At 33.2% G+C, this 65,855-nt stretch overlaps 2 protein-coding genes across 2 annotated transcripts; both read left to right on the top strand.

Moving 5' to 3' along the window:
- The first annotated feature begins 25,555 nt into the window (after nucleotides 1–25,555).
- Nucleotides 25,556–30,933, top strand: LOC143079556 (aquaporin-like). The gene is made up of 3 exons (XM_076254964.1): nucleotides 25,556–26,229; nucleotides 28,320–28,400; nucleotides 30,093–30,933. Exons 1-3 carry the CDS (start codon nucleotides 25,642–25,644, stop codon nucleotides 30,342–30,344), a joined length of 921 nt encoding a protein of 306 aa, XP_076111079.1. The 5' UTR covers nucleotides 25,556–25,641; the 3' UTR covers nucleotides 30,345–30,933.
- A 22,601-nt stretch (nucleotides 30,934–53,534) lies between these two features.
- LOC143079555 (toll-like receptor 4) lies at nucleotides 53,535–55,963 on the top strand. Its single transcript, XM_076254963.1, has one exon. It carries the CDS (start codon nucleotides 53,551–53,553, stop codon nucleotides 55,651–55,653), a length of 2,103 nt encoding a protein of 700 aa, XP_076111078.1. The 5' UTR covers nucleotides 53,535–53,550; the 3' UTR covers nucleotides 55,654–55,963.
- The last annotated feature ends 9,892 nt before the right edge of the window (nucleotides 55,964–65,855 follow it).

Genomic DNA, 65,855 nt, shown 5'->3' with positions numbered 1-65,855 from the left:
TGCTTTGTTATTCGCTTATCGTATTCATATTACTTTTTTTACTTCTAAATGTTTTATATTTAAAAGTCAAAATGTTTGGTCTTTAATTTATCTGTAAATCGAACACAACGTCATTTTCTTTTGTTAAGTATAACTATTTGACACCTATGAAAGGAAGAAAATAATGATATATAAAAATATAAGACGAAAACAAAAAGGGGAAGAAGTACACATATGAGAAATTGAATTATATTTCAAGAATTGTAAAGATTTTGTCCTCTTAACAAATCACATAAATTATTTATTGCACAATATTTAAAAAAAAAATGGTAAAGAACTGCTTAACTGTCTTCAATAGAATGTAGAGATGGCGAGCACAAAATTAACATAACATTTTATTACGTTGTATGTATTTTTATGTTTCTTATGAAAATAAAATGTTTGCGTGTGAGGACTTTTTTTTTTGCATCTTATTTTTCTATTCACGCAATCGAGAGGCGTGTATTTTGGAAGGCTTGAAGTTCATGTGAATATTTTAATATACTAATGAAATAGTTAATAGTGATTTAAAGTTTGAACGAAATTGATTAAAACACTTTCGTGCAATCTTTAGACTACAGAAGAGTCTACATGCCGTATGAAGAACTGTTTCCGTAATTGCGACATACATTAAACATGAAAGTTACATCAGTTTTTTGTTTTACAGCTATGGGACATGACTGGGTACCCCTTTCCATTCACTTGCATTCAAATAACGTCCTTTTTCTTTCTTTTTTTACGTACTTACTCTTAAAACTGCATGGGTTGTCTTTCTTCAAATAGATGTTTTGAAACATTACTCTCAACCGAAAAATTCCAAATATGTTTTGTTTTGTCTAGTGTTGTAGACTATATAAAGCAATCTATGGAATTGCGAAAATGAGGTCCACATTGGTCAATTATTATATATATATATATATCGACACCGTTAAAGCTTTAAAATTGTGCTAGTTCACATCGCACATTATTATTTTTATTTAAAGCATATATTTGAACTCTCTGATGTAATTAGTCATATAACCTATGTCATATTCAACAAATTTTTAGAATGGTGCAAGCGTCTTAACTGATGTTCGGTTTGCCTTTTTTATTGTATAAATTTCAAGATTTAGTAAAAATTTAATCTAAGAAGACCTAAAGATGATTCATTTAACATCAGAATCTGACTGACGAAGGATATCTGTTATCCGAAATATTTATAAATAATTACATTTATAGTTCCTTTTTATATCATTGGTGTTGTTATGTACACTTTTTAGGCGTTTATATAATTTATTTTATTGTGTACATGTATCGTTACTTGTAACGATCCAGCTCCCACGTGGGAAAAATCGTTGACTATTATTCAGACGTTTGATATATATTTTTATTCTTAGTCTGTATCGAGTGATTTATCTCGCGATCCGATTTTTCTTACAGCCTTACCATCAGACAAACTATGTCTTTTTTTAAAAAGCTTAGAGCTTTGAGTCTTAAAATAGTTAAAACCGAACATCATGTATCAAATTTAAAAACTTATCTATCTCAGGGTATCGTTCCGATTGGGCTTATTTTGAAAGCCTCACCCCTTACCACCGGTAGAAAAATATATCAGATTTATGGATAGATGGAATAATATTCTCCACAGTAGTTCCGTGAAATTGATGGATCTATTACACGCTGAGGCGTCTCATAAACATTTAAATTTACAAACTAGTTATAACCATCTTTACAATAAATCATGCCAAGAACTTTCCGGTCCTGAATTGCTCACCATCAACGAGCGCCTCCATGACATCTTGCGCATTGAATCCCGGAAATTACACAAAAAACAAGTTAATAAATTTAAACGAGACGGCGTACTTTTAGACACTGTTGTTAGAGAGCAGACCACCTTAACTCTCAATCGTACCATCATAACCGGGAAAAAATCCCGGAATCGCCGATTCCGGAGAAAAACACAAGGCTGCATGAACTCTACAAACACTGTAGTCAATTTGTCTTCAGTAGCTTTGTCGGAGACCGAAACTAAGGTACTGTCAAAAGGTCTTCAAGGAATATTTTTCTAAGGACACCACAAAAAGTTCCACTGATAGTGACACAAGTGATCTCGACTCAGATGACGACCAACAAGATGTCGATATTCCCAGATTCAGGAAAAAAAGTTCATGGATTCCTAAACCCAGTAAATGTGCTACTTTAGAACATATTATTGACAAAATTAAATCCGACGTAACACATCTGTCCACTGCTACTTCCCAAACATTCAACAATTTATCTTCTGAAGAAAACGAAGCTGTGCGGTTACTTAAAAACAGAGACGACATTATAATTAAACCAGCAGATAAAGGTAGCTCTGTTGTCGTCATGGACAGATGTGACTACATTCAAGAGGCGGAACGTCAACTCTCTGATGAGAGATTCTGTAAGAAATTAGACTCTAACCCCACCCCTGAATTTAACAAAGAGATCACCACAAACCTGAAAAACATGTGTGTACAGGGGCATATTGATGAAACCACATTTAAATATCTAAAACCGGAAAAATCAAAGCCGGGGCGTTTCTATCTTCTTCCCAAAATACATAAAGTCAATAATCCAGGTAGACCAATTGTTTCCGCCAATGACCACCCTACAGAGAAAATATCAGAATTTATTGACTTTCATCTCCGACCACACGTAGAAAATTTACCATCATATATACAAGACACAACACATTATCTTTAAAAAATGGGATCTTTGAACCCTCTCCCACCTGAAACGATCCTTGTCTCGCTTGATGTTACCTCCCTCTATACTAATATCCCCCATGAAGATGGTATTGAAGCCTGTAGGGAAGTCTGGAACTCTCGTAACACCTTAAATCCACCAACTGAATGTCTCATCCAGCTTCTAACTTTGGTATTAAAATGCAATAACTTCACATTCAATGGTGAACACTTTCTCCAAGTTAATGGAACAGCAATGGGAACAAAGATGGCCCCGTCTTATGCTAATATTTTTATGGGGAAATTAGAACAGAGAATTCTCAATTCTTTTCTTTATCAACCCCTCTCTTGGTTCCGATTTATTGACGATATTGACATGAAGTGGGATAATACTGAACAAGAACTAGATTTGTTTATTCAACATGCCAACGATGCCCATCCCTCAATAAAATTCACATATGAAATCTCTGACTCTAAGATCACATTTCTTGACACTACAACGCAAGTGAGGGATGGAAACATATTTACAGATCTGTATTGCAAGCCCACAGACAAACATCAATATCTGTCTCCTTCAAGTTGTCACCCTAAACATTGCACCAAGTGCATTCCCTACAGCCAGGCCATACGAATAAAAAGGATTTGCTCCACAAACGATGTTGCCAAAAAACGACTACAAGAACTTCGCGGTCACCTAAAACATCGAGGCTACAAAAGGAAAGACATTGATAAAGGTTTTTCTCGTGCTAGCAACATCAGCCGAGAGGAACTTTTACAATATAAAGTCAAAAAGGTCAACAGGGGGGTGCCTTTTGTGTTGACTTACCATCCAAAATTTGACAACTTGTATCACCTTATCCGCGAAAGTTGGAAAGATATCGAAAAACATCCTAAACTATCCAAGATCTTTCCCGAGCCACCTGTACTGGCTTTCCGCAGGCCCAAAAGCCTCAAAGACTTGCTGGTGAGAGCTGAGTTATCCTCTCAAGCAGGCTCTTCGTCAGAGGGCTCTTGTAAGGGTTGTGGAAACAAACGATGTCTGACTTGCAAACAAATACTGGATACCCAGACTTTTAACAGTCACTCCACTGGTACAGACTACACCATATTTTGCAATGTTAATTGCAAGACTACAAATGTTGTGTATCTCCTACAGTGTAAATGTGGTAAACAGTATGTAGGCGAGTCAGAACAGCCGTTTCACAAACGAATGAACGGTCATCGTAGCGACTACCAATGAAAGCCAGACCTCCCTTTTAGTCGACATTTGAGATCCCCTGGCCACACTAAGGCAGATCTCAATCGACTGACCATTATTATAATTGACCACAACTCTGATTGGTCTAGGGAGGATAGACTTACTCGGGAAAGATTTTGGATAAGAAAATTAACAACTTTGGCACCAAATGGGATAAATGAAAAGATGTAGTTCGACACCATGCAGTGCTTCACATCTGGGTTATATTACTTATTATTACAGTCTCCGTTTCTATTTCTTTACCTTACTCATCTCTAAAATAAATCTGTTGAATATAACAATTTAATAAATTGCTTAATTTTTTGAGGGATGTATAAGTACCAAGCCACGTCCAACTATTTTACTTTAGTCAAAATTTGTTATTATATTTTAACGGCCGTTTGTTTTAAACATCGCAGACTCTAATGTAACTACACTACAGTTGTCAAATCTGAAATATTTAGAAATTTAGACCGTTCAGTGCTGTTTATTTGGAATTCTTATTGACGTAATCGTTCTTATAACATCATAATATCGACACCGTTAAAGCTTTAAAATTGTGCTAGTTCACATCGCACATTATTATTTTTATTTAAAGCATATATTTGAACTCTCTGATGTAATTAGTCATATAACCTATGTCATATTCAACAAATTTTTAGAATGGTGCAAGCGTCTTAACTGATGTTCGGTTTGCCTTTTTTTATTGTATAAATTTCAAGATTTAGTATGTTACCTTTCCACGTCAGTTTTAATCTAGCGTCGAACTACAGTACATGCTATATAAGGCATGGAGATGTTATTTTTATAGATCAGCTTAATTATCTATAGTAAAGGATCCTATAAATTAATGTAAGATACAGCCACAGACAATAATTAAATTTATAAGTACGGGCGATTTGGTTTCACGATATCTCAGTAGCTTGGGTTCGAATCCCGGCGAGGGAAGAACAAAAATTTTGCATAAGCAAATTTACAGATCTAACATTGTTGGGTTGATGTTTAGAAGAGTCATATATATATTTTAATTTATATTAAGATCCATTTTGTTACATCTCGTGATCAATTTTATTTGGCAATCACCAATGGCAGTCAGCAGGGTTTAAGAACATCAGTTGTTCGACCTGTTAGTCAAATGCGTTTTGTTTAAATATACTTTTCCACTTTTTTGGTCTTTTGGAAAATGTTGTTTGTGCTGTATTTAGACCCTTCTACAACGAAAATTGTTTTACATGCACACGTATAAAAAATGCGGTTTTTAACCAACGCAATCATAGGTTTGAACGTAGTTTTCAATTTAGACTTGTTTATATATATATATTTTCTGTGACTGTATCTTGAATTAATTTGTGATCTGTAACAATAACATTTCCATGCCTTATATATCATGTACTGTAGTACGTCGCTAGATTAAAACTGACGAGGAAAGGTAACACACGGCCACCGAAAGCTTTATTATTGTGAAGCCCAGGTGGTCTTGTGGTCTAGCGGGACGCTTACAGTGCAGGCGATTTGGTGTCACGATATCTTAGTAGCATGGGTTCGAAAAAAAACAAGCAAATTTACAGATCTAACATTGTTGGGTCTGTAAATTAAGCAAATTTACAGATCTAACATTGTTGGGTGGATGTTTAGAAGAGTTGTATATATATATATATATATATATATATATATACAACTCGTCTAAACATCAACCCAACAATGTTAGATCTGTAAATTTGCTTTCGCAAATTTTTGGCAAATTTACAGATCTAACATTGTTGGGTGGATGTTTAGAAGAGTTGTATATATATATATATATATATATATACAACTCTTCTAAACATCCACCCAACAATGTTAGATCTGTATTGTTGGGTGGATGTTTAGAAGAGTTGTATATATATATATATATATATATATATACAACTCTTCTAAACATCCACCCAACAATGTTAGATCTGTAAATTTGCTTTCGCAAATTTTTGGTTCTTCCCTCGCCGGGATTCGAACCCATGCTACTGTGATATCGTGACACCAAATCGCATGCACTGCAGCCGTCCCGCTAGACCACACGACCACCTTGGCTCTCAAAAAAAGAGCTTTCGGTGGGCATGTGTTACCTTTCCACGTCAGTTTTAATCTAGCGGCGTACTACAGTACATGATATATAAGGCATGAAGATGTATTAAAACTGACGTGGAAAGGTAACACATGCCCACCGAAAGCTCTTTTTTTGAGAGCCCAGGTGGTCGTGTGGTCTAGCGGGACGGCTGCAGTGCAGGCGATTTGGTGTCACGATATCACAGTAGCATGGGTTCGAATCCCGGCGAGGGAAGAACCAAAAATTTGCGAAAGCAAATTTACAGATCTAACATTGTTGGGTTGATGTTTAGACGAGTTGTATATACATTATGTACACAGCCATGTATCACCATCATTGATGGCGATCCGATGGATACATCTGTTGTAGGGTTGTCACTGACTCAGACGTACTTATGTATATATATATATATATATATATATAACTCGTCTAAACATCAACCCAACAATGTTAGATCTGTAAATTTGCTTTCGCAAATTTTTGGTTCTTCCCTCGCCGGGATTCGAACCCAAGCTACTGTGATATCGTGACACCAAATCGCCTGCACTGCAGCCGTCCCGCTAGACCACACGACCACCTGGGCTCTCAAAAAAAGAGCTTTCGGTGGGCATGTGTTACCTTTCCACGTCAGTTTTAATCTAGCGGCGTACTACAGTACATGATATATAAGGCATGAAGATGTTATTGTTACAGATCAGCTAAATTATCTATAGTAAAGGATCCTACAAATTAATGTAAGATACAGTCACAGAAAATAATTATATTCATAAGTACGTCTGAGTCAGTGACAACCCTACAACAGATGTATCCATCGGATCGCCATCAATGATGGTGATACATGGCTGTGTACATAATGTATATACAACTCGTCTAAACATCAACCCAACAATGTTAGATCTGTAAATTTGCTTTCGCAAATTTTTGGTTCTTCCCTCGCCGGGATTCGAACCCATGCTACTGTGATATCGTGACACCAAATCGCCTGCACTGCAGCCGTCCCGCTAGACCACACGACCACCTGGGCTCTCAAAAAAAGAGCTTTCGGTGGGCATGTGTTACCTTTCCACGTCAGTTTTAATCTAGCGGCGTACTACAGTACATGATATATAAGGCATGAAGATGTTATTGTTACAGATCAGCTAAATTATCTATAGTAAAGGATCCTACAAATTAATGTAAGATACAGTCACAGAAAATAATTATATTCATAAGTACGTCTGAGTCAGTGACAACCCTACAACAGATGTATCCATCGGATCGCCATCAATGATGGTGATACATGGCTGTGTACATAATGTATATACAACTCGTCTAAACATCAACCCAACAATGTTAGATCTGTAAATTTGCTTTCGCAAATTTTTGGTTCTTCCCTCGCCGGGATTCGAACCCATGCTACTGTGATATCGTGACACCAAATCGCCTGCACTGCAGCCGTCCCGCTAGACCACACGACCACCTGGGCTCTCAAAAAAAGAGCTTTCGGTGGGCATGTGTTACCTTTCCACGTCAGTTTTAATCTAGCGGCGTACTACAGTACATGATATATAAGGCATGAAGATGTTATTGTTACAGATCAGCTAAATTATCTATAGTAAAGGATCCTACAAATTAATGTAAGATACAGTCACAGAAAATAATTATATTCATAAGTACGTCTGAGTCAGTGACAACCCTACAACAGATGTATCCATCGGATCGCCATCAATGATGGTGATACATGGCTGTGTACATAATGTATATACAACTCGTCTAAACATCAACCCAACAATGTTAGATCTGTAAATTTGCTTTCGCAAATTTTTGGTTCTTCCCTCGCCGGGATTCGAACCCATGCTACTGTGATATCGTGACACCAAATCGCCTGCACTGCAGCCGTCCCGCTAGACCACACGACCACCTGGGCTCTCAAAAAAAGAGCTTTCGGTGGGCATGTGTTACCTTTCCACGTCAGTTTTAATCTAGCGGCGTACTACAGTACATGATATATAAGGCATGAAGATGTTATTGTTACAGATCAGCTAAATTATCTATAGTAAAGGATCCTACAAATTAATGTAAGATACAGTCACAGAAAATAATTATATTCATAAGTACGTCTGAGTCAGTGACAACCCTACAACAGATGTATCCATCGGATCGCCATCAATGATGGTGATACATGGCTGTGTACATAATGTATATACAACTCGTCTAAACATCAACCCAACAATGTTAGATCTGTAAATTTGCTTTCGCAAATTTTTGGTTCTTCCCTCGCCGGGATTCGAACCCATGCTACTGTGATATCGTGACACCAAATCGCCTGCACTGCAGCCGTCCCGCTAGACCACACGACCACCTGGGCTCTCAAAAAAAGAGCTTTCGGTGGGCATGTGTTACCTTTCCACGTCAGTTTTAATCTAGCGGCGTACTACAGTACATGATATATAAGGCATGAAGATGTTATTGTTACAGATCAGCTAAATTATCTATAGTAAAGGATCCTACAAATTAATGTAAGATACAGTCACAGAAAATAATTATATTCATAAGTACGTCTGAGTCAGTGACAACCCTACAACAGATGTATCCATCGGATCGCCATCAATGATGGTGATACATGGCTGTGTACATAATGTATATACAACTCGTCTAAACATCAACCCAACAATGTTAGATCTGTAAATTTGCTATATATATATATATACAACTCGTCTAAACATATAGTTGTATATATATATATATAAATATATCCGGATCTGGTGTACTAAAAAAAGATTGACACCGTATGTTTGTGGCATAACATCGTGGCCACAAGTTAATTTTTATCTGTTTAGTATTAAATTTATATTAAGATCCATTTTGTTACATCTTGTGATCAATTTTATTTGGCAATCGCCAATGGCAGTCAGCAGGGTTAAAGAACATCAGTTGTTCGACCTGTTAGTCAAATGCGTTTTGTTTAAATATACTTTTTCACTTTTTTGGTCTTTTGGAAAATGTTGTTTGTGCTGTTTTTAGAACCTTCTACAACGAAATTTGTTTTACATGCACACGTATAAAAATTGCGGTTTTTATCCAACGCAATCATAGGTTTGAACGTAGTTTTCAATTTAAACTCGTTTATATATATATAATATATACATACAAGATAAAATATAAGTTGTAGGTTTATTGTTTTATAGTACAGTGGGGATTTAGGGTTATATAGATTTTTTTCTTGGTACACCATAGAGGTCTACGATTTTAAGTTTAAAAATACAGAACGGTTCTTCGTAACTGTTTCAAGATTCCATAAATATTGCCAAAAAACATGCAATTGACGGTCTTCCACAAAACACGTCATAATGTCGGAAGAATAGCATTATATATGCCATTAGAAATTAATAAATAAACGAAAGAAATTGTTTTATCCAGGAAAAAATTATTCCGTGTTTTATTTTTATGATACTAGATATTTGTTCAATTATCAAGCAAAAAGCACTTGTTCGAATCTGTTCAATATCGGATGGAAAAACGTATCGTGTAAACAGAACGCTATACGATTTACCTGCGCATCGGTATAAAATCGGATGGAAAATCGTACCGTGTAAACGCACCTTTAGTGAAGGAAAGATAGCGGCAATAGCGGATAACGTCATAATCTCGACGTCTTTTTGTTGGACGTTGGAATAAAGGTGGAACGTCACAGGTAAAGTTATTTTTAGTTGGTTGCTGGATAAAAATGTAAAACACGAAAAAATCTTTACGGCAGAGTGACTGTGTAGTATTTTGCCCACGGATTATACATCTAGATAAATTTTTGTTGAACTGCATCGTAAAAATACTTCAATCCATTATGTGTAATTAAATTATAAATGTGTAGAATCCAAGTAATATTGTCGTTCAATGTTTTTCTCTTTATTATTTGCGATTTCATGAAAACCTGCTTAAAAATTGAGTAAAAAGTGACATGTTATAATAGCTACGAACATTACATTTTCCATTCTAAAGACATGATGTATTTATATTTCTTCTGTAGAAATCTGATAATCACAACTTGAAGAATAAAAGAAAGTGTAAAAATAGAACAAAATAAGCGTAGTGTAAATTGAAAAGATTTGTCTTCGTTAAGTTATAGTTATTGACCAAGATAATTACCAGTAAATGGGATAAAGAATTATAAATGGTGGAGGTCGGGATCAATTTTATACTATTATTCATATACCTCAGACTGTACTGGTTACCGGAACTTTAGATACACCAAACCAGGTACTTTATATCTGAGAAAGGCAAGTTATGCTCTCAGTTTTAGAATTCATTCATACATTTTTTTATAATTCAAAGTTATCAGTCATTATCTGTTCTACAAGGATCTCAAGTCCGCCGCCTTTAATTTGATACTTTAGTTGCTAAAATAGGTTCTACATAGCTATAGTTTGATATTTACACCTCTGCGTAGAAACTATATTTTTTTTCATAACTACTTTCAAGTTTGTTCTTTTTTAACCGGGCCCAATATGGTAGTGTCATATCTTACAGGGTCTATCCGAATCAATTTGCAAGCTTATCGCCCAAACCGGTGCATGCCAGGGGCCGTCTTAAACTTGCAGTGAGATGAGAATTTGACTGTTATCATATTTTGCTCCTTGTTGATGGCCTCGCTGTGAATTTAAAATGAAGAACAGCAATAAAAACGCTGTTCCTTTGCTTTCGTGTGTTTTGCTGTACATGTACTGCATTGTGTCATGGATCATGTATACACCATATTTAGTGTATATTGTCTTTTTCTAAAGAATAAACAATGGTAAATGGAAATAACACTTATAAATTATGTGCGTCCATAGCGCTTTTCTGGATTTAATTTCATTGGGAACGCTCAAATCTAAAATTAAAAAAAGCCAGGAATGTATAAATACGCAGAGACGTATAAAGAGTGTTTGTGTTTGTAAGGGATGTATAAATACGCAGCCGCGTCCGGACGTAATGGGGTCACTTAAATATTTCATTAGAGGAGAGTAACACGGGTTTTTTTTTTGCGAAAAAAACTATCTTACAATAGCTCGATCTTTGAAGGATTTATTTATCATTCTATTCGGTCCTGTCTTTTTTTTTTTATCAGTTTACCCTGACATTTTTACATAAATTGTCATCCTAGCTGTCATTGTTTTTTGCCAAGTTGCTAATCCAGCCTCTTTTTTTTACTCAAAACTCCTGTCATGTCTTTTATTTCAAATTTCATCCTAGCAATATCGTGGCAGTCACTTGTTATTTGTGGAGGAATCAGGCGTGCCTGCTACCTTGGAGAGAGGTGCACGTATGAAGAAATGTTTCTATAACTATGACATACATTCAAACATGAAGAAAGTATTACTTCAGATTTATTTTTACAGCTATTGCTATAATTATGATTAACTCGACTTTTCACTTGTATTAACATATTTTTTCTGTTATCTTAATCTTAATACTGCTTGAGTTGTCTTTCTTCAAATAGATGTTTTGAAACATTTATGTTAGCAGAATTTTTCCAATGTATTATATTTGTTTTAACAAATGTATACAAAAAAGCATATGCATCTTTAATCCAGATTATAGGAAAAGTGGAGAAATATCTTGGGAATGTCCAAAGTTTCAAATGTATTTTTCTCAAAATATTTTCGAATAAAATGTTTACTTTAGAAACTGACAGGAAACGATCGTTTTATCGGAAAGTTTATTGTTTAAAACAATAATTTTAATAAATGGTTTTCCTGGAGAAACTTTTACCGTGTTTTCCCTATGAAATTTGGTCCGGGTCGAACTCGAGATAGTTAATCCGGATTTTATTACTACCACAGTTAACACTTGATAAAAATGTAACCATTTTGGGGTTTTCTCACTCAACAAAAATCACTGGGGTACATGTGATTTCCGTAACTGCAGTTACGTATACCCAAAGATGGTGGACTATGATTATTTTCAAAATTTCTTTTGTCAATTCTGTTATAATTGTGTATTATTCTTGCTTTTTCAACGTGTCACTAAGTTGGAAACTGGAATACAAAGTTTTTTTCATAGTTCAACCGCTAAATGGAAAATTCAGTCATAAAAATACTATAATAACCTGTAGAAAAGGATCTCTGTAACTTGATCGAGTTTCGTTGTTTCTGCTTCATTCATTATCCTCAATTTAATCGAATGGAGGAGTATTTTTTACAGAAATAAAACTGTAATAATTTTTTATCAGTTACCTTTGGCTTTGAACTATAATAGCTGTCAGTAACTGCGGGTACTCTCAGATTTGTACTTGGTGTCTTTTTGTTGTTGGGAAGTACAAGTACCCTCCAACGTTCACTCCATGTTTTCGATAGATTATTTTTTAATTGTACCCAACTGATTAGTTAAGTCTTTTTAACTGATTTTAAAGTCTGTTCATATGTAGTACTGTTAACTGTCTCAGGATGGGTGAAGGCGCTCGTTAACATGTTAAACCCCGCGCCCTTCTAAATATAAGTGCCTGTTTTAAGTAAGGATCCTGTAATTGAGTGTTTGTTGTTTGTTGCTGTTGATCATATGCGTTGTTTGTTTATTGTTTTATATAGTTCTTGTATTGTTCTGTCGAACCACTGTTCCAGGATTAGGGAAGGGTTGGGCGTCCACTAACATGTTTAAAATTGTTTTGAACATAAATCATGACGTTAGTTTTCTAGTCTGAATTTTGTACGATTTGTAATTTCGGAGCCTTTTATAGTTGACTATGCGGTATGGGCTTTGCTGACTGTTCAAGGCCGTACGGTGACATATAATTGTTATCTTCTGTGTCATTTGGTCTTTTATGGAGAGTTGTCTCATTGGCACTCATACCACACCTTCTTTATATAATATATATGTTCAGGACGAGAACGAGTTAAAAATAAATACAAACTGTAAGTTTTATACAAAAGAGGCCGTCCGGGATAAAGGTCGGGAAAATACGGATGGTTACGAGGAAATAATTGTAGATTTGAGAAAGACGGACATTTTGCCTAGCCACAGGCCAACTACGTCTTTGTTAATTGTTAACTTTTACACAATGTTATTCTTTGATTAATTTTTGGCTATATATGTTTTTGACGTGGCTCAGTTATAAATCCCGCCGATGGGTTATCGTGCAATGGTCAATTTGTACTCTTCACTCTCTTGCCTTTAATTTATGCTTATGAACTTTATTATACAAAGTGGATTTACATTTGTATGCCATTTTGTTTTTCTTTGTTGAAAGAGTTTTAAATGTTGTCTTATAGTGATTACAATGTTAAATTATAAAACAATGTTGACTGTTGTACCCAATTTTTTGACAATTTTACCTCTCATGTCCGTTGGTTTTGCTAATAAATGATTGTTAACATATAATGGACTTCTATTCTATGTAACTGTCATACAAGCGAGAGGCATAGCCATACATATAAAACCAGATTGAATCTAATTTTCACATAAGTTAAGAATATAACAGGGTTTGCCATTAAATTTTGATAAAGGACTGTCCGTTTCCAATTTTACTTAATCGTCCTGAACATACATGAAATATTTGCTACTTGACGTTAAGCAACCAAAATTCAATAATTGTACTTGGGGTTTTTTTTTCTGGTTTTTTTTTCGTTATAAGCACCATATTAATCTCCAGAAACAGCATTTTGGCCAAGTTTATTCTCTGTCATCTTTAGATGAAAGTTATGTATGGTTAATTCTGTACTAACAAGAGTTTAATGCCATTGCTCTAGTGTCATGCCCCGTAATCATAGAAAAGATAAATATTTTTTTTAACATTAAAAAAAAACAAGTCAGGTTTTCTCTTCAATATATGTATTATTACTGCTTTCGCAGTTTGCTACTGGTATCACCAGCTCACAGATGTTTCTGCTGTTAACCCGTAGATATATCTATCGCAAACCGTCAATCATTTTTATAGTAATGAGATAACCATGCGCAATCCGTAACATTTAACGTAGTTATCAATCAGCCATAGGTCAATAGATGCAAAAAAAGTAAAAGAAAATATTATTTAAAAAACTACTTCCTGTCATGTGTATATTTTTTTACACATAACACGAATCAAGTGAAATGCATTATTACGTAAAATTACGATATCTACATGCTGTTTAATAATAAATTGCGCGGTGTGACAACTTTGTTACCCTATAACTGCCAAAAAAACTAAAAGTACATTATACCTACATCATTGTAAATGCATTAAGATTTGATGAATATATTCGCTGATGTTTACAATATATGCACGAGTCTTGAATTAAAAAATCGTTGAATTTTCAAACAGTTTTTGGTGGCGTTTGTGTTGCATAGTTATTTTTTTTTATGTTGTGTTTTGTGTTCTTTTCTTCTTTTGTTTGTCTTTTTTTTTCTTATTTAGCCATGGCGTTGTCAGTTTATTTTCGATTTATGACTTTGAATGTCCCTCTGGTATCTTTCAACCCTCTTTTACGAAACGTCCACCTAAGCCTCTTCATGTTCATTAGAGGGTATACAGAACAGTTTTTTTTTAATTGGGAAGGGGGGTGTCTTCATTTTTTCCTATTTTAATGAATGGATTTTTTTTTTTCGCGCTGTCGACAACTAAGTCTAGTGCGGTGGTTATCAGACATCAATAGCTGCGAAACATTCATGGATTTTACGAAAATTGGTAGATGATGCGGCTAGATGACGATCACCTATAGATGCAAACTAATGAATTTCTGTTTTCTCATATTTCACAGACAAATGAATTTATTTGTTTTTAGGTCAACGTTTATTTACGAGTCTTGTTGGTTTTTATTACAACTTTATCAAATTCTCATTAGTTGTATGAAACTTGGACAGAATTTTTTTCCAATTAAGATATATCATCGATCCCGATCCTAAACTGTCACACAATATATTAAGCTCCGTCATATAATATAAATTCCAAATGGAAGAAATATGCTGTAATATAAAGACCACTGGAATAAATGTTATAGTATTTGTTCCTAACGTAATAAAATGTTTAGCCGTCCTTTATCCAACAGGAACAGATACTATGGCATTGTATATAACAAAGTTTATAGGGTAACTCCTGCAAGGTAAAACAGATATACGTTGACAAAACAAGGGTTTGGTTCCCCTTTAGTGGTAAAGTGGCAGTCACGTGCAACGTTGTTTAACTTTTTTATAATAACAGCAGCGATCGCAGGCAAAATCTGGAGTTCCGTAGACCCTTTAAGCTATTTCATATAGCATATATTTAAAAGGACTGTGTAAAATGAGTTTTTAAATAGCTGATTAAAAAGGAAAGTGTGACTCAAAGGAGGCACATTGTTTAAGGTCTAGTTTAAGATATTCCATATCACAGAGGACCAGAGAACTGTTATATTGCTTTAACCACAATCTCATCTTCTTTTCCTCGTTCGTACCATCACTATATATGTGCGTCTTATAACCGAATTTGAATGGCACTGTAATAAAGAATCAACTTACACTTAAACCAAGTGGTGTGTGATGTTTTTCAGTTTTCAGTGTAGATTTTGTCTTTCTCTTATTCTTTTTTACCAAGGTGATGATTTTTACAAAAAGGTGACTGCTGTATCCCTATTTTTGATATTTTTATCTATTATGTCTGTTTCACTTTGTTTTGCAATTTGTTCACACATTATTGTCAGTATAATGGAATTTTAGGCGACTGTCATACAAGTTAGTGTTACCTAGCTATTTATCTTACCTCCTATACATTTCTAGGAATATGATTGGTTAAAAGTGACCTCGTGGAGACCGTGTATATTCAATATTAGGTTAGTAGGGAGGCGGGGCTTATTTCAATACACGGTTAGTAGTGGATTTACGACTTAGGCACTGTTTGATTATTTAAAAGTATTGAAAGTTCTGGTTAATATTACTATATCAAGGTTATTGATAATAGATATTTATCGTTTACATAGGTTTTTTTAGTGCAGACCAATTGAAGAAGGTTTTTAAAATTGAACACTTGAACACTTTAATACAGAAATAAGAAGATGTGTTATGATAGCAAATAAGACAACTTGAGTCTAAATTCAATAAATTAAGATAGTCGGTAAGATAAATTCGTTACATAGTGTGCTAGTGACCTAATATGATATATACAGGGTAAGTAAATTCCGTATGGGGTTTACTGACCCTGTATATATCATATTAGGTCACTAACACACTATGTAACTAATAATACATCAACCAGGTACAAACGTATATAACCACTATTTTCTACATATGGAAATTCCTGCACAAAGACAGGAATAAGACAGTTGTTTTCCATTGGTTTAAAGTGTTTGACCTTTTGGATTTTGCGTTTTGATAAGGGACTTCCCGATTTGAATTTTCCTTTAAACTCGTTTTTTGTTATTTTACTTTTTTATAAATACGTATCATTTCGTCGTTAAATAATATGATAAGAAGTGATACTAACTTTAAATTTGATTCTACACTTGCCAGCTGCAGACTTATTTTAAATAGCGTAAAAATGTAAATATAATGGAAGAAGAGTATACTAATCTAAAGAGTATCTAAAGAGTTTTTTTTAATAGTGTTTACAGGTGGCACACAATTAATTTCATACATATTGCTAATGGTTGCCCAGAATCCATCTAAAATTAAAAATATATATTGTTATGCGTTTACTTTTCTACATTGGCTAGAGGTTTAGGGGGAGGGTTGAGATCTCACAAACATGTTTAACCCCGCCGCATTTTTGCGCCTGTCCCAAGTCAGGAGCCTCTGGCCTTTGTTAGTCTTGTATTATTTTAATTTTAGTTTCTTGTGTACAATTTGGAAATTAGTATGGCGTTCATTATCACTGAACTAGTATATATGTGTTTAGGGGCCAGTTGAAGGACGCCTCCGGGTGCGGGAATTTCTCGCTACATTGAAGACCTGTTGGTGACCTTCTGCTGTTGTTTTTTTTTCTATGGTCGGGTTGTTGTCTCTTTGGCACATTCCCCATTTCCATTCTCAATTTTACTTATTTCAAACGGAATAACTAAACACAACCTAAATTTTACAGTGGTGGAAGGGAGATGATCATTGAACCAGTATGAACACTGTTTGAAAAAAGAGCAAAATTAGGACAGAGTACTTTAAGATCAAAAATATTCTTTACTTCTATACACTTAGATGACTCGTTGTATGTTGTGAAGTTGTAGTAAGTAGTTGCGACAAAAACTGATGTCATAATAAATTCAATACTCGTAACCCTGTCAAACAAAACCGGAAAAATCCTACAAGTTTAAAGCAATTTCAGTAGCAGGTAGATTTTAAGTGATTAGATGACATACTGGTGTATACCATGTAACAAAACCGGGTGTAGATTGTCATCAACTGCTCTGTGTTTTGCCTTGTGTTATAACGGTGACTTTTATGACTTACCATACAGGATAGGTTTTGCTCATTGACGAAGGCCATTGATTATATACGAAGTATTTTGGTATCTTGCTGACAATTTTCTTATTAGTCGCAAGGGGGCCTCGGTGGCCGAGTGGTCTTAGTAGTAGAACTACTGTCCTGACAACACTGCGATTGTGAGTTCGAATCTTGCACATGGCAGTTGTACTCATCTCCAATCTAAATTGAAAAGGATTGTCAGTTTTCGTAAAAATTGTCGTTGGCCAAGTTCTCTCCGGGCACTCCGGCTTCCTCAACCAATAAAAACTGACCGCCCAAAAAGCACAATAGTGTTGAAAGTGGTATTAAACATCAAACCCATCAAACAACCGACCTACAACGGGAAAAAACAAGAACGTGATTCCAAACAACAACCTCAGGCTAATGATCACTGTACCGTCACTAAGGGAACTACATATGTTCCTTTGTTTTCTTCCGCATTTTCTTTTCAGACAATAAAGATTTTTACATTACATGTGCATTGTAGGAAAATGTATGATTTATTTGTACGAGCTTTGAACACAGAATGAAAAGAGTGGTTCGACGAGATTTTCTTTTATATCGTTGCCATTACAAATACATTTTGTATTTTAGACAATACCGTACATATTTTGTTTTATCTTGTAACTTACACCCGGTACTTTTTAATGTTAAATTGTTTAAATCCAATGCAAAGAGTTGTCACAAAGAAATTGACATAGATAATTTAAAAGCGGACCATGAAGAAGACACTAAAAGAAATATTAGCCCCTCCTTCTATTGTGGCATTTTAAAGAACAAAACAAAACATCAAGTGAAAAGATAATCAGGAATTTTACTGCTTATTTGAACACCTTTTTTGCACATTCATATAGCATCCTCCTACTTTGTTGAATTTAAAAAACAAGAACATATATAACGTATATGTGTGGTCTTAAAAATTACTCATTCCTCATTTGGTCTCTGGATTGACATTTTTCATCTTGACACTTCAAACATGTGAGCACTGTCAAATTCAAAACCTTATTGACTCTCAGTTTTGTATTAGAAACGAGTATGAACTCATTCCATTATCCCAGGACGACAGAAAACAAATCTTATTCACGATAGAGCAATGACTATTAGACTTTTTCGTTGTATATTTCTTATATAACTTGTAAAATGTAGTTTTTATTTAATTTTTTTGCGCAAATAAAATATAATCTTGTGTCGCAAATGAAAGAATGGATTTTTTTTTAATTGGCGCAAATGCAAATGGGCGATTGCAAGAGGAGGAGCTATGAATTACTAGCATCCACTACATACTAACCTTTCTCGTACTATTAAAATACAAACTAAGCTTCTTATGCAGAAACATAAAACGTACAAAATATGCTGACCTTTTGGATAATTTTCAACAATGCCTAATGGCCATAAAATTATAGTTTATTATTATCATAACCAGCTAATCAAAATTCCACAACATTTTATATATCTGTTATAAATATAGAAGTCAAAGAACTTTTGAACATGAAACCAATTTAGATAGACAGGAAAATTTTTACTTTGTTCACTCAACCAGGCTTTCATGGTGGTTGAGATCTTAAAACAACAAATACATTACCAGGCTAACACACCACGTAAAATTAGAAAACAAACGACTAAAAAGACACAAGGTCGTGGAATATCATGTGTTATTTTTTTGGTATTTTAAAATAATTTCCAGAACTATATTAATCTCTCTGCTTTGCTTCTCTGTAATCCGATTAAATTTGTGAAGTGAAATTTGTGTTTAATCAGTTTTATTGTATAATTCTTCCCAGAGAAAACATCAAAGGGCACTAATAAAGTTGCTAATGTAAGTTACCGTTCTGCTGAAATACTATCAGAGAACGGTATGTCTGGAATTGGTTAAGCATCTGTCAATGGTCTGAATGTGAACATTAATACCACTACAAAGGAAATATCTTGTTTGGATTAAGAAGCTCTACCTACAAATAATATACAAAGTAATATGTCAAGTGAAAAAAAAATGCATATTCTTGTTTGAATTGTTTTACATTGTCATTTCGGGGCCTTTCATACCACATCTTCTTTTTTATATTTGCAAAAGAGAGGCGAAAGATACCAAAGCGATATGCAAACGCATGCATTAGTCGAATACAAACGGACAATTCAAATTCAAACTTTATTGTCATAAATCAGAGACATATAATACAAGAGATTCTCAACTCGGCGAACTCACGTGAATTCGCACGGCCACTAAGTTAATCTTCGCGCGATTTTATATGTCTCTGCATAAATCAACTACATATGGTTTACGACTAGACTAACAATGCCTATACCATAAATGAAACAATGTCATGGCAAAAAAATGAAAAAAAAACGATCAAAAGACAAACAGCATACACACCACAACTTGGAAAACTCAAGACGAACCTCGATCGTTACAAACCGGAGTTGGTCTCAGTATTGCAAAACTGCAATTATTCCAAATTGTTTAAACCATTGCATTGCTTGTTTTGCACGGACATCTATTGTGGCCTTTCAAAAACAAAAACAAAACAACTCGAGAAAATATATGTAATCATCAGAAATTCTTCTGGCTGTTTAGAACATACACGTGCATATACATATCATGTAGCACCTTCCCCCATTATGCCTTTCAAAAACAAAAACCAAACAACTCTTGAAAAGATACGTTATCATCAGGAATTCCAGCAATTGATTGCATATTTACTATTTTAAACGTGCATGATGTACATGCAGCCCCTCCTTCTATTGTGGCATGTTAAACAACAAAACAAAACATCAAGTGAAAAGATAATCAGGAATTTTACTGCTTATTTGAACATCTTTTTTGCACATTCATATAGCATTCTCCTACTTTGTTGCATTTAAAAAACAAAAACAAAATATCTCTCGATAAGCTTCGTAACCATAAGGAATACTAATTATACTTTTTGAACATTTACTATTTTGCACGTACATGTAGCACGTGTCTACATTGTGGCCTTTCAAAAGCAAATCAAAACATTGCGTGAAAAGCTACATGTACGTATATGTGACCATAAAGAATTCTACTGATTGTTTGAACATTTCCTATTTTTGCACGTACATGTAGCCCATTCCTACATTGTGACCATTCAAAAACAAAAACAAAACATCCAGGAATTCTAATGACAACAAATATCTTCTGTCACCTGATAGCATTTATCAAAAGAAGAGTACAACTGTAAAATATTTGTGAAATTTCGGAGGAATTAAGATATAGGTTATCTGTATTACTATCCTCGTATCATCCCGTCTCATTAAGGTTGTAAAACTTAATCACGTTTAAACTACACCAGAAGCGCACAGGAATTTGTTATGTAGTTGACCTTTCCTTTGTAATAAAAAGAGAACAGATACCCTCTCACAAACAAAGATTATACACATGCACAGTAAAAAATAGATCGGTTAAATGTTTAGTTCGATTTGCTTATTTTTTAGGAATGGATTTCTATCGACCGCCATGGGACGTCAGTAACGCTGATATTATTACTGTAATCATCTTCTTTTAAAAAATATCAATATGTTTGTAATCTGGTCTAAAGGAATAAAAAAAATATTGCAGTGCTTCTTTTTTTTTTTTATCAATGGTCAAATTTTGGGTTAATTTGGTATGTCCATACCCATGGTCTGTAGCCATTTTGACTAAATATTGATGTAGAAACAGGACTTTTTAAAATTTTCATACTCTCCATTTGACAGTGGTAGGCGGAATGATCGCCGAATTTGTGACCTTGTTGTACTTATAAACAAATATAAATCATCATATAAACAGTAAAGTATGTTTGTATATTTAACACTGAAGTCCAGTTACTACTCAAGCCTATCATATTAAGTACCATACTCTAAAGTCTTATAAATAACAGAGCAACTTGTGTGGTCAACGATTAATAAAAAAAACAATGAAGATTAAGTTTTTTCCTATTTCAATGATGTTTTTAAGCTTTTTGCACAGCAGGGTCCAATCGCTAGTTGGAACTTTAAAAAGTTGGATACACATTATCAATACCAGGTTCGTTGACGTTTTTTTTTTTCATAAACAAAACGATATTCCAACTTAAATTTATGGCATATATATTGTAATGATTTTGAATTTTGACAAACATTTAATAAGAAGAACCCATGAGGACTTTAACCCAATAGCACTATATGATAGTCAAAGCACAATTACAGTTTTCAAGAATTTATTTAGAATATGGTTTGTCGGTAATTTGACCTTATTTTGTGGTAAAGCATGAACATAGAGTACAGGATAATGCGTTTGCACAAAGAATTAAATTAACATGCCCATTGACCAACAGAACATTTGAAAAGGGACATACACATACTGACTACTACATTATAGTCATTTCAGAGCCTTTTGTAGCTTACTATGCTTTATAGGTTTTGCTCATTGTTGAAGGTTTTACAGTGAATATTTTTACTCTTCATATACCCTTTGACGATGGTAGGCGGAATGCTTTTTTAGTCTTAATAGATGAATGATGTTTTAAGTTACATGTAGTTGTTATTTGCTTTGAAGTACATGTAGCTGTCAGTAACTATCGGCATGCCCATTTGAAGCTATTATGAGTTTAGCAAATGTGTATACAAGTTTTTAAAAGACTTTAACCCGATATCACTATTATTTGAAGCATCGACAGTGGTCGATAGAAGTCTAAGAGTCCACCAATGAAATATTAACCAGATAGCCTGATCGACGTGAAATCACTCGCTCGATCGTAGTCATATAGCGGATGTGCACATGTGCCGGTCATCATTCTGTTAGAAGTAGATAACCGAATCTGAACGAAACTCATTTAACATAAAAAATGATGTCAATCTTTTTTTTTTTAATGTGAACAAGTGCAATTTCAAAAAGTTTTGATTTTTTGGGGAATAAGAATAAGTAATAAAGCAATCAATCACAGATTACAGAAATTTCTTTATCTTTATGTCACAAGATGGCTGCACCCATTTAAAATTATTTTAAAAGTACATTGCAACCTACATTTAATCTTGACTCTAACATGTAGTAAATGAGTCAACTGCATCCAGTAGCAAGACCTTTTTATATGCAAGCTATGGCTACAAAAGACAAATTCGGTATCGACCGAATTTGTCTTTTGTACTTCACGAGAGCCCCCTATTACCAGTTCTTAGGCAATAGTAAGAATGTATTTGGAACACTTTTCAACTCAAAGTAAGGATTGCACTTCTTCCGACAAAGTTTCTTATTCTTTTTTAATGTTAGTTGATTTTTTTCTTTTTGCTTATTGGCAAATCATGGTGAAGTACGACCTCGGTACATTAAATATACTTGATTCTTTTTTGAAAGTAATATAAATCAAAGAGCTACGTGCAGTAACACTGTCTTCTACATAGATCATTTATTCGTATTTTTGTGAAAGAGATTGTCAGTTTTGTACACTTCGTAAGTTTCCGTAAAAGCAAGACTAGCTCAGTCTCAAATTTCAGAAAGTGACCCATTATTTCCATAGATTCGATAACATCTTATTTTTGTTTCTTATCATTTGAAATGTTTATTTCTGTAAAAACAAATTTAAAACATATTAAGCATGGCAAAGGAATTAAATTGGCTTAATCTTCTTTTGCAAAGAACAGGTGAGCGATAAATATCGATTTCAGATCGATACTGCCAAAAGCAGCTGTTTATCTTTTTAGAAATCACCTTCATGAAATTAGCAGGCCGGAGATCGAAATAGTGTTAAAATATACTGACCATATGGTGTTATCTGATGGACATTCATCATTAAACAAAAATTAGATTTGCCGCCACATTTTACATATCAATCTGCCAAACTACCCGAGTTGGAATGTTTATATGTCACGCCACACAATAATAAACAAGCAATTATCATTTGTTATTGTCCAAATTAACCTATTATGTTAAAAATACAAATATTTTGTGACCTAGTGATCTCAAAAATGCATGTTAGTTTATATGTTCAGTAAACAATCATGAATTATGGCGTGTTCCTATATTGGTGACCTTTTTTTTTTTGTAAATTTCACTCAAATAATGAAGAAACAAAACTTTTACAGTTTAAACAAAAAATCTGTTAATTTGATGAGTCATTTTTTAGGAGCAAGGATTTGTATTGTTAGACCTACTTTACCAATCATTGTAAGGAGAAAAGTATAACTGGTTCAAATTAACATTGAAAAAAACAAAACACTCCATTATTGGCTAAATATAAAAAAAAGAAATTTAAAAAATATTTTATCTTGTATTTAACAAGAACAGTTTGTCTAGCCATTGAGGTATACTATCATTGACTGGTTAATAAAATACGTCCATGGTTTTGCAAAAACCTTTCCATTTTGTACAAAAACGAACGCTTTTAAATATGTTTTTAAAAGAGAACGCGATAGAGTTAAACGTTACATATTATTTCAAACAGTATAATCATGACGGAATTTTACAAACTATTTTTGGGATAATGGTATTATAAACTGTGAGAATGTAGTACAATTGAAATTGATAACATTAACTGATGGGTGTATCCAGATGTTATCTTCAATAGAAAAGGGTGATGCGGTGAAAAATATTGTTATTCACGTATTTACAATGTACACTTGACATCTAAATTAGCGCCCAGAAGAAACCTATTTTTTATATGTAAACATTTACTTGTAAACACAAGTTTTTGTTACAAACTAATAACGGTTATATGGCAATAAAAAATATTTTAATTCTTTTAATCGCGTAAATGGTGAAATAAAAAAGAATTTTATAAAAGATACAAACGTACATCATTAAATGACATCTAATCATGTGGCGACCATTTGATAGTGGTCAATGATGTCCTGTTACCAAGTCATTGGTTGCTTTAAAAAAAAAATCCATTTTTTTTAGCTGCTAAAAGATAAGCAAAAATGTATTTAGATTATCATTGGTTAATCGTAATATTAAAACCCAATGTTTTATTATAATGGCGCCTGTATGACCCTTCATCCCTTATTTATTTAAGACTGACCAGATGGAAGTTCTTGTTTTAAAAATCAGAGACAAAAATGTAAACAAACATCCTCACAAAGGTTAAAAATTATAGCAGACGCGTACGTACGCTAAGCATGTTTACATTATAAAAGTACCGTCGCTAGGCTTGTAACAATATTTTAATTGAAGATAATTATTAGTGTTACGACCGTGCAGAAAACCCCGCTGTGTTTTAACCTCTTAAAACCATCATTATGAGCTATTGACCTCATCAAGCCGACAGGTGGCGTCATGAGTCAACGATTATTTCTTTGTGTCAGTTCGGAAAGAATATTAGCTTTTCAAACTTTGTATGCACGTGGCTAAACAAATAGTAAATGCTTGTTACTAGTTGTTTTGGGTGAGAAAAAGGTTTAATGATAAATTTCATATCTGTTGGCAACAGAAGTCGTGTTATATCTGTATTGTATCTTTTGGGATTTGTAAGGTGATGATTAAATTGTATTTTTATCACGAACTTTAACACGAGTAATTCGGGAAAAAGCGATATAAAGACGTTTATTGTTAAGAGAGAAGTAGGCGTTGTATTTTTTTTAAATGAAACATAAACCATATTATTTTAACGTTTTTCTTAAAATAAAATCAGATTCCTGACTTCTGCATTAAATTTTATCTGATTAGTCACAGAAATAGATTAATGTTCCTGAATGAGTCGATAGTACTAACGTTATTAATATAAATATAACAAGCAAACGTTTGTTTAAGTACAATTTCATTCACATCATGAAGTATTTAGTACGAAATTATTATCGTTATCCTCTAAATTATTCATCATCTCTAAAACGACTTGATATTCAAGTAGTACTTTTATTGCTATACCAAATTAACAATGAATGTCAAAATAAATTGGTCACAATCAAAGGCTGTCATTTATAATAATTGGTTCCGAATTTGTTTGATTTTGACCATCAATAAGGACATTCGGATGTTAATTATTTTTTTCTTCATACGCCTTTTGAGAAAATATGTTTTACAAGAACAGAAATAATTTAATAAAGTCGGTGAAAACAAGTAGTTGTAGTAACCTTGACCCACGCGTTACTGATGTTCCATATTTGTAAACTGTCCCTCCCCCAGCGTCATTTTATGCCATTAACATAATCATCTTGGAAGGGCGTTTGCAATTTTTGAATTAGGACATGCGCAAAAACACATTTTCATCTTTATTAGTTTAAGCCACAAGTTCAGAATTTTTAAAAGCATTTCCCCAGATAGCGTCCTTTACAATAGAGCGCGTGTTGATCGGAACATGTTGAAAATCATGAAGCAAAATTTGGAGGATCTTACCAGCCCAAATCTATGGCGCGCTGTAGCCGCCGAAATGGTCGGGACTATATTCCTGGTCTTTTTAGGATGTGGTGCCCATACATTGCAGAATGGGCAACCAACTGCCGTTGGAAACGGGTCTGTTGTAACAACCGCAGAACCGAGTGTTGTTCAAATTTCTCTGACATTTGGACTTGTCGTAGGGACAATGATATGGTGCATTGCTCACATAAGTGGTGGACATATTAACCCTGCAGTAACAGTGGCAGCTCTTATTACCCGTAGAGTTAGTGTAGTTCGTGCCTTCTTTTACATTGTTGCCCAAATTGTAGGTGCAATAATTGGAGCAGCAATTTTAATCGGTTTAACACCGGAAAGTCAGCAGAAAACTATTGGACTTAACAGCTTGAGGGGAGATGTCACGGATGCTCAAGGATTTGGAGTCGAATTAATGATAACATTTGTTGTAGTTTTAACAGTTTTGGCATCGCTTGACGAAAAACGCACAGATTTGCACGGTTCCGCTCCACTAACCATTGGACTTGCAGTTGCCCTTGGACATCTGTTTGCAGTAAGTCTAGTTTACTTTATTTCTGTGTAGTATAAATCTTTTTTTCAAATCATTTAAAGCATATTAGGGAGCTACCATTTGATTTTTATGGGGGGGCTAGGATGAAAAATTTTGTCCTGCATTTTTTTTTAGCTGTAATCTCTGTCCTGCCTTTTTATTTTTCACTCTGTTCGGTCCTGCCTTTTTTTTTTTTTTTAGTTTATCCTGACTTTTTTTACCTAAATTGTCGTCCTGACTTTTTTTTTTTTGCAAGTGTCTCATCCTGCCTTTTTTTTTACTCAAAACTCCTGTCCTGCCTATTTTTTTCAAATTTCATCCTAGCCCCCCCATAAAAATCAAATGGTAGCTCCCTTATGACAATTTACTGACTAAAAAAAATCCATACACTTTAACATGTAAAAGATACAACCATACTAGCAAATCAATTACCAAAGAAGACTCGGTCTGAATATTATATTTTAAATTCATATAAATGCGAATTCTATAAATTTCAAAACTGGAATTAATCTGAAATTAAAACAAAAGCAACATAAAAGATGATAAATAAATATTGTTCAAAAATGTATATCAATGAGATCATCTTTCTTTATTACATCTTGACATGTCATGCCTACTCACAAAGTTTAAGACCCCCATGGTGTTGGCAGGCTACTTCGCCAATCATGACATAACGCCGTTCCACTTGATAATCTCATCTACGTTCAATCTTTTTGATAACAAGTTATTCAAGAAAAAGATCTTGTAAGAACTCATAGAGTGAACTCAGAAGTGGTGCTTATTGGTTTGCTTTAAAGTTTAATTTGGCGGGAAAGATACTATTTATTAATAGTCAACGATTACGAACACTTCTCGCCTGATCTCTCTATTTAATTTATTTTTAATAACTTTTGATGTTTGCATAATTTTTTAATATACCAATTCAGTGCATTGATAACTTTGGCGTCTAGTGTTAGGAAGGAGTTAATCGTACAATTAAACAAGTCTTTAAACTATGTCTTCACATATTACTTGAAAAAAATGTTATGATCAATTCGTTGATCATGAGCGGATCAAGTTTTTTTTTTTTTAAAAAGGGGGGGGGGTCCCAACCCGGGATAAAGGGGGTCCAGCCATATATCCCAATTCAAATTAATTGACCGTCCAAAAAAGGGGGTTCCAACCCCTAGATCCGCCACTATTGATTGCTTGATTTTTGCCTTTCATTACACTGATAACTAAGTTTTTTGGTATATTTGATTAGAAGGAGAACATGGGTTTTCATCAATGAGACAGCGATCTAACGAACCAATGAAATGAAAGGGGGTTTGATGTTATATCAAATACATTACGGTACAATATGAAAGTTAAAGGGACAGAAAATGTACGGTTCGAAACCTAGCTTATATTCTGGAGCGTTTTCTTGAAAGGATATTGATCCTTTGGACATCACCTGTCGTTAACCCCGCCCCATACAACACCCCACCCCTTCTAAGTAGTACTTTTTTGTAGATACGTCAACATTTTTTCTGTAAAACAAGAATTCGAAGACTTGAAAGTTCTGAGACGTGCTAATTATCTTCCAAAATGGAGTATTTCATTAATTTGTCAATGTATGTTGTATGTTTAAATCAAGATGAAACACAGATCTGGCGGTGTCGAATATGTTATGTTTGAAAGGATAACTTGACAATCGGCTTTTACGTCACTAAAAGAATGTGGTGGATCTTAGATTATCATGACGAAATGGAATGTCATGTTCATTTCCCAACTCCGATTTATCTAATTGATTAATTTTTGGTTGCTTACAACGTCCAGTGTCAAATATCTCATGCATGTTCAAGATTTATATGATTGTAATTCTGCTAAGGTACACACACACTAAATATCCAATGACTACAGAACTTACATGTTTGCAAAAGTCAAACTTTAGTTGCATTTAGTTTATTTAAAGTCAAACTTTAATTGTATTTATTTATTGGCCATCTCAAACTATGATTTTTTATCTTGATAAATTTGCATGATTCTTTACAAATAGCTTACGAAATAGATAATGATTTGTAATAAAATGTTTCAATAAATAATTACATTTTAATATAAATGTATGATTGCAGGTGTCGTACACCGGATGTAGTTTAAACCCAGCCAGAAGTTTCGGACCAGCTGTCGTCAAGAACTCCTGGGATAATCATTGGGTAAGCGACTTATCAAATTTCAATGTAACACATCTGTCAGGTTTTGTATAAAACACAATGAACATTACAAATGTTGAAAATCTGAAGGAAACAAAATAATTTGTAATACGACCGTACTATAAATTAGTTGTTTACATGAAATAAAATGCAATTGAGAATAGAAATGGGGAATATGGCAAAGAAACAACGACCCTACCAAAGAGCAGATAACTGCCGAAAGCAACCAATGATTCTTAAACACAGCGAGCAAATCCTGCTCACAAAGACTGACTTCATCTAGTCCCTAATCTATAATATGTAAAGTAGCTTTGTTATACAAGATGAAAGACCATAAGTACTTTTGCTTGGTCGTTTTCAAAGTACTGAACGTTGGGTAGTCACAGTCCTAAACAGATGAATTACAGCTTATTTCTTTGCTTATCTTTACGTCACCAGTAACCTTTGGAAAATGACCTTTCAACCTTTTTAGTTTCTTTATTACTTCCTGTGTATATTATGGTATAAATAAATGTAGCTTAAGAAAATGACCTCATAAATATACGTCTGGAATAAATAAATTGTAAATATATATGCGTTGTTCATATAATAAGTTTTGAAAAAATTTGGTCACCTTCTTTCGATTAAGAACTATAATTGCTGCATGGGGGCGGTTTCGGAAGACTATAATTAGAAGTAAGAGGAATTGAAAAAAACTTGTTGAGAATAATGATTACAAGTAGATATGTCGTACCAACCTACATTCACTTCACATGTATATTACCAGATAATCAACGTTTAACCACATTCAAAATACATCAGTGCATTTGAAAATTGGTACTTGAACCTGATGCCGTGTACACCACTTGACTTTTAATGCATTCTGATTGGAAATAAACACACTTGAAAAAGTAACAAAGAGCATTTGTGTAACCCCATTAACTTAAACTGATAACTTGCAGACTCCCACAAAAGAAGTTTTGATGAAAACCAGGTCATTCTTAATCGTGCGTAGTAAATAGAAAAAATGAATTATATCCTACCGTTTGTCTAATCTGTCAGTTTGACTCTATCTGAAATTTGACTGGATAATCTATGAGTTTGTGCGGTTGTGTTGTTCCAGCTATGTTTAAGATTTGATAAATAATTTGGTTATCCTGTGGCAGGAACAGTTTATTTATTGTTTTGTTTCAATATAAAGTTATGAAAATTATAGGTCACCGTAAGGCCTTAAACAATGATCAAAAACTATATAATAAACTTTATTGAAAAGCACTTTACACCCATATGGGCCAATGGCTTAAAACATGATACATAATATATACAGTTTACATATATAAAACAATGAAGATAAACAATGTAGACACTTTGAACTATATAGCATGCTGTAAAAGGCTTCGATATGACAATTGTCAAACAATTCAATCTAATAAACCTGAATGGGTTGGATCTATAAACATTTCGATAAAAAGACCAGAAAAATATATGATAGACAGCGACCATGCATTGAAAACCTCTGACTTGCCAAAGAAAAGTTTTTAAAAAAAGTGTCTGTTGCGTATTCTTGCAATTAATTCCCCAAAAATTATACGTTTATACTCCAGGTATTGAATAACTTACGGTGAAATTACACAATAGATACAACCCACCAAAATATAACACCAGAAAAAGAAAGATAACTCTAAAATATTGACATATATGTTATGAATTTTATAGGTTTTTTGGATAGGCCCACTTGTTGGAGGATCGGTGGCCGCCATCTTGTATGAATATTTTTTCTCTGCGGGGGCTACATTCACAAGAACAAAGAAGTGTCTTACCAGAAGTAAAGCACCTCCATCTTCACCAGAAAAGCCTTTAGTAGCACCGGAAGACGCCGAGATTATCGAAATTGAAGAAAAGAAAGAAGAAGCCGAACAAGAACCAGAGGAAAACGAAAAGGCAAATAACCAAACAGATGGCCAGTAATATAATTGAAAAGACGAGAGACAAAATAATTGTAAACGTGTGCAATTCCAACAACATGACCTTTCCATGCAATATAACTATTTTTGATATGTGAATGGTTTTATATAGTTCTGATTTGATTTGATTATATAACTTAAAGATTGGTTTACAATATTTACAGAAACAGAAGAGCTAGGAAAAGGGAAAGATTTTATTTCAATATTTAGTCTAGTCTTGAGTCGAAAAAGTTATCTTCACAAAAAAAATCTACTTGCAGTTGATAATATATAGAAATTGCCAAATAATTGAAAACTAAATAATTAAATTGGCCGAACTGTGAAAATTATATGCGTCTTTGCGTATTTAGTCTAATTAATCATACATGTAAACCATTACTAACAGCTACAATAAAATACTCAAAAACGAATAATAATTTGTGTAGTATATTTATTTTACTAGCTTTATCGTTATAAAATAATGGTAATTATTTGTAGTATATTTTGATATAGATTTATTTCATTTAAAACATTTTCAGTATTGTAGTAACTATATGTATCATTATACTTGTATCTAGAATAAATTAATAAAATAAAAAAAATCATATGTACAACATTTGCCCTTGTTAGCTCATTTGCCTAAAACTAACCATCATGTCATAGGTGACTTAATATCTGCCCAACTTTTGTTGATACGTGATCTTTTGAATGATTCAAGGAAAATGGGAAGTACAGTGGAGATCACTTCTAACCTCAGTCTCATTAGAACTGTCAGAATATTCTGTCCTAGAACTGTTCTAACCTGTCCTAGAAAAGTTCTACCTAGAACAGTTCTACCCTAGAACTGTTCTAAGTAGAACTGTCAGAATCAGTTCTAGGTAGAACTGACTAAATCAGTTCTAGGTAGAACTGTCAGGATCAGTTCTAGGGTAGAACTGTCTAAATCAGTTCTAGGTAGACAGTGGCGATCCAGAACTTTGCCTAAGGGGGGCCGCTCCAGTCATGCTTCAGTGATTCCCTATATAATCAACCAAATTTTTCCCACGAAAGGGGGGGGGCCGGGCCCTCCAGCCCCCTCCCCCCCCTGGATCCGCCTATGGTAGAACTGTCCAAATCACTTCTAACCGTAGAACTGTCAGCAGAACTGACTAAATCAGTCAGGACTGTAGAACAGTTCTAAATGACGTCACTGCAGTAAGGGCACTTTATAATTTAGAAGAAATAAATCACTTTTTTTACTGATCAAACGTTACATGTTCAAATATCGAAGTGAATAGAATGTTATCCAACTCATCGGAGAAATATTTTTATAAGATTGCATACGGAAACATCATTGTTTACGTTTCTTCGTTCCCCGTTTTTAGCTCACATGGCCCGAAGGGCCAAGTGAGCTTATGCCATCACTTGGCGTCCGTCGTCGTCTGTCGTCGTAAACTATTTCAAGAATCATCTCCTCTGAAACTACTAGGCCAAATACTTCCAAACTTTAACTGAATGTTCCTTATGGTATCTAGTTTATAAATTGTATCCGAAGTTTTGATCTATCAACAAACATGGTCGCCATTGCTAAAAATAGAACATAGGGGTCAAATGCAGTTTTTGGCTTATAACTCAAAAACCGAAGCTTTAAGAGCAAATCTGACAGGGATAAAATTGATTATCAGGTCAAGATCTATCTGCCCTGGAATTTTCAGATGAATCGGACAACCCGTTGTTGGGTTGCTGCCCCTGAATTGGTAATTTTAAGGAAATTTTGCTGTTTTGGTTATTATCTTGAATATTATTATAGATAGAGATAAACTGTAAACAGCAATAATGTTCAGCAAAGTTAGATTTACAAATAAGTCAACATGACCGAAATGGTCAGTTGACCCCTTTAGGAGTTATTGCCCTTTATAGTCAATTTTTAGCCATTTTTCATAAATCTTAGTTATCTTTTACAAAAATCTTCTCCTCTGAAACTACTAAGCCAAATTGAACTTAACTTGGCCACAACCATCATTGGGGTATCTAGTTTGAAAATTGTGTCCGGTGACTTGGCCAACCAACAAAAATGGCCGCCATAGCTAAAAATAGAACAATGGGGTAAAATGCAGTTTTTGGCTTATAACTCAAAAACCAAAGCATTTAGAGCAAATCTGACAAGGGGTTAAATTGTTTATCAGGTCAAGATCTATCTGCCCTAAAATTTTCAGATGAATTGGACAACCCATTGTTGGGTTGCTGCCCCTGAATTGGTAATTTTAAGGAAATTTTGCTGTTTTGGTTATTATCTTGAATATTATTATAGATAGAGATAAACTGTAAATAGCAATAATGTTCAGCAAAGTTAGATTTACAAATAAGTCAACATGACCGAAATGGTCAGTTGATCCCTTTAGGAGTTATTGCCCTTTATAGTCAATTTTTAACCATTTTTCGTAAATCTTAGTAATCTTTTACAAAAATCTTCTCCTCTGAAGCAAATCTGACATGGGGTAAAAATGTTCATTAGGTCAAGATGTATCAGCCCTGAAATTTTCAGATGAATCAAACAACCCATTGTTGGGTTGCTGCCAGTTAATTGGTAATTTTAAGGAAATTTTGCAGTTTTTGGTCATTATCTTGAATATTATTATAGATAAAGATAAACTGTAAACAGCAAAAATGATCAGCAAAGTAAGATCTACAAATAAATTAATATGACCAAAATTGTCAATTGACCCCTTAAGGGGTTATTGTCCTTTAATGACAATTTTTCACAATTTGTTCATCATATTTGCCAACTTTAAAAAATCTTCTCCTCTAAAACTACTCAACCAAATTCAACCAAACTGCATTTGAATGATCAGTAGGGTGTATAAAATAAAGTTTGTGTTTTATTTTCTATTTCGTCAAAAAACATGGCCGAAGGCATTGTTTACCAGGTGAGCGATTCAGGCTCTTGAGAGCTTCTTGTTAACAGTCTCTTGCTAAATATAACTATGATTTAATTCATGGAATTTTAATCGTAATTTACCTTGTTTGCCTTGGATTTACATTCATTTAAGATTCTGTTTTGACAAATGTTCAAACGAAAATTGTACAGTGGACGTTCGGCTACAAACAAAATCATGCATTTTTCTTTGCTTTCTTCAAATTATATTAACAGTATACTATTCCAAGAAGAGAACTTCCCATACATGTACTTTTTATTTTATTTTTAAAATAAAGTATATGAATCAGTCATGTGAGTGTTGGATGATGCCGTTAAATAGTTTTGTTTTAAAAAAACCATCACAAACTACTGACTTAAAAAGTCACTTTAGTGACGGTTCATTATTATTGATACAGAGAGGAAATAACGGCGCGCTAAATTCTTAGATATCATGGTATAAATACACCTTGTCGCTATTTGTGAATGACTGCCATCACTGGATATCACACAGGTTCCCGTAAAATTTGACGTCATAAACCAAAATATCTGACGCCACAATGGAAAAGTGATTGTTGTATGCTTCAAAAGTTCAAGAGGCCGGGTCAGCCAGGATTAGCGATAAGGTGTATTGTGTTTCAAAGTTGGTGTCATTTTTATCATACGATCCGTCCTCACATAGAAATATTAATGGTTTACAATGAGGCTATATATGTTTACATGATAAAGTGTAAATAAGTTCAGTTTTGGTTGATGTGGTCAAATAATTTTGTTAAAACGACTCACATACCTGCCAACTGTCATAATTTGCGGGGGATTTCCCCCATGAAAGCTCCCAAATGGAAATTTTGAAAGAGCAATTTTGTCCACAATCTTAACCAAAACAGTTAGTTTTACAAATGCTACAAGCTGTCAAAAGTATGAAGAAGCCTAAAAACAACATTAAAGTGCATTTAAAGGTCCCCTTGAAGGAAATTTGGGATCACAAGAGTCCTCTTGCACGTAAAACCCCCATGGGCATTTTGAAAAGTTGGCAGGTATGAACTCAGTCTGATATATCGAAACTACTGAAATTTGTTTACAATTCAATATTTTGAATAAAAAGAGGACTTGCTGATACTCTAAATTGATGTGGAATTTTTTTTGTAGCCAATGTGTTCCAATATTCATTGATATTGCTGTATTTGAATTATACAATCCATCATAATATGTATTACTATAAGTGATTTAGTATGCGGCTATATATATATATTAAGATTTACATAACAAAGTGTAAATATGGTCAGTTTTGGTTGATGCTGTCACATACATGTATGGTCAGTTTTGATTGATGCTGTCAAATATGGTCAGTTTTGGTTGATGCGGACAAATAATTTTGTTATTATGAGTCAGTCTGAGATATCAAAACTACTGAAATTAGTTTACGATTCAAAATTTTGATTAAAAAGAGGACATGCTGGCACTATAAACTGATGTGAGCATAATTTTGTTTTCCAATATTGCTTTCATTTATATTAAACACTGTTAAACAATCCATCCTGATATTATAAAAATATAAGTGATTTACTTTGCGGCTATTAAGATTGACATCATGTACATAATAAAGTGCAAATAATATCAGTTTAGATTGATGTGGTCAAAATATTTTTGTTAAACAGGTCCGTCCGAGGTATGAAAACTACTCGTAAACAGATATTACATTTGGTTAATGAGGTCAGATAATTTTGTTATGTGATAACGAGCCATCCTGACTCCCGGAATAACAAATTTAAAACAATTCAAATAATAATCCCCCCCCCCCAGTGGCGGATCCAGGGGGGTTCCGGGTCCCCCCTTTTTTGGGGGCGATCAATGCATTTGAATGGGAACGTATAGTTGGACCCCCCCCCCTTTTCACTCTGGGTTGGGAACCCCCCCTTTTTAAAATGAATGGATCCGCCATTGCCCCCATAATACTACATGTAACTGAATTACGGGCCCCTGACTTGGAACAGGCACATACATGCAGAATATGGCGGGGTTAAACATGTTCTCTTGCCGATTATAAATCTGAAATAAAATCGGCAAAATAGCAAAACTCTATATAATATTAATCGCTATTTTGCCAAAGCCTTTATATTTAGACAAAGATTTCTTAAAACTTATAATTCAATTTTAGCCGTAGAATTTATAAATCAATTTTAGCCGTAGAATTTATAAATCAATTCTGGCCGTAGAATTTATAAATCAATTCTAGCCGTAGAATTTTAAATCAATTCTAACCGTAGAACTGTTCTAGAAGTAGAACTGACCAAAGATCAATCTAGCTAGAACTGTCTAAAACTGTTCTGAGGTAGAACTGTCGGGATCAGTTCTAGGTAGAACTGTCCAAATCAGTTCTAGATAGAACTGACCAAATCAGTTCTAGGTTAGAACTGTTCTAGCTAGAACTGACTAAAAGGTGTCAGGCTGACAGTTCTACGTACTGTCCTAGAACAGTTCTCCTGACAGATTCTGACAGATTTAATGAGAGTTTAGAAGTGATCTCCACTGTACATATAGACATACATTTGCATTCACATTACACATGACATGTTTACTACACATCGATTTGGAAGTTTCTAGTATCCCCCAACTATTGTGATTATGCACTTAGCATAATTTATATCTGGTATCTTTCTTGGGTGCTCATACCCGAAAAAGACTCTTTCGGGTAGCAAAGTGACTTTTTGGCTTCATTAAAGGACAAATAACTCATTGGTTTCTCATGAAAAGTTGGGGAAATATGACAAATTTAAGAATTATAATTTTAGTTAAAATAAAAAAAAATTGTTTAGATGTTATTTAAATTAGAATTGTTTCCCTTTACCAACTTGTTGGGTGATAGGCGTGCACACGTTACCGTATAAACATTGAACTTGTAATACTGACCGCTAAAAGTAATTAAAAAAAAATTTCTGGAATTTTATATGATCAAGCTTGATAATTATTAAGACTTGCCTTAATTTGAAATAGGGGGGGGGGGTGGGGATTAAGTCTACATTTGTCCGTCTATCCATATGTTATGTCCCAAAATTGGTTACCACTCTCTAACTTTAGTAAACCTCGTTATGAATCTTATACACAATGTTTATAACCTCAAAAAAGTTTGAATTTTGGTGGAGTCACATTTACTGTTTTAGAGTTATGACCCGTAAAACGAATGGAAAACATACTGATTTTATGGTGTCCGTTTTCTAACTTACGTTTGCCTCCTACAAATGTTATGAAAGAGGGACGAAAGATACCAAAGGGACAATCAAACTCATAAATAGAAAATAAACTGACAATGTCATGGCTAAAAATGAAAAAGACAAACAGACAAACAATAGTACACATGAAACTATACACAATCATTATTATCACAAAACACATATCGAGTTTGAATCCGGTGCGGGTTCAAAGATTGAATGGTGGACCAATTTATCAATAAGTTTGGCCTCCACATGTGGCATCTAGGGAAGTAACGATATACAACTTAAATTACGTCAATATGGACAAATGTTATAATACTCTATAATAATGTGGTGTTTCAGAGGCAAGAAGAATTTTTAATTAAAGTGGAACATCTCAAAATGTTGTTTGTCGGGTACCTGCTAAGAAAATCTTTTTATAGGCCTCTTAATAAAAAGAAAACGGATCTACACACATACATATGTATATCAAGGATAATTAACAAAATGACTAATAAAGACTTGATTAAGAAACCTTTGTTTGAAGAATTTGAAGTTTTATTTGACGGATTGGTCACGTTCATTTAAGAACTTTACGTGTAATCACACCAGTTTGTCGAAGTTTAAAGGTCCCATGGCAGGAGATTTTCACTACAAACCATTCGATGCAAGAAAATATTCAAGCTTGATGAACATTTTGACTGACTACATTAGAACAATAAAATTTTGATTTCGTTATCCTCATGTGATACAAGCTCCTGAGTTAAAATATATCTATAATACTAAAATTACGAGGTCCAATTTGTCAGCCGTCATCACGTAAAAACGACGAATCAAAGAATTCAACTTTATATATAACTAATATAGTACAAAGGTGTAGATTAAAAATTACACCACTCCAGGCCCTTTTGTTTTCCACGTAATTAATATTGCCAATAATTAAGAAGTTCCGGGTTGAGTCCGATACCGATACCAATAGTATATTCACCTGTTACCTATTACCTTATTTGTATGTTCCGCATCTGACAGGCGCACCACCAAACGGTGTATTCAGGATTAATATGCTATATATACAGGGGTCATATTCACAGGGTTGACACTACGAGATTGTCAAAGTGTTACCTATTGTAGCATTTTAATCAGTAAAACTTTCTAACATAACAATACGAATACTAAAAATCTGGACTAAAATAAGGCGTATAGGTACAGTTTTCAATTTGTTAGCGGGCATGACGTAAAACAGCGAATCAAAGAATTCAATTTTATAACTAATATAGGACAATGCTGTTGATTAAAAAATATTCCATTCCAGGACCTTTTGTTTTCAAACTAATTTATATAACTAACAATTGATAAGTTCCAGTTCGACGGATTCAAACAGAAAGATTTGAAAGCAGAGAAAACTGCGTATCTTATAATCGGCATGACTTTATCAGATGACAATACTAATATCAAAATAAGGCTTGCACATAGTTATATACTTTAATTCAGTCACGGACCCGCGATATCACGGATGTGTTCTAGTAGAAATTAATTTTTATTAGATTTACATTATAGAGGTACTGATAAACGATTTACAGTCCGTCATCGTCTAAAAACATCAGCCTGTCGTGAAGTTTTTAATAAGAACGCCTTCAAATTTATTCTAAACTGCACTCGGAGTGTCTATTAATATTGTTTTAACACAGTTACAAATACACTATGACGATATATTCAATGCACAGTAAGGATGTGCGTACATTTACAATCAAGCAAATACTAGTGGGTATAAAAATAAAGAAGATATGGTATAAATTGCCAAAAGTCTATTTTCTTATAGAGACCACAATGCATAGAAGTTCACAAATATAGGTTACCATAGGTCTTCAACAACGAGCAAAACTTATACGTATGTTTTAGTTTCAAGTTTAGTTTAAACATATTTTATTCTCGAGATTTTATTGTTCAAAAATGAAATTGTATTTGGCATAAGTTTTTGAACTTAGTTACGTCTTCTCCAAACGTATGCTTATTCATACGTATGCTTTACCATGTTAGTTGGCCGAGATGAAAAACAGAAAGGGGTTTTAGCTAATGTACCGTGACTGTAATTGTGACCAACTATAAATTATATCTTTTCACTCAAATATGCATTACACCGTGCAGACAAACTGGAGTCAGCATTTACTAGTAATCAAATTTTATGTCATATAAAAAAGAAGATGTGGTATGATTGCCAATGAGACAACTATCCACAAAAGACCAAAATGACACAGACATTAACAACTATAGGTCACCGTACGACCTTCAACAATGAGCAAAGCCCATACCGCATAGTCAGCTATTATAATAGGCCCCGATAAGACAATGTAAAACAATTCAAACGAGAAAACTAACGGCCTTATTTGTGTAAAAAAATGAACGAAAAACAAATATGTAACACATAAACAAACGACAACCACTGAATTACAGGCTCCTGACTTGGGACAGGCACATACATAAATAATGTGGCGGGTTAAACATGTTAGCGGGATCCAATTAGTCTCAAATAAATATGCAAACATCATTATATCACCATTGATCACAATGATATTAATATCTATTCCAAGTCAATAACAAACAACTTGTTAAAGTAAAAAATGTACTACCAGCAACAATAATTTAATTTTGGATGTAACGCGTCTTCTGGTCGGCTGACGTTATTTTGTTATCAGCCCATAGACATAATTTAGTCATGTGACCGTGACTTCATCGACGTTTTTTCATGGTTTTCTATGGTTTAAAATAACCCGAATAATTCAGTCGTTATATTCCGCTGATCTACGAAGGCTACATTAACGCCTGAACGTCTTCCTCGATCAAGACCGTCAATCGGAATTTTCACACCGCTTTGCAATATTTAAATTGGCAGCTAAAGAAGGAGGAGTTCCGGAGCTAATTGATGTTAAATGATGTAAACTGATGTTAATTGATGTTAATTAATTATTATCGGATTTGTGTTAATTGAACACACGTGTTTGGGAAGACATTAGAGAGGTTTAGCAAACGTCCGTGTGCGTGAACGCGTACCTGTAGAACAGAAGTACACGTACCAGTAAGTTTTTATTATGCCACGGTGTGTTTAGCAAAGTAGTACGTATACGTGTACGTGTAAAAGACGTAATGCAAAATATTATCTCATTGGTTGAAAGCAAAGAATAGTTGCCAATAAATGTCTTTGTTATATGTTTGATAGAGAGTTGCGCAGACTCATTATCCTGATCGCCGCTGATTGGCTCTCTCTCACAGAGAGCAGGCGACGCGGCCAATGATCATAATGAGTTCAAGCCCTCGTGTGGGAGAAAATCGGACACGGAAAGGGCTTGAATTATTCGAGTTAGGTTTAAAATGGAATTTAGAATTAAATTATAAGAAATTACTGTAATATTTTTTCTGTCTATTCGAAATAACATAAAAAAAAATGTGGTGCACACTGTTAAATAACCCGCTACGCGCGTTATTCAGTGTGCACCAAACTTTTTATATTATTTCTTCATAGACAGAAAAAAATATTACAGTCATTCCTTCACTAGTATAAAATTGGCTGACCCTTCAAAGAAATGTTTTAATGCTTTTTACGTTCTCATGGTTATTCAAAGCTTGGATTTTGCTGTCGGATTTATTGTAATGTTCTCTACCCCAGTCAAGTGTTAACGCAAACTTCAATGAATACGGTACACGTGTCAGTGGCGGATCCAGAACTTTTCCTAAGGGGGGTCCCGCTGACTGACCTAAGGGGGGGCCCGTTCCAGTCATGCTTCAATGATTCCCTATATAATCAACCAAAAAATTTCCCAGAAAGGGGGGGCCCGGGCCCCCCAGGCCCCCCCCCTGGATCCGCCTATGCGTGTCGATGTTACATACTTTGAGCCAAATAAATACGTATACAAATACATGAAGCAGCTTTATAAGCAACGATGGAAAACAATATGCCGCTACGAAACAGTCAAAGTCGTCTTGCTGAGTTAAATCTTAAGTTAAATGTTAAAGCAAAATGCATATTATTCTGTACTGCATGATATGTACATAAAATTATATATGAATTCATGTCTTTTTTATTATTTTTGTGATGTATAATGAAGTGTTATAATTGTTCTTCGTGTATGCCATCAATCCATTGGGGTATAACTGCTCATTGTTTCAATAAATACTAAAACTGGCCTTTCATCATCGAATGCGTTACGGATAAACTAAGACGTGAACCTGCATTTTTGGAGAAAATTTTATATCATCAGTACTCATTTCTATCTCGAAATATGTGATAAGGGAGATAAATCGAGCAAATAAAAAGAAGGAAATATTTCCTTAAACTATGAGTGTGAGTCCTGGAATTGAAAGCTGTTTCCTTTATACTACATATATATGTAGATGTATTTCGTTTGTAGCTGTGTATCATAATCTCTGTAAATCCTTCATCACATGTTTAAACAAGAATGTGTCCCCAGTACACGGATGCCCCATCCGCACTATCATTTTATATGTTCAGTTGACCGTGAAAATGGGGTAAATCTCTAATTTGGCATTACAATAAGAAAGATCATATCATAGGGAACATGTGTACTAGGTTTCAAGTTGATGGGACTTCAACTTCAACAAAAACTACCTCGACCAAAAACTTTAACCTGAAGCGGGACAGACGGTCGAACGAACGAACGAACGAACAGACGAACGGACGCACGGACCAGAAAACATTACGCCCATAAATGGGGCATCACAAACCAAATTTAATGATCAACAATGTGCTATAATACATCTGATAGAATTCTTAAATGCTTCTACTTTGAATACAAACGACAATTATAATAGATTTAATATCAGAATATAAATACTTAGGTCATGTATAAAGATTGTAGAATTTTTTTTAGTAAAAAGTACCAGTATTGAAGAAAAAAGCGGTTTTTTTCTTTCTTATATATTTATTATTGGTAAACAAATATCTACACATACGTTATGTTCTTTTCATATATAGTATGATGGTATAATACTAAACCCCTTACGGGAGGGATTTTGCCTGATATTCATATGATGAAGATATAATCTTTCAATCAGTTTACTTGAGGTTTGGAGCTGGCATGTCAGTAACTACTAGTAGTTTGTTGTTATCTATGTATAATTGTCATTTTGTTTATATTCTTTTATTGCCTCTTCTGACATTGGACTCGGACTTCTCTTGAACTGTGTTCTACTGTGCGTAATGTTATGCGTTTACTTTTCTACATTGGCTAGAGGTATAGGGGGAGGGTTTGAGATCTCAAAAACATGTTTTTTACCCCACCGCATTTTTGCGCCTGTCCCAAGTCAGGAGCTCTGGCCTTTGTTAGTCTTTTATGATTTTTAATTTTAGTTTCTTGTGTATATTTTTTTTTTGCTACATGGTGCAGAGTCATAGAAGGTTATCAAATCTGACATCGACAAACTATCATCGTTCCATAATACGTGTCTTCTAAAAATTTGCAAGATCTTCTGGCCAAAAATTATCAGTTATAAAGACCTTTACATCCTAACTTTACAAAGAGACACCAGATCAGAAATTAAAGAAAGGCGATGGAAATGGATTGGTCATGTTCTAAGAAAAGACAAAGATGACATTACAAAGATAGCTCTTCGTAGGACACCAGCAGAGGGGGGAAAGAAAGAGAAGAAGACCGAAAGAAACATGGCGACGCACAATAGAGAGTGAACTGAGAATCATATGAATGACATGGGGAGAAGCAGAGAGAAAGGCACAAGACAGGCAACAATGGAGGGTTTTGGTAGTGGCCCTTATGTGCAAGTGTGCACGAAGAGGATTAAGTAAGTGTATAATTTGGAGTATAACGTCCATTTTCACTGAACTAGTATATATTTATTTGTTTATGGGCCAGCTGAAGGACGCCTCCGGGTGCCGGAGTTTCTAGCTGCGTTGATGACCTATTGGTGATCTTCTTCTGGGTTTGCTCTATGGTCGGGTTGTTGTTTCTTTGACACATTCCCCATTTCAATTCTGAATTTTATGTATTATAAAACAATTCTTAAGAGTACTTGTAAGTAATAATTGTTTTTATTTTAGAAATTCGAAGGGTTTTCACTCGAACAAATAAAATGTTTATTTCGTAAACTAATTATTTATAATGTACTGTCGCTAAGATCATTTCAACAGTATCATATCTGTTGTTCAGTGTAATCTCTGATTTTAAAAAAAATCAAATTTATTCACAGTAAGAATTTTTTACACAATCATAACAAATTAAAAATCATTGGAATGTACTACTTTTACACACAACAAACATTAGTAAATTAAAACAATATTAGATTATTGGTACAGTCATATATCTATTTTTCAATGTTCCATGGGAAGGTTCATTCAACCTATGCCAACATTTTGAAATATAGGTATAAAATTGTGTGAAAAAAATGTTGGCATAGGTTGAATAATTTGTTACAGATTAAGTGTTATAAAAACATAAATTAATTAGGGGCTAATCAATCTACAACCAGTTTAAACCTAGCGTTGATGTTTACTCAATATACAATTTCTTTTACAAGTACTAGTGGAAATGTAGGGAACTGTGTGTGTTGCGGATCTCTATTTCATAAAGGAATAAGTTTGAAATTAGTATAATGAAATAATGGGGGGGGGGAGGGATTTTATGAATTTTTATTTAAGGAACAATCATCTGGGGCCGTGTCAATGAAAGTATCATAGGATATGTCCTAAGATATGTCTTAGGACGTTATTTAGGATGGTCTTAGGAAATGTCTGAGACAAGTCTTAGGATGTAAAACATAGGTTGAATATATTTTTATTAAATGTTGGCATAGGTTGAAGACATCCATGGGAGGTAACCAAGAGTGAACACATCAGATGCGATATGTCGATTTTTTTTAGAATAAGATTACAAGACGTTTGCTGTAATTTGTTTTTAAAGTTTTAGAATTAAAATAGAAAGTGTTTAACAGAAGGACAACTCTTCCATGTTATGCCAGTACACTTGTATGAAGTAATTAATAATTCATTAAAATATATTCTTGATTATTTATTCTTATTTTTTAATTCAGTAATAGTTATCATAAATCAAACTGTTCTGATGTTCAAAGCTTTCAATTGTTTTTATTTTTTATATTTCATTCTTCAAAATAATTTCAGGCATTTTGTAAAATGCCTTTCAATTTTTCCAGGCATTTTGTAAAATGCCTAAAAAAAGTAGTCATTATGTATAATGACTGAATCTTGCAGGCATTTTAGAGAATGCCTAAAATTTTCAGGCATTTTACAAAATGCCTAAATTTAGAAAATGCCTGTAACATATATATATTTTGAATTGATGGATATCATATAAATATATATATTCTACTCTTAAATTTATTTTTCCTTTTTATTTCATTATAATGTAAAGTAGGTTTTCTAAATAAAAAGTGTTTTTTTGAGAGATCTAAGCAGATACTCTTTCCGAATGGATTAAGGCTGTGAGGTCGTTAATGTCGTACTTGACTTTCAGCCTATGTCGTCTGGACTTTAGCTGGCCTGGTAAAAACGAAGAATTCCAAAATAACTATATTACTGAAATCTCATGGCAACTCTTATATTACAATTTCAAATAAATGCATACAATGTATTTCACAATATATAGTTCATCATACATAGATAATATTGTCAAGCTGTAATATATAAAATGTTTCTTTTGTATAACGTAATACGCAAATATTTCTGTTCTGGAGATCAATCCTGCATCGGTACGATTTCAATATACATGAAACAACAAATATTTTCTTTATGTTCTGTTGCGTTGTCAAGGTAAACAAAAAAAGCGATAAACAAAGATTTCTCTAAACTTCGTTGATTATCAAATATAAGCAAATAACAGAATTATGCTTTACTACAAATAAATTATGCTTTGATTTCACAAATCTCTTGTATACAAATTCGCAAGGAATACTGAATATTTATAAAATAAATAACATTTACGGAATTAATGTTTTAAGTTACTGCATATTTTCACTTAAACATCATCTATATTAATCGTAATGTAATAAACTAAAAACGCTCATTTTAAATAAATAAAACTAAATAAATAAAACTAATTAAAAAGTAAATGTGAAATGTAATTTTCATAAAAAGTATGCTTTAAAATATTAAATATGAATTATCTGGTAAAAACGAAGAATTCCAAAATAACTATATTTTATTACAACTGAAATCTCATGACAACTGACGAATAGCCCAAAACACTAGCGTAAAAAGGTCGTTGCTCGCGTGCTTAGAGATCCAAGGTTTCCTTCGTTTTACCAGTGAAAATTCTCGTTACATAATTTCGTAACTGACCACAACATTTTAATTGGTCACTCATAATTTTGTCTTGTCAACCAAGCTGACACTTTAATCTAAATTATTGATTTTCGTATACCTATGTTTCGACAATCTATGTAATTTTTACAATAGGCCTAATTGCCTACACTCTTTCTTTTATTCAAAATATAGCATGTATAATTAATGAATGAATAATTATCAATATTTGTTAAACATCTGTCAAATCTATTTTCTTCTCATTTGTCCATTTTTACAAATTCATTTTGAGAATAAAAAATAAATACCTAATAAAAGAAAGTTTGCAAAGCTGTTATATTTCCTATTTTGCAAATTTGGAATTTCAAAATATATCTATAACATCTCCCCTCTGCCTTAATTGGCTTTGATCCCAAAGCCACATAACATCAACTACAAATATAAGACATATAAGATTAGAAAATCAAGTTAATCAATTTTATATACACTCATAAAATATATATACATTGTCACAAATATAATGTTCTATTTTTTTCTGCTATTTGTGTGTAAGGTAGTATGCCCATTGAGCCACATTTGTCAATAATAGGTGCTGAATAAATGCCATTAATGTTCGAGAAAAAAAAATAACGTGAGTTTGCTGAATTTAAGCCCATATATAAGATATTTTAAAACTCATACTCTGCATTGCTAGACATGGTTATCGTGAAACCTGACAATGACAATTTACTCACTTTTGTAAATACAATGTTATAAAAACAGTGAGTTTAATAGTAAAATAGGATGGACACAGAGGCAGAATAAGGACTGGTACTGTTCCAAATTTGCAAAATAGGAAATATAACATTAATACAAATCATAATTAAGAAACTTAATGGGTCCATCAATACCCATGCTACCTCAATCTTTAAAGACCCAAATGTTGCAAAACACTTGTCCTACCTCCATGACAGAGATGTTGTTGTCCCCGCAGATAAAGCTCCAAACAACATCTTTTTGTGTGTGTAAATCTCATTACATAAACCGATTGATAAATGAATTAGGTATTGACAATTCACTTTGAAATTCAACATATACCCTCACGACACTTACAAAACAGGAAATCCTGGATAATCATAGTGTCTGTGCTTTGTTCCGGTGGAATTTCAACCAAAGACGAAGAACTGTATTGGATACTTCATAATTGTCCCTACAAACAACGGTATATTGCTGGGTCTTCCAAGTGCCCCACGAAACCTCTTTCTAAATAAATAACATCTATTTTATCAGCAATTAAAGCCGGGCTTTAAAGTTATTGTGAAACTGCCTATTCTAGGGGTGGCGTGATTCAGATGTGAATACTAAAAAATCTAAAGATATTTTAGAGTACATTCGATCTAAGACTCTTTTATCTTGCAATAGTATTAAATCTTTTACTTTTCTACACTTTACACAAGTATTCCCCATTCCAACCTAAAAGACAAATTAAAAGAGTTGGTATTGATTTCTTGATTGATTGTTACGTTTGGAGGACGTGTTTTACGTCAAACTGTCGCCATTACAATGGGAACCAATTTTGCCCCTCTTCTTGCCGACTTTTTTTATGCCCCACCTACGATATTACAGGGGCATTATGTTTTCTGATCTGTGCGTCCGTCTGTTCGTGCGTCCTTCCGTTCGTCTGTTCGTCCGTCCGTTCGTCCGTCTGTCCCGCTTCAGATCCGTGTATTTTGGACACATTCTTGTTATTCCTTATTAGGAGGCTGACTTTATACAGGAACTTCTTAGGAAGAAAGATAAGAATTTAGCAATATCCTTAAACATTACTTTCCTCTATATAGATGATGTTCTCTCACTAAATAATTCCAAATTTGGTAACTATGTGGAACGCATCTATCCCGTCGAACTAGAGATAAAGGAAATAACAGATACAGTTAAGTCGGTCTCAGATCTTGACTTACATTTAGAAATTGACAATGAGGATCGGTTGAAAACAAAACTTCACGACAAACGAGATGATTTCAGCTTCCCAATTGTGAACTTTCCATTTCTATGTAGCAACATTCCAGCAGCGCCTGCATACGGAGTATATATCTCCCAATTAATAAGATATTCCCGTGCTTGTATGTCGTATCATGATTTCCTTGATAGAGGGTTGCTGCTCACAAGGACGCTATTAGAGCAAGAGTTCCAAATGGTGAAGTTGAAATCACCCCTTCGAAAATTTTACGGACGCCATCACGAGTTGGTTGATCGTTATGGAACAAAACGTTTCACAGATGATATATGTTTCTTATGTCGTAACTACAATCCATTACCTTTTCACAAACATGACGAATAGAATATTTACAGGATTTGTAATAACATGAACAACACGACGATTGCCACATGTGGAGCAGGATTTGTTTACCCTTCCGGAACACCTGAGATCACCCCCAGTTTTTGGTGGGGTTCGTGTTGCTTCGTTTTCTTTTTTAGCCATGGTTTTGTCAGTTATTTTCGATCTATGAGTTTGACTCTCCCTCTGGTATTGTTCGCCACTATTTTAAAGCTAAGAACACAAAATTCCATTATTAAGAGACGAAAGCTTTAAAAAAAAGTCTAATCATTTTGATGCTCCTTCTATAAAAAGTTTTTCTGCATAATCAATCATTTCCTTGATTTGTGTAATGTTATAACCTATATATCTATTTTTGACATACCCGTTTTGATCGAAGTTTTGGTGAAATATTTGTAATGCTCTAAGCTAATGGAATTTAAGTTAATAGACTTAAATTCAGTTACCGCTGGGGCCACTCACGGATTGTGTTTCATGTTTTAGATTTACCCAACATGAGTGACGTTATATTCTGTGACGTCATTTAGTCCTTTTTAGAATTTCATCGCAGCAAGCAAGCTGTTTAAATTTCGTAAGCGGTAAACTTGAAAATTGAAATTGTAAAGTAGACTAGTGTTAGAATTTGTATGGTTATAACCTGCCTCATGCTTCTAATGTTTATTAGAAGTAATCTTAGAAAGAATTCGTTTTATCGATCGTCATTTTTAACCATATTTCATCGCCACGTGGAGAGCACATGCAAAGACTGAATGAGAAATTGGTCCCATGAATGTCGTTTTCATTTTTATAATTATTATTTATTTTTTTACAAGTGTGGGTAATTAGATGCAACATTGTCCTAAGATTTGCAGATTATAATAATGTTTACCATGCGTCATTGTATATTTCTACATAGAATTGGATGCATGTATTCGTGTGTATAATTATCATGATATATTTATATCGTGACGATGAGTTTAATTTGTTTTTATTTTAAATTTTTTATATATTACTTTTTCCCCATATCTTATACTATTGAAATTGAGTATTGACAGATCGTCTAGTGCCTATGCCTATGGGTAAGCCTAACTAATTGTATTTTGCGCTGTAACAGATCATGCAGGTTAGTAACGTGTCTTTAATGATTATGTGTTGTGGGGCAGGTGTTATCTAATGAATTCCCGAAAACTTCCGAATTAAAAGTAATACATCGGTAATTGTGTATCTGGATCTTTCATAGCACATATACAGCAAATATTCCATGAAAGGATATGAACGTAAAAGGGACGTACTCTTTGGGGCGAAGGACCCAGGTTCGTAACCGGAAGTTCAACTTTCGATACAAATAAACAAATCTTGGAAATCTTGAACAGAGACCATACCCGGAGTTAAGAAGCAGTAGCCAAAAGAAATCATTGCTAAATGTTAGCTTGCTGGTGGATTTAAGCAAACTAGTATATATTTGTTTAGGGGCCAGCTGAAGGACGCCTCCGGGTGCGGGAATTTCTCGCTACATTGAAGACCTGTTGGTGACCCTCTGCTGTTGTTTTTTATTTGGTCGGGTTGTTGTCTCTTTGACGCATTCCCCATTTCCATTCTCAATTTTATTATCATCATCTGTATATATCCGGCTATAAATTTTGCGTGTACCTACACTTTTGTGTACTAAAAACTGTCAAGAGTCGTTCATCACAGTGACATGTATACATTTTTTAGTTGCTACTACTCTCTAGCCTAGACTAGGTCGATATGGTATGAATAGTTCCGTTAAATCAAGAATTTAGCCATATGTCAACAGGCCACAGCTTGAATTATTATTGTAATAACTCAATTATATACAGTACAAATATTACACTATGTTACTATCAACTGACTATGGATAATATATAAATCTGTATATATACTAATTTTGAATTATTAATTTTTTTAAATTATTGTAACTATTATCGACACAACTACATGTATGAGTATACATAATTTTTTATTGTTATTGTTTCTTTGTACAGTCATTTGGTTTTGTTATGTCAATGCTATGTAGCATTGTGGAACTAATATTTACTTTTTGTTGAGTTGTAGCACAATGTTGGGAAGATCAGTTAGAGACCTTGCTCGGCCACAGAACACGGCCAAGGGTTGTAACAGTTGGACCAGAGACTTAGACAACAAGGACACGCCAGTTTTTACGATGGGTCACCAGACTGGACTGGTTTCACGACTCATCATGCCACTAACTCAACTCCTTTGGTCACATACATTTGTACATTGGATCATCATCAGACGTTATTTATGCAAACCCCTAGAGCTCTGCATTAGTATGATCCAGTTGAGAATTTATCAGGTAATCGTCAGATTTACTAGTTAAAAGCAGTATTTACTTTTAAGTTAAACCCCTCATGTACAAAATGTACATGTGATTCCAACATATAACAAACATATTTATAAAGATTAAGACAACTTTTTCTAATCTTAAGGGTTAGATTGAAAAGATTTGTGCAACGTTTATATCTCAGTTTCTAAACTTAAAATCCATAAAATATTGCTGAATGTGTTACTTTTACAAATTTATATGGCCATAACATGATGGGATGCCGCATCATGTGTTTGAAATAAAAAACATTCGTAAATATGAGGTTAGTACAATTATATATAATTGTTATATAAATATATTACATGTGAAACTTTTAAATGTTGTTTGGTATATTATCACATTTTGAATGGAGGACGCTACCGATTTATATAACATTATAATAATTTATCTTGTTTAATAATCTGAATATTAAAAATCAGATATGCATGTATTGCTTGAATACAGATTTTGCAATAAAGTACCACCATTTAAAGGACAAAATTTATAGAAGTCTATATTTATTGATCACCATTTTAGGACAGACTGCAAATATTTCTGTTTGCCACAAACCCTACCAACCAGTCTTAAGTGTGTGGGAACTTTTCATTATTATTGTTTTTTTTTTATATATATATATATTAAGGGAAAAAAGGGGCCAAATGGTTTTATCTTGTAACCAACTTTTAAAATGAGACTTACAAGTTTTGTGTAATTTAAATTTGTCGTCGCAGTTAAACGGATATATACATGTATGTACATGTAATATTAGCAAATCTAGTACAAACTAAGTAATTATTTACAGCTTGTCTTGCAGTCTGCTCCACCGTTAAAAATCTTTAGTATTTAGGTGTCGACAATGTTTAGCTTTAATTTATATATATACTAGAATGTATTGTAATCTTCATCCTGGGAGATTCTAGGAGTTGCGTAATTTATGAGTATTGTACGCTGTATGTTTAGGTGTCAGTTTGTTATTTTAGGCTGGAAGCATTATGAGGAACTTTTCATTTGCATAAAATCATTGGCCCTACTGGTTGCTCGGCAACAGTTGATTCTAAATTATGGTTGTTATTTATTAATGAAAATTATAGTACAGGTTGAATTTCAGTTAGCATGAACGCTGGGACTATTTGAAATGTTATGCTTTTAATTATGAGGGTATCTAGATGTTGTTAAGCACTTGTTTGTGTTTTTTTTTTTTTTGTGTAACACAGGTCATCCTTTATAACTTTTGGATGTCCTAACAGGTAACTTTAACCATGTTTACTTTGCATAATCTAGGCCTTCTTGTGATATCCAAGTTCAAATCACCTAGTCCTTTAATGGAAATAAGTGGTTTTTTTGGGCAACCTGGTTCAAATCCAAGCCGAGAGAGAGAAAGAGTGGTTGCTGCTGTTATGCTAAATGTTTGTTTCTGCTTACATGGATTTAGACTCTAGTATAGGGTTCTCAAAGTCATTCTTTTAATTTCCGTTTGCCTGAGTTGATCCAGTTATTCTTGCTTTGTATTTATGGGCGTTTACATTATAAGAATTTTACAACGGACAAATGTCAGCATTTACCTCAAAAACTAACGAAACATAAAAGCAAACTTATATAAAGTAGGGATACTGTTGCCTGCATATATACGGCTTATTTTGGCTTCAATATTGATTCACTTGCACATCTTTGCATCGGACTAAAACTCCTTTATTTTTAAACCAGTTGCAGGTATGATAAGAGTTATGTTTCTCTAATATATTTTATCCATATTGAACAAAACGATCATTATTTATGGATAAGGGAGATTATAACTTATAATTTCTGAGAAGTAGTTAGATACCCTTTTCATATGAAAAATTAAATGTGGATACAATAAAAACTTTTAATTTTTCAAAAAAGTTCTATAAAATTCTACGCTTTAATAAGCCATCAATTCCAGTTGCATTGTTAAATTTCATCTTAAATAATGAATCTATACATTCACCAAAAGTTAACCTTCCCTCCATAATGTGTTATTTATTTATGATTCTATATAAATTCCAATCCTATCTTTATTCAGTTTTCGTTTATTTTTTGCCATTTCACAGATTGCACTGAAATTCAAAATATTTATAAATAACTATGATCATGTACTTCCTGCATTTAAAAGTTCAAATTTAAAAATTTGTATCGATGACATTGAACATTGACCTATATGCTTTGTCGTACCAACAACAGTTTTGTACAGAGTTAAGTAGTTTGTACAAGGTTAAGTACTAGTAAAAAATATTACATATTGACCAAATTTCACAGCAGATTTTCATCATTTGATGATATAAATTTAGGCACTAATAAAATGAAATTTTATGAATCATTGTGTGTGTTAAAAATTTAATGCTCGGTTGTAACTATTTTGTTAGTAAGGTGTAAATAAAAAAAGATAAGTTATTATTATAGGATTAAACGCCTTTTTAAAAGAATTAATTGGTGTATAAACTCAAACAGAAAAAATCCGAACGACTTTTATAATATTTTGTGGGTTACTTGGTCCAGTTTTTTCACCAACATATTCCTTGTCGCAAGTTGTATATTTGTTTCATTGAATTAGCCAGGGGCATGCATATATATTTGTTTGTGAACGCAAAAATATGTACTCCATGAAATTTTCTATCTGATAAAAAATAAACTACAAAAACATCTGATTAACATTCAAATGAATGTTTCGTTTTTATTATTTAATTCAATGATTAACGCGAGAGCCGGATTGTGTTATTGCCGCCGCCACCTTATTAATATTGGTTACAAAAAGTAGTTCGGTCAACGTCGTCCTTAGAAAAATAAACAACGTCAAAAGCAACTACCGGAAGTTCTCTCGACCAATCATATATGCGTATTCCGTAATATGCAACTCATGTATATTTCGACGTTTCAGTAATCAAAATGCATTCTGGGAAATATTTTCAAAAGAGTACACCAAAACGCTGTGAGTTTTCTACAACACTCCAACAAGATCCAACCAATGATGTGATATTGTTTTCATTTTGGGGCACGAACAATGAAATTATACATGGCCCTTAAGATTCTGATTCTGAAACGGCCTTTTAATTTTGTATTTGTATCTGGATCTTCATATATTTTGCCCTCGAGACTCACTAAAGAGTCATTATGTCGTAATATACATTTATTGCAGATAATAAGTTAATTACCATTAGATGATTGCCATAATTACTCATGATCGGTAACGAGTCGGTCAAAAGACTACATTTATTTGTTTTGTTTTGTTTTTGTTTTTGATTTATATTCATAATTAGTTTAGAAATCTTCATTACCGATAGAAAGATTATGATAGAAATTAATTAATTTTAAAATAAACAAAGAATATTCATATTTACATATATGCATTGATAATTGAATATAATATTTTTGTTTCAAGAAGTGAAAAAGAGAATTTTTTCGTTTTTTCCTATAACGTTCTAAATTTTCAAATATTAAATATCATATTATGAATTACCGTCATAAACGGAGACTTGTATTCATGGAAAATCCAAATATTTAGAAAACATGTACCTGGGAATAAATCATGAATAGTTTGGTAATGATGCCTAACATGAATTTTCATTTGACAATATGAAAGAAAGTTTCGACTGTACCTTGTCACGCATAGAATGACCACTTTTAAAATATAATGGAATTGCATGCGACTGTCCATTTCTATAAAACTGCTTTAATTAACCATTTCTACATAACTTGATAAAATGCCTGAACTAAGTCAGGAATATGACAATTGTTTTTCATCCGTTTGATGTGTTAGAGCTTTTGGTTTTCCCATTCTGTTAGGCACTTTCCAATTTTAATTTTCCTTGGAGTTCGGTATTTTTGTTATCTTACTTTTTGAATCTTCCAATGATTTTTTAGAAAAGGAAAATATTTTAAACATATCAGACTTTCTGCTCAGACGCTGGTGACGTTTTATAAAGTCTAAGTAGGAGCTGCAAGCTCTTGATTACCTAATGAATTATGAAATGTTTATCCCTTATGCAGGTGAAGTTGGCATTTTGCTTCTAAGGTTAACTTATAATTCAACTATATTTCAGATATCAAATCTGATCGATATTATAGCAACATTTACCAATCAAAATAAGAAGTAGATTACTTGCTACTACTAAATATAACATTATCAATTTGATAAAAATATAGTACACAGCAGCTTATCTGATAAATTTCATTATTTAATATTTACAGAGTACTATATATTGAAGACGATGGCATACATATTCTTAATATCAATAATTACTTTAGTCATGCAAGGAAACTGTGAGGAATATAATCTTCAGAAAAACAATCAATGCAAATATTGGAGAAAGGAAAAGTTACTTCACATTGATTGCACCAACAGGAATATGTCAACAATAGAAACATTTCCAGCGGATACAGCTTTTCTTAATTTAGGATACAACCGTATCAAGCAAATAGATTCCGGAGCATTCAAATATTCTCACGAACTTGTTGAGCTTGATTTATCTGATAATATAATATCGCAATGTGACCGTTCATCGTTCGAAGGCCTTCACAAATTGAGAAGACTATATTTGAACAGTAATCATTTGAATTACAGTCTTTTATCTATACCTGAAGGCATATTCAAACCGCTGTTGTCTTTAACTTATCTCAACATTAAAGATAATTTAAACGATTTTAAGCCAAATATTGAGGATATTGTTATGAAAGATCTACGAGAACTAGAATCACTTGAGATTGATGTCAGAAAAACGGTAAATGAAATTGTTTTTGGAAACGAGTATTCACAATTACGACATCTCAAACAGATAACTTTTGGGATTTGTTTACTGTGGGGTATGGATAATCATACATTTGAAAATTTGCCTTATTTAAAATATATTCATGCGACGCGCTGTAACATCGTGAATTATCACTTCAAAACACTATCCCATAGAAAACAATTAAGATTTATTGATTTCTCTTATTCCCTGACAGGAATGGATGACAAGAAAAGATTCATGTCTGATATGATAACTACTGGCATAAAAATCATAAAACTGACAAATTGTAATAGGACACCATTTGAATTTCCGTATATTTTTTTTCATATGTTGAGTCGAACAGTTATTGAGGAACTATATTTAAGCAACAACTTATTCTCTGGATTTCAAGACACCACATCTTTTCCAGGCTCACTTAGAGTTTTAGATTTTTCCTCCAACCGTTTTACAACTTTTCAGCAAAATTTGACAAATCTTTTTAGCTTGTTTTTACAAAATAATACGCTGGGACCATTTCTTCGACATAATAGATATTTTTCATCTAAAACAAGCTGCTTGAAACAAATCAACTTGGCATCTAATTTTATTGGCTCACTAAAATTTAACATATTTCACCATCAACCTTTACTAATTGAGGTTAATCTCAGTTATAATATTATATCTGAAATAACGTTTGACTTGGCAGAATCAAAGAATTTACAATTTTTAGATCTTTCTGGTAACTTTTTTCGTGCATTCAACGAAACAACTATGACTGCATTATCATCGATGTTCGAAACATCAAGTCTCAAAATAAGCTTAAAAGACAACCCTCTTCGCTGCAGTTGTTTTTCTTTGCCTTTCCTCGAATGGATGCTTGATAATCAAGATCACTTTTACAGTATTCGTGAATATAAATGTATTTTTGATAACAATACTGAAATTGTTCTCAAATCACTTCGACATACAGTGTTACAATTAAAAAAAAATTGTGCATCATATACCGCCGTAATAGCTCTTGTATCTGTGGCTGTTGCTGTCAGTTTAGTGGTGCTTTCAGGTGGATTAGCGTATAGATACAGATGGAAAATTCGTTATGCATATCACATTACAAAGAAGAAATATTGGCGACATCTTCCATCAAGACAGGAGAGTCATTACGAGTACAATGCTTTTATTTCCTTTGCAGAAAAAGATCGCGACTTTATTTTAAAAGAATGTATTCCGAATCTAGAAGCCGAAGAAAATATTAAGTTATGCATTCATTGTCGTGATTTCTTACCCGGAGAAGAAATTACAACTAATATTACAAATGCTATTCATCAAAGCGGGAAAACAATCTGTTTGATATCGAAAGCATTTCTGGAGTCCTATTATTGTAATTTTGAATTCAATATGGCAAGGATGGAAAGTATTCATGGCAGAAATGGTGAACAGATGTTATTTCTTATTTTCTATGAACAAGTTAAACCACAAGAACTACCACTAGTCATGCTCGAATTGATTGACCGCAAGTCGTATATTGAATATCCGAACGATGAGCAAGGAAATGTCGTGTTTTGGGCAAAATTAAAGGAAAGTTTGAGTATTCATCATGACCAGTAAACATATTATTATGACTACCAAAGATACAATGAATTTGAATTTGTTTGAAGAAAAAAAGTAAATGTGTGTATTTAGTATTGTGTATAAACGACATAAAGAAAAACTATATTTTGATTCATGTGAGTCTTGTATATTTTTTTGTATAGAATATCTTTTATTATTTGCATTATGCATTATTGTCTATCTCGTCACATTCTTTATAATCATATCAAGTTTTGAATCTACAATACTAGTGTATTAATCTTACAACTGTATGCTTTGAATATATGTCCACCATCGTGCAAATAAAGTGAGTAGTTTATCTAATTCATTAGCGAACTTTATTCTTTGGAAAATATGTTTTCAACCATTACGACTATTAGACTATTGAACTTAAAGTTGAACACGCAGTATTGCTGTCTTTGAAGACAGATCTTCTATTTGAAAAAAATACAAGCAATAATTCTGGCTCCACATTGAATTAATTGCTGCTTCAAAATTAAAATGAATTTTAAACAGAACGGCTATAAGGTTATGTAAAAAGATTAATTGTTCTATAACGCAAAACACTGGTAAATGGATTATAGTTTATAACATTCATTTTGATCTCAACATCATATGAAAAGTAAGAACGATAAATTATTGAGTCATGTTTAATCTTTCAGCCAGTTTTTAGACTTATCTACTGCGGAAAATTCAGCAGTGTTCAAACAATTCGATTATAGTCAATTCAGTACTTTTCAGTAGCCTTTCAGACAAGTCAGTATGTTGGTGGTTTGAACAGATAAATATAAATTACTTAAAAAGTTTAAACATAGTCTGAAAAGATTGTAATTGACTACAAACGAACTATTTGGAGAGTACTGAAATTACCGCGGTGGAGAAGTATGTACATTGACAGAAAAATTAAAAATCACTTAGTTCAGAATTTTGAGAGATGTTCAGAATTTTTATGGCTGTTCAGATTAAAATGACTGTTTCAGATAAAAATTCACTGGCGAAAGATTTCATTAATGATTTTGTTTTCTTCACTTTTTAAGACGTTTGACTGTTTCTTTTTAGGTTTTTTTTTATTGTCAAGTTTCACTAGCGACACATTTATTAATCTATTTACCTTGTTCATGCATTATAGCTGTTCAAATAACATTTTATAGTTTATAAATATAATGTTTCGACAAGTCAAGGTCAATAAGCTGTAATCGCAATTGCAGCAATATTAAAAACAAAATTATTGCATAGTTTGAAAATGATATTCATAGGAAACATTGCCTTAATAAATTGAAAGAAAATACATTGTCACGTATTATAAATGTAGATATTCGTATATGAAATTGTGACTGAATTATTTGATAGTGTTCAGTCGTATCTTAATGTGTTATTTATATATAAAAAATAAAGAACATGTGGTTTGATTGTCAATAAGACAACTCTCCATAAGAGACCAAATGACATAGAATATAACAACTCTATGGCACCGTACGGCCTACAACAATTAGCAAAGCCAATACCGCATAATCAGCTATAAAAGACCCCGAAATGACAAATGTTAAACAATTCAAACGAAATAAAATATCAGCCTGATTTATGTACAATAAAAGGAACGAAAAACAAATATGTAACACAGCAACAAACGACAACCACTGAAATATAGGCTCATGTCATGGTACAGACACATACATGCCGGAGGTTAGGGGCTTAAGCATGTTAGCGGGATCCCAACCCTCCCCCTAACCTGGGACAGTTGTGTAACAGTACATCATAAGAACGAACTAGAATAATCAGTTGAAAAGGGATTCACTCATCAGATCAATACAAATAGAAGTACATGTAACAAAAAAACAAGTGAACTTGGCTGGGTACTTGTTCATCCGACTTAAATTATTTAGCGATCGTAATAGGTCAAGCACGAGAAAGCGGGTTAAAAATTTAGCTTATAAACAGGTTGATCAAAATTGGAATCAATCAATTCTATTAAGACTAGAAGAGTTCCATCTTGTTAGCCACATACTTTCCATATGCTTTAACTTGAAATACGGGTAGCAAATTATCAGTATACGTTTTTTTATACAAATAAAGCAATATGCAAACATATTATTTTTTGCTTAATTTGTGCCTAGTTATTTAACAGGTCTCAAAAAAGCTTGACTTGCATACAGCGTCAGTTCAAACAGTCATTTAACTTTTTAAAGACCCAACTTTTATTAAATACCTGTCCTACCTCCATGACAAATATACTGTTAACCCCGTAAATGAAGCTCAAATCAACATCGTTTTTGTGTTTATATGACATTATACCGGTATATCAAACTGCTTGATGAAGGAATTTGTTACTAGTATCGACAAGTCACAGGGAAACTGAACATATCTCCAAACGACGCTTTCCGAAGAGAAAATACCGAAAAAGGACAGGTTTGTTTTATGTTTCGTCTGCAACTGAAGTTGACGAACTTGATCTTCTTTCAGTGCATTTAATACCTCCATTGCGAAAATGCCCTATTAATAACTTTATATTGCTGGCTATTCCAAGTGCTTGATAACCCTTTTTCTAAATATAGGACATCAGGTTTGTAATCAATTAAAGTCAGACGAAACGCAAGTCTGGCGTTAATACAAAAGTTCAATCTGATATCTATGATGAGGTTTTTTTAACGTTAAACTATCTTCTATAGGCCCTCGTGAATCAGATTTGGATAATAAAGAATTCCAAAAGAATTTTAAGGGAACATACAAACTAAGGTTCTTTCCACTTCCAATAGTATTAAACATTTTACTGTCCTACTCTATACACAGGTAAATATATTCCCCATTCCAAACCGAAAGACAATATAAAAGAAAAGAATCATGTTTTCTGAGGGTGGACTTATCAAAATCATCTATTTATTGTTCGTTCTCCATCAATTGTAGACCAACAGAGATTTTATCACCAGTACACTACAATCGAGAGAAAACGTTTTAATATTATTTAAAAAATATAGTAAGTTTCGACAGGTTTCCACTCAGATAAAAGGTACGTTTAGCGTTTTAAAAGATTAAATCCGACCTTTTAATGGAATCCAAAAGTGTTCAGAGTTTATCTTGCATTCATACAACAATCCAGAAGTGTTCAGAGTATATCTTGCATTCATACAACAAAATTTACCTAAAAAGGAGATGTCATCGTAATTCTTTATTTAATGACTGGCCTTATTTTGACCCTTGAAGTTTTTTTTAATGTATTTGAGCTTTATATTCTAAGACAGATGTGTTTTTTTTCGGAACTTCATGGTAAAAGTGGTACAGTTTAAGCCGTAAAAGGAGTTCCTATAAGAAATTGCATTGTCTATATTTACAGAAATGCAACCTTCAGATTCTGTGCATTGAAAAAGAATAGTGAAATTTCCATACTAGAAGAAGTGTGGAAAATCCTTTTGTCCAACACCAAGAAAAAAGATTAATACTATTTATGGTTTGAAAAAACAAAATTTTATCAAAATTAATTGACAGTTTATGTTAAAAAGGAAACATTTCTGAATGGGTTTACATTAATCAATTGTGATACCACTTAAAAAGTTTACACTTCGACATCTTATATTGAATTGTCATTGTGCAATGTGTACATCATGTGCAATTTTCTTGACTGCAGTTTATTCAAAGTACGATTTATATATTAACTTTGGATATACAACTTTGAAAATGCATCATTGAACGAGAACTGTAACATCTACATACGCTACGAAGTAAAAAGAACAGTATTGAAATAATAATGATTAAACAAATGTCAAAGTTAAATGCATGGTTTAAAGGAACCGAAACCGTCTAGATTAAGTCGCAATTCTAGTGATGAATAAGGTATGAGCCAATATAATCACGAAAACTAATAAAAAGACAAATGTGAAATTTGTTTACCTGTTGCAGTAAAGGGTCGCCATTTATTCATTTGTAATAATACCATGAAAAAAATGATTTCTACTTGTAATTTGAATTGGAAATATAAATCTAGATCACTACCATTTCAAAATTGGAATAATAACATTTTTTTAAGAAACAAACGATAAAACATTTTTTTGCAAAACTGTACAAAAAAAACCGTAGAAGTTCTAGTCGTTAAATGCCGACTTATAATCATATCAATAGGTGATTCCTAATATCATGAAGACTCTTATATATTACATTGACTATAAAGTATCATTTACACATTATCATCAAACAAAATCTAATTATAATCTTCAATGGACTCATAACAGTAATGTTATTAATAAAAGCATCTCCGAAGCGCAATCAACGGATATGAAACATATTTTTAAACCAGAGTAACAAACAGATATCACTAGGGAGTTTAAGTTTTGAGTTCACTATTGGTTTTGGTAGGGATGTTTTTACTCAATCGAATATAGTTTTCAATGCAATATTCTTTCATTTTTTCTGTTTTCTTTTCTTTTTGGGCATTGGCATTGTGTTGTCTTTTTGTTTTGCATATGATTAGGTTGTTTTCTTTTCAGCCAGTTAATGTTTCATTTTTAACTGGATTTTTGTGACAAAAATGTCGGTTATTGATTTGGGGATGTACGGCGGTCGGCCGGGCGGGCGGGCGGCAATCAAATGTTGTCCGTGCATTAACTCATGAACCATTCAACCAAAGCTTTTAAAATTTTTTAATTAATATGTTGTTACTGACAACTAAATGAAGGTCAAGTTCAATAATGTCGATTTTGACTTTTACCGTTCAGGAGTTATGGTTCTTGAAAGATTGAAAAATGGAGTTTCCAGTCATGTCCGTGCATTTACGCATGAACTGTTCTTCCAAAGCTTCCCAAATTTTAATATGTAGTTACTGATGACAAAATGGAGGTCAAGTTCAATTATGACGATTTTGACTTATACAGTTCAGGAGTTATGGTTCTTGAAAGATTGAAAAATGGTGTTTCCAGTCGTGTCCGTGCATTTTCTCATGAACGATTCAACCAAAGCTTTAGAAATTTTTATATGTTGTTACTGATGACAAAATAGAGGTCAAGTTTAATTATGACGATTTTGACTTTTACCGTTCAGGAGTTATGGTTATTGAAAGATTGAAAAATGGTGTTTCTAGTCGTGTCCGTGCATTTTCTCATGAACCATTCAACCAAAGCTAATGAAATTTTTGTATGTTGTTATTGATGACAAAATAGAGGTCAAGTTCAATAATGACGATTTTGACTTTTACCGTTCAGGAGTTATGGTTCTTGAAAGATCGTAAAATGGCGTTTCCATTCACGTTGTTACATTTACTCATAAACCATCAATCTAAGCTTTTCAAATTTTATATGTTGATACTGATGACAAAATTGACGATTTTCACTTTCATCATTCATCAGTAATGGTTCTTGTGATATTGCCAGGACACAAATAAATGTTAATGAATCCGGTTTGCTGTCGTTGTGACAGCCTCTTGTTATCAGTAAAAATGATAAACAAGACAAGATTTGGGACTTCATACTTTCTTTATATCATAATTTTCATAGTTGCCGTGTAACAATTTGAGCAAAAAAGACACGTATGCCTTACAGACTTTTATATAATCTGGATTAATTAAGATATCAGTACTAATGAATAATGCAAAGTAGAGTGTATCTCTTTGTTGCGAAATTTCAGTTGCCTGCCAGTACCTGAGTTTGTTTATTAACAAGTGGTATTAAAATTTCATGTTTTGTTTCTTGCATTTTTATGAAGAGGCAAAACAGATTTTGTAATACACGATGAAGTATTTCTTCCTTTTAACAATAATCACATGTTTTTGCCATACTCGACTGTGACACACACAAGTATTTCCCCAATTGTAAATATTGGAGGAAGAAAAATCTAATTCACGCTGATTGCTCAAAGAGGAATATTTCAACAATAAATATTTTTCCAGCAGATACAGCATTTCTTAATTGAGAATACAATAACATTAAACAAATACAGTCGAGAGCATTTTACAATACTCCAGAACTTGTTGAACTAAACTTGTCTTATAATGTAATTTTCCAATGTGAAAGTTCATCATTCCTCGGCCTTACTAAATTAAAAAGGTTATATATTTGAACAATAATCATTTAAGTTACAGACTTGTTTCCCTGCCAGCTGGAATAACGAGTCCGCTTTAACACACCTCAGCATAAAAGACAACTATAACCGAAACAAACCAAATATTAAAGACATTATAATTGAAGATCTAAAAGAATTGGAGTCTTTGGAAATTGATGTCAAAAGAGTTAATAGCGAAATTGTTTTTGGAAGCGGCTACTCCTTTTTACAAAAGCTACGTATATTACTTTCGGTTTTTGTACATTTTTGGGTATAGATAACTCTACATTTGCAAACTTGCCATATTTAGAATTCATTCAGGCCAGGGGCTGTAACATCGTGCAGTTTGATAGACAATCACTTTCCCATAGAAAACAATTAACATATATTGATTTCTCTCACTCCCTGACAAGAATGGATGACCAGACACGTTTGTTGTATGATATGATGTCTACTGGCACTTATCTGCCCTTGAGTATGAAGGTGTGAAAATTTGAGGAGACTAAAAAGAGAGAAAATTATATCCTCCAGTGTAATATGTTATGATATTTTTTGAAAATTTATTAGACATTATGTGAAAAGTATATTATATTCGATCGAACAGATTCATTTATGACCAAATAGTGACTTTTGCTAGATTTTTCATTTATATCTGTTATATATCGGAGTTCACAACACACAAGATGGCTGACCAGGTAATTAAAGAAAAACAACAACAATCTAACATTGTCAGTTACTTTAAAAATACACCAAAGCACAGTGCCAAAAGAGACCAACCATCTAGTAGTCCTGATAATTCATCCCCGTCAATGCAACAAGTAGAAAAACTTGCCAGACTTGTCAACCTTGATACTTCACTCAGTGACTCTAGCTTGCCCAATTCTGATAGTACTGAGAATATTATGTCATCTGTTGAAAAAGAAACGGTTTTTAAATTGTCAGATGTTGTATGTGCTACTCTAAAAAATCAAGAGTTTATGGATTCAATCATCCCTCTTATCACAGAAAAGGTCATTGAAATGGTCAAACCCAAAATTGTCCAGATAGTTGATGAATGCATGCAGCCTCACTTGCTAAGTATTAAACACAACAAAGATGCTCTTATTCTTAATACCGTAGAACTTAACAAATATAAAGAGGAAATGAAAATGTTAAAAACCAAATTAGACAAGGTCGAGGCCAGAATTGAGGAACAGGAACAATATTCGCGAAGAACAAGCTTAAGATTTCATAATGTTCCAGCTCCAACTGACGATAATGGTGACATAATTAAACCTATTAACAATGATGCACTTGTACTTGATATTTGTAATAAAAATCTCAAATTGAATTTGAACACAGATAAGATAAGATAAGAAATTTTATTTCAAGTCGGGTTACATTAAATACAAACATAAGCTCTGTAGAGCTTTTTGCCGACAGACAAGAGACATTGGCCGGTCACATCCAATTGGTGACATTAAAGATGGCAAAATTGCAATCATTGTACGTTTCCTGTCATACCGTCAGAGACAATTAGTCTTCAACAGCAAGCGTTATTTAAAAGGAAACAAAAGCAAAATTTTCATTGCTGAAAATCTCACCAAACACAGGTATGATCTGCTACATAGATTAAACACTTTGCGTGAAAAAGATATCATACACTCCTTTTGGACACATGACGGGTCCATAATAGTAAAAACAACAGAAAATGCTCGTCCTAAAAAGATTAACTCAAGGCAAGACATATACAGACTTAGTGGGGAAGTCCTTGAAGGTGATGACCAGAATGAGGATTAGACATTCCGTTACCATCATATTCTTGTTTGTTTTGTCTAAATAAAGTTTACAAATTCACAAATTTACTCGGAACTGTATGATCTAGTTTAATACTATGTACAATATGTAATTTGTCAATATACTTTTTCAAGAAAACTAGTAAGGACTATGCGTGTTTACTTAATTTTTAATAGTAACTGTTGTATAATACACGTGTTTAGAAACACGTGGTAGTGTTTACATACACTAAAATAATACATCTTTGGCAATGTCAATAGGTTTAAATTCTACTCTTATATCACATGAGTGATAATCAACGAAGTGTCCTTTAAAAAACATTGTACCACGTGACAATCGTTACGGTTATTATGTCCAAGCTAAATTTATAGTATACCTTACCTTATTTGACAACAATTTATATGCAAATCAGTTTATTACCACTTTCGATATAATTCAGAGAGGCGCATAAAAATTGGTCACTTAATTGGGATTATTTCATCTTAGTATGTTATTAAAGTATCATTATCACAAAATCTTTGTTAAAAATTCAGCTCTCTGATATTTGCAATATCAACATCGAATATTTACGATGTTGAAATATTGCTTTTTGTACATGTACATATTTTTCTTTTTTTCTTTACTTTTTATTTTTCTGAAATTCATGAAGGGTCATTCGAATTATAATTGTCCATGCTATGTATCATGTTTTACAATGCAGTCCTATATTGTTATCCTTTTCTATTGTATTGTATTTGACAATGGGTAATGATATTGTATCGTACAGGATAACAATAGGACTGTTTTATCACAAGACTAGTTTGGGTTGTTTGAGAAAAACAGTTTACCGGTATTGTTTTTCCTTAAATGATATGCTGGCAGAATTAATAAAGATGATATCAAGATTTAAACTAAGTATACGCAATTTATATAGAACTTGTAGTAATTTGATTGCTTTTTATATATTGCTTTTATGTTTATTATTAATATGTGGTGACATTGAACCGAACCCGGGTCCTGAGCGCACACACGAGTATTCCGAGAAAACATTGTCAATTTTCCATTGCAACATTAGAAGCCTTAGAAATAAACTGAACTATATTGCCGATATTATTGAGGATTATGATGTTGTATTTTTCACAGAAACACATTTAGACTCTAATATTACTGATTACGATATATCTATTATGGGGTTTGAAACACCAGTTCGAAAAGACAGAAATTCACATGGTGGTGGTATTATCATGTATTTTAAAAATTACGTTCACATAATCCGTCGACAAGATTTAGAGCATGATGAAATTGAGAGCATGTGGTTTGAGTTAAAGACCAAACTTCGATCTATTTTGATTAATATAAATTATAGGTCGGAAAGGCAATCAACAGTTTATTTCTGGCAATACTTTGATCAAATGTTGAAAAACGCCCTTGATGAAAATAATTGTATAATTTGCTTAGGTGATCTGAATAAAAATTTTATGTCTGATCTACCGTCAAATATTAGAGATATTATTTTTATTAATGGCCTGATTAACATAATTGACAAAGCCACGCACTTTGACACACGAACAAGTAGCTCGTCACTACTTGACCCTATTTTAGTTACAGACTCTATTCCAGTTTTAGATAAAGACACAATACCTATTGATAGAGGTATAAGTGACCATGATGGAACATATGTCACAATTGATTGTGGTTTTAGTAAAAGTCGAACATATATTAGATCTATATGGGATTATAAAAGAGGGGATTATGACTTGATGAAAAAAAAAGTACTTAATACTTATTGGGAAATTTTGATTTCTGATGCAAGTGATGTTCATGTTGCTGCTACAAATTTCACTAACACTTTTATTAATATAGCATCTGCGTGTATACCTACAAGGGAAGTAACTATAAGATGTGATGATAAAGTTTGGTTTGATTCAAATTTGAGACGGGAAACGAGAAAACGGGACAGATTTCGAAAAAAATTTATGCGTTCACATAGTACATCTGCTGAACATAAATATAAGCAACAAAGGAACAAAGTTAATAATTTAAAAAAGCAAGCTAAAAAGCATTTTTATGCGACTATAAACGAGAATTTGGATGAACTTAAAGTTGCAAACTGTAAACAGTATTGGAAGACCATCAATATGCTAATTAAAAGCGACAGACCAACTCATGATATTCCTCCGCTAAGAGACCCGGATCATAACTTTAACCTTGCGTATGAAGGAACAGAAAAGTCTGAGATTTTAAATAAATATTTTTGTTCTATTTCTAATATAAATGATGCTAATAAAGATTTACCGGAATTTGATGATCGCTGTCATGATTTTCTTTCGCAGATAATTGTTAGTGAACAAGATGTACTTGATATTATTTCCACGCTTGATCCAAATAAAGCGGTAGGACCAGATATTGTTAGCAACAGAATGTTACTTGCTGTTAGAAAAGAA

The sequence above is a fragment of the Mytilus galloprovincialis genome, chromosome 6 (genome assembly GCF_965363235.1).
Source record: "Mytilus galloprovincialis chromosome 6, xbMytGall1.hap1.1, whole genome shotgun sequence".
Taxonomy (NCBI): domain Eukaryota; kingdom Metazoa; phylum Mollusca; class Bivalvia; order Mytilida; family Mytilidae; genus Mytilus; species Mytilus galloprovincialis.
Note: the sequence above shows the minus strand (reverse complement) of the source record. Positions and strands in the feature narration are given on the sequence as shown.

Excerpts from the sequence above, each read along its gene's own strand:
- LOC143079556 (XM_076254964.1), top strand. The coding sequence starts at position 25,642 with ATGTTGAAAATCATGAAGCAAAATTTGGAGGATCTTACCAGCCCAAAT. Across the intron at positions 26,230-28,319 it reads CCCTTGGACATCTGTTTGCA|GTGTCGTACACCGGATGTAG; the intron begins GTAAGTCTAGTT and ends GTATGATTGCAG. Across the intron at positions 28,401-30,092 it reads ACTCCTGGGATAATCATTGG|GTTTTTTGGATAGGCCCACT; the intron begins GTAAGCGACTTA and ends TGAATTTTATAG.
- LOC143079555 (XM_076254963.1), top strand. The coding sequence starts at position 53,551 with ATGGCATACATATTCTTAATATCAATAATTACTTTAGTCATGCAAGGA.